Source organism: Piliocolobus tephrosceles, chromosome 2 (genome assembly GCF_002776525.5).
Source record: "Piliocolobus tephrosceles isolate RC106 chromosome 2, ASM277652v3, whole genome shotgun sequence".
NCBI classification, from domain to species: domain Eukaryota; kingdom Metazoa; phylum Chordata; class Mammalia; order Primates; family Cercopithecidae; genus Piliocolobus; species Piliocolobus tephrosceles.
Genome location: NC_045435.1, coordinates 17,052,703 through 17,124,791, shown reverse-complemented (window position 1 = coordinate 17,124,791; position 72,089 = coordinate 17,052,703).

Genomic DNA, 72,089 nt, shown 5'->3' with positions numbered 1-72,089 from the left:
CAATGTATCTTTTCTTATTTTCATGCTATAACCAAGTACTATGATTTATCATCTGGCTTCCTTAGCTCCTGTGATATTTTGGGACACAGATAGTTGTTCAGATTGATGTTTCTGTGAGGGAATAGTTGATGGGGAGTTCTATTCCACCATGTTGTCTTCAACAACAGCAACAACAAAAAATCTAGAAGATTTTTCTTTATTTCAGGAAATGGAAGTTGTATATCAAAAAAACTTTGATGTCAAATTCTTAAGAAATTCTTGAGATTTTTTTGTAAAGTTGATACTCTAATTTGATGATGTATACATTTAAAGTGGGGCTACAGTAAATTAATGTAATCTATCATAAAAATGAAATATAAAATTTTCAAAATATTTAAGGAAGTGAGATTATTTAGGATCTGTTCATGAAAATTTCAGTTGAAATTTGGAGACAAAGTTTAACTACTAGTTTTAAGGATTAAGTAAGAAAGGCAAATAATTTGTTATAAGAGTTAAGTAACTTTATCCTTAAGAGTTTTTTTTACCTTTTGACTTGTCTTCAGCAAAATCTGACTTCCTTTAGATGGGAGTGTTTTTACCAGAATTCAAACTCTCTTTGTCTTGGTGACTGCTGCTATTCTGAGAAATGAGAATGGCACTAGTAAGACCCAAAGGTCATGAGCAAACCTTAAATGAACTTAAGAATTATGATCCAAATTGGGTTTGCTAAGTATTTAGAGAACTAATACATTATAACATTGATATTTGTCATCTTTCTATCATTAACCTTTATGCTCCAGCTAGATGACAATAAGAGAAGACATTAATGTCAGATTCACCAACATTCAGAGAGAGAGTCATATTCTTTATTGTGCTAGCTTCCTTTTTAAATAGAAAGTAAGGAGCAGTAAGAAACCTTGTTTCACAGCTCTTTTTCTTCCTTGAGCAAGAGCACATAACCAAGTGACTGTAAAAGAGTGGAAGCTGTGGGCAACCGGGAAAATCTCTCTTCTATTTCCACAGTTGCTTCTATGGACATATTTGGCAGAGTTTCTATGCTATTTTCTCTGCCCACGCAAAGGCTGGTAGTGGACATTAAAGAGCCCTACAAGTGTTACATGGTAACAATGATGACAATATCCGATATTCCAATTGCCGACAATGTAGCAATGCATTAATATTGAAGTGTTTGGTGATTGGAAAGAAATCCATTTGCACCTATTCTCACAGATACTAAGAATTTTAAATTCTCTTCAGAGTTCTTCTCTTCTGTAAAGAATTATACTAGCACATAAAGGAAATATTTACTGAAATATGTGATTTTGTCATTTACAAAGTGAGTTACATTAAAAATATATTGAAGTGAATAATTGTACTTATTCGTCACTGCATACAACTCTCAGGTAATCTATTTAGTTACGGTACCTCCTTTTATTTGATATTGTTTATTTATTTGATCACATTCCATTCACCATTTCTGCAAAAATCCAATGTTAATGTGAATTAAATTCCCTTTATATTACAGAGATTTGCCTTCAATGATCTTCAAAGATGTATGTTGAAACTAGCAATTGATGAGTTAGAAATAATCAGAAGAATATTATGAATTATATATTACAAACATATTATTATAGTAATAAATATACGGAAATATTAATATATATTATTTATTTATTAAATATATATGCATTTATCTATTTAAATAACATACTCTCCAATTTATATATGCTAAAAGAGTATCACTAATTTTATATATAATAAAATTTTATACAGTATATAAATATGTAAAATGTATTATATATTTCATATATATTATTTTATGATATATAAAATATAAAATATATAAAACTATGTAAAAGAAAATCACTCATTTTACCTATAAGAAAATTGTATATAATATATAATACATTCATATTTATATATTTTATATAACATACAAAACATATAAAATATATTTCATATAACCAGATCGTGGTGGCAGGCGCCTGTAGTCCCAGCTACCGAGGAGGCTGAGGCAGGAGAATGGCATGAACCCGGGAGGCTGAGCTTGCAGTGAGATGAGATTGTGCCAATGCACTCAAGACTGGGTGACAGAGCAAGACTCCATCTCAAAATAAATAAATAAATAAATAAATAAAGATAATATTGATATCTATTCATATCTTTATATGTAATTATCATATAATATTATATATAGCATATAATGTAATATATGACATACAATGTAATATTATACATAACATATATTGATATATTAATTATATTAATATTGTTCTAATGTATTAATATTAAACACTTTCATTAACATTATTAATTAATACTAATTCAATGTAGTATGTAATATCAATAACGTTGGTATGATATTAAGTATTGTATAAAATAATATTAAAATTATATGTAATATAATTCCATATTTCTGTATATATTAGTATATATACTAATATATACATATATGTGAATATATTATATATAAATGAGTGATATTCTTTTTGTGTATATAAATACTTTCCATTGTTTTGGGTATTACTATTGATGCGTTTTATCCCTTACTAAATCAATCTTGCATTGTGATATAGTCACATTTTTATCTAGCAAAAAAGACAATTATATTTCCTAATGCTTACCTTTTATAATAAAGGCTATGATTGTTGTTTCTTAAAATGAGTTTTTAAAATATGGAATGTGTAACCCAAATGAAATGCTTAAATTGGTCTTTTGTCAGGTGCTTAGTAGAAATTGATTGAGATGGTGGATTGACACAATAAATACTCTGTATTACCTCTCTTTGATATACCACTTTAGGTTTATCTGTTTGGGAATCATTTACAGAGTGATTGTCCATTTCATGTTGTAACAAGTCAATTTCCCCTTATAATAAATACTTATCTGCTGTTTAGCTATTGTTATTCACCATAAGGTTACTTAGCACCTGAAATAAGTCATGTGGCTTTTCCAGATTTAACTAAACTCTTTATTAATTTGCATGCAATTAAAGATTAGAATCACTTTTGCAGGAAAGTAATTTCATTCCACACTACCTGGGAAACTATAGAAGCTCTTTGATTTTGGAATCCAACAAAATTCTTTAAACAATTTGACTAAGAACTACAAACTAGCTAGGTATGTGACTAATCAGATTCTTATCTTTTATCTTCCAATATGACAAGAACTGAGCCAGCAGCTTCTTCTTTTGTTCTAATAAAGAAAATAAAAATAAAACTATTCATTACATTTTGTAAAGTTTCCCTTTTTTCCTGATTATTTATAAATTTGCTATTTATATTCACCAGAGTGTGTTAATGCAATTATAGGTAAATAGAAAGACACAGATGAGCTGCTGAATACTAATGCTTCACACACATATGGGTATTCAGGTAGGTAGGGTATGGAAACATAGATTATTCTGGCTTGAATAATCAAAGTAGTATTTCTACTTACTTATTTCTCCTAAGTATTCTCAAGTGTGTATATATACACACATACACACTCTCTCTTATATGTATACATATATACACACATATATATACACATTTATATATATGTGTGTGTGTATACCTACATACATATTCATTTTGAATGAATATGTATAGAGAAATAGGAATTTTTATGGGTGGTATAAAAATTGATGCTCTGTGTTAAAATGTTTTCTTATTTTTCTACACCCCCGTCATGTAGTCCTAAGGTTTTGGACTGTAGTCCTATGAAGTTATCAATATGATGGCAATTTCCTTTACCCATATTTTGTCCTACAATTATCTAATAATGTAAGATATGTTGCTTTGACACACAATTTTCCTGTTAAGATGAAATATTATGCTCAATTCAGTATGTTCTGAGGTAATAAACGGAGATTTTAACGTCTCCTACCATCCCTTTTTCTGAAACAGGGACTGCTAGGGAATCTGAAAATCTCCCTTTTCCCCTCAATATTAAAAGTAAGTCCCAGATGATGCATACATTACTGAAACATTTTTATATATCGTGTTAATTTTTATCCTTCCTATTTATTTCAGGCTGAAAATTTTCCCAGAAATATACTGACTTCCTTTTTGCAGTAGAGAAAAAGCTCCACTCTTTAAAGTCTTTAGTAAGTCTTGACTCTATAATAATCATTAAAGATATGTGGTGATGCTTAGTTAGTTCAAGTTGGTAAAGTTAGTTCAAGTTGGTAAGTTTCTTGTGTCTTTTCCATAAGTCTTCTAAGCTCCTCTCAAACTAAGATGCACAATGAGTCTATAACAGATTATTTTCCCTTCTATTTCTCACATAAACATGCAAACGGGCCTCTCCATATAGAGGGAGTATGTGCATACAAATCAGGTGATTCTAACATATAATACTTTCAGGTATGTAGGAAAGGCCTATATAGAAGGGTACTAAGGATGGACTATAGCCAATAGCCAGTAAGATATTGAGACCCTCAGTCCAAAATTCTACAAAAAATTAAGTGCTGCCCATAACCACATGAGCTTGAAAGCAGATCCTTTCCAAGTGGAGACTCAGTCGTACCAAAGCCTAGTGCAGAATCTTGACTGCGGCCTTGTAAGAACTTGTATGCAGAGGACCCAGTTATGCTACACTCTGGTACCTGCCTCACATAAATCGTGTCATCCTCAATTGATTTCTCTCAGAACTACTTGGCTTTCTGACCCTGCCTCCCCACTCTCACCCCTAGCATCATTACACCCATCAATTCCTGTAGCATAAAATATCTGGGGGAAATTGTTTCTTTTTTCAATTTTTACACAAACTATATGAAATAATAAATATATGTAATTAGTTCACTAAGTTTAATATTGTTATGTGGCAAAACACAATGAATACTTCCTGTCCTCCTATGGACGTTTTCCATCTTATAGTCTGTTCTCCATACAGTAGGTAAGTGATTTTTTTTTTTTACTAAGTTATTACCAAACAATCTTAATTGTTTATACTTGTCTATTTATTTATTAACAGAAAAATGTTTAACTCCTCTTTTTGGTACTAACTTGTACTTTAAGACTGAAGGTATAAATATAAGCAGCTATGTACTTGTCTGTACTTGTATTTCCATTTGCTTACTCCCATTCAGTTTTCAGTGCAATGAAATTTATTACTCTACTCAATTGTCTCTTGTCACACTTGAGCTTCTAAAATCTATTGAAATTAGCTTTTTCATTTAAGTCACCAATATTCTTCCTGTTTGTATTTTCACTTCAAACATCATCCTACCTGTTTTTAAGAATTAAAGTTTTTGCCTGTATCCTCCTTGAACTCATCTCTTTCTTTGATTACCACAGCATGTTATCTTCTTTCTTCTTTCATTCTCTGGCTTTTTGCTCTTAGTCTTTTATTGCAAGGACCCAGTTTCACTTCCAAATTAACTGATTTATCCATTAATGCAGGAATCCATGAATAAATTAATCCATTTATGAGGGCAGAACCCTCATGATCAAATCACATTTTAAAGACCATGCTGAGGATTCCATTACCAATGGATGTGAGGGTGCCTGGCTATGGCATCGTCACCTCATCGATCGTCATGACTGAATTGGCTAATGTGGCTGGTTAGGCATGTGTCCCTTTCCTCACTTACTGTTCCATGTTCATTCCTCCAGAAGCTGTGCGCTCAGTTAAAGAGGATGACCTTTCCTGATAGAGGATGACCTTCCTTGATAAAGGAGGACCTTCTTTGGTCAAGGGTGTATAAACAGCTTTGCTCCCCTGCTACAACCTCTGAACAAACCCTCAAGGTCCATAAGTTTCCAACACATGAAATCTGGGAATATTCAAACCACAGCATCCACCAACTATCCAACTTGTCCAAGTCAGATTCTTCTGTGTCATCTCCAATTATTTTCTCTCAAAACTACTTGGCTCTCTGACCTTGCCTCTCCACCATCACTCCCAGGATCATTACACCTGTCAATTCTTGTAAGAAACATCTGGGAAATTTGTTTCCTGCTTTCTATTCTTATTTCCATTGATGAGTTGTGGCATAAGACATTTCAGTGGATTTTCAAATATTTTCTCTGTCTGCAGTTTGCGTCCTTCCTCCTTGCTTCCTACTCATTTTCTACACTATTGTCAGATTGATGTTGCAAACATGTAAATCAGTCTAATCGTCTCTCCTTACTCATATGCAAATTATTATAGTGTTCAAATGTCTTAATGTGGCTACATAAGATGATTGATAAAGATAATTGCTCTTGGCTTTTCCTCTTGTTATGCTTCCATTTGTATGCCCTAAGTTACCCAGTGTTGTCTTCCTCGCCTCAGTGCTTTGCATATACTCTTTTTTCTTACTCACAGACATTCTACCTTGTCCCTTGACTCTTGACTCATTCTTACTGTCTTGGAGGAGGAGAAAAACAGTTTCCTTCCTTGTAGACTCCTGAGATATTTCCTTGTATCCCTTCTATCCTTGTTGAGTCAAATTTTCCCATTATGCTTTCAAAGTATATTGTTTACATATTAATTATAGCACTCAATGCACTTTATTTTAGATATTTGCTTAGTTTTTACCTCTTTTGACTGAGATAACTTTTTTTTTTTGACAGTGTCTTGATCTGTCGCCAAGACTGAAGTGCAGTGGCATGACCTTGGCTTGCTGCAACCTCCGCCTCCTGGGTTCAAGCGATTCTCCTTCCTCAACCTCCCCAGTAGCTGGGATTACAGGCACCACCATGCCCAGCTAATTTTTTTGTTGTTGTTGTTTAGTACAAATATGCCATGTTTTTCACCATGTATTTGTATACACCATGTTGGTCGTGCTGGTCTGAAACTCCTGACCTCAAGTGATCCGCCTGCCTAGGCTTCCCAAAATGCTAGGATTACATGCGTGAGCCGCCACACCAGGCCTAAATTCTTTATTAGTCATTGATAGCCTAGCCCAAAATAATTATTTTGGTAACTTGCTGGCTGCTTAGCAGGGATAAAATGATGTGAGAAACAGGGCAGAAGAGTTTGAATGAAGGAGGAAGAGTCTTGAATGTGGAAGGGTAGGCCAGAATGGTAGAACAGTACAGCGTTGAAGAGTACTGGTACAATAGACTGGATAAGGGAGAAAGGATGTGGAAGAATGGGCAGAGAATCACACAGAGAAGGATGGAGTCGTGATAATGAAACACTCAATGGGCTTTTTCTACTTCACAATCCCTCAGGTCGAACTGAGTGGTCACCTTCACTTGAGTGGTAAAAGTCACAGTCAGTATCAGTGATTTACTGTTCACTTACTTTTCTAATTTGTTGCCAATCACTGAGCTATGATGTATCAAAAGTAAACTGTAGATAAAGGCAAAGGCATTGCTTTTAAAACTGTATGACTTTAAGAATGGAAGGACTGATACATCAGTTGATGGATCTTTGGGCATAACACAGTTCTCAAACTACAGATGTTGATGTGAAGCGACAGATGGCGTGCTGAAACTCTCTGTTAGCTGTGCATCCTGGGTCACAGGAAGAGCAGAGGGGTCAAGGCTCAGCGGGTGATGAAGTACTGCACTGAAGTGCTCTTCTCTGCTTGCTGTTCATGAGCAGTGTATGTGTTATTGATTAATACAGTGTCTATATTAGGTATTTGTCATACACATTTTTATTTACCCATAGGATATCAGAGACAAAAAGAACTCTTAGAGATTTTTCTTCAGATACTTTGTTTTAAGATGCAGAAACTCAGAAAGTTACAGTTATTATCCAGTAGCAATGCCAAATGAAGACCAGGACAAGGAGAAGAACAGTTGGAACACAGTCCTCAATATCATGGTCACTATATTGTTTTCACTTTCATTTTAATTCATAGCACTTCACCACTTAGTTTTATGTCCCACCAACCATCGGACCATTCATCTCACATTGCTCATAGTAACTATTCTGATCCCTTGATTTTTTTTTTTTTGCAACACTTCTGAAAACAGGACCTTGATAATAAAAACTCTGCAAAGTTTTTCAGAAGAAATATTTTATTTAATATAAAAGAAAAATTCAAATATCCCCACTATCTAATAATCATGCAGTGGACTGCTTCACAGACTTAAGAGATCTCAATCACTAGAAGTGTTCAAAAGCTGGCCACCTTTCAGAGAATATCATAAGGAATTTTTCTATATTGGCTAGTAGTATATCTTGCATATTTGTCCCCATGCAAATCTCGTGTTGAAATGTAATCCCCACAATTATTGGTGAGGCTTCATGGGAGGTGTTTGGATCATTGGGCTAGATCCCTCATGGATGGCTTAGTGCTATCCCTGTGGTGATAAGTGAGTTCTTGCTCTGAGTTCACATAAGATCTGGTCATTTAAAAGTGTGTGGCGTCTTCCACCCCACCCCCACCACCTCCTACTGTCTCTCTCTGGCCATGTGATGTGCCTGTTACCTGTCCCCTGTCCCTGCTTGGCCTTCCTCCATAAGTAAAAGCTCCCTCAGAAGCTAAGTGGACACCAGGGCCCTGCTTCCTGTACAGCTTATCAAACTATGAGCCAGTTAAACCTCTTTTCTTCATAAATTACTGAGCCCCCAGTATTTCTTTATAGCAATGCCAGAATAGCCTAACACAGTAGGAAAATTTAACTTGATGTGTATTTTATTACTGTTTATTCTATGGAGACAAATTATTCTCATCCAGGTCTTAAAATGAGTTACCAGCTTAAGGCTAATAATTCAAACATGAAGGAGAAGGGGTAAGCAAGTGGTCCCTACTTAGGTGCTGCAAGGAATGACTATTTTTTTTAATATTCAGAGAATAACCCTAACCATAAGTTGCCCATCATGTTACATATCCATTATTTCAAAGATTGGGGCAAGTTACATGTTTAAATTGAGACTTTTGGTTGGATATAGAAAAAACTAACTTGAAATATCTTAAGCAGAAAGCATAAATCTATTATGAAACAGAGACACATCATGGCAGCCTCGGACAGAAAATCACCTGAGTCCTTCAATAGCAATGTAACTGAAAAGTTAAAAATTGCTGCTGTGTTCCATCTGTAGTTACCCTCATGTACCTGTTTCACTCTTCTCTACACACTGACTTTATGTGCTTCTTTAGTCCACATAAGAAGCAAATAGAAGCCACATACTACTCTGTTCCCAATGCTTTGTTTACCTGTTTTTATATATAATCCTTAAATCACTTTTCTGGGGAAAAACTCAGACTGCATCTCTTAGGTCGAGTCCAATGAACGAAGGTCATAAGGTCAGGTGCAACAGTATTTGAGGACTTAGAGCTATAACTGAAGTCAGGTGATGGGCTGAAAAGTGGTTTATTAGGATGTTGGTGGACACGACAAACAAGTACCAATTACACCCAAGCATAGTTCTTTACCCAAGCATGTGTGTCCACACCCTACTCCAGACATTAAACCCCAATCTCTGATGTAGAACCTCAGAATTGAGATTTTGAAGAAATAACTTTCCAAGTGATTATGATGAACCCCTTTACCCTTATTGAAAATCATTGATAAATATATTTATAAATTAGTAAAATAGGATAGAACTAGTTCTGCTTCTTATCTCAAGCACTTTAGATACCTCATGTGAAATGAGCCATGTCTGTCAGGTGCACACTGGTACAAAATCTTTGACTCTGGAACTACCATATATCTGTTATTTACTTTATGAATCTCATGAATCTCAGACTTGTGTTTATGTTCGGAAACTGATAAAGATAGAATGGATTGAGGAGTTACAATACTGTACTCGTATCCACAAAAGAGTATGTTATGAGTTAATAAAAGATAAAAATGGTCTTCTATTTACCACTGAGATGTAGAAGGTAAAATATCCTGTTCCCCAATATGGGTTTCCTTGACACTTTGCTTATCTTCTTTGCTATTCTAGTTTTATTATATTCCCTGATACAACTGGGCAGATGCTCCATGGTATGGAAACGGTCTGTCTGGTTTCAGGAGACATTTCTGAACAGCAATGAACAGTTTTACTTCATTTTATTCAAAATGTTCTTCTTTTTTCTTGAGTCTCACAGCTTTTGGTTGCAAAAGGTTTCAAGCCACTCAGAGACAACTAACCATATTCTATGTGCATGTCTTGATAGTCCCCGTTATACCTGCATTCTCTGAACATGATGTTATTTAATAAAACCAAAGCATTAAAACAATCTAAAACATATTAATTGCTCCTGTTCAATTATGACAGAGTATTTTGCCCTGTATGTAGAAAAAAATGTTTTTTGTCAGAAAGGACATTTTCATTCTTTATCCTAGAGGGAATTTAAAAGGTTTTCCACTTTAAAAAACATATTTTAACAATTATTTTTAAACACCCTGAGAATATTCTTTGAAAGTTAGAAAAGACATTAAGCTTTCAAGAGTTGGTATAGATCTATGCAAGGTCACTACTAATTTGCTCAGAGTGGCAAACATTTAAAACATCTATACATGAATATAAACCAAGACCTTTATATAATGTATTTAACAATAGGCCGGGCGCGGTGGCTCAAGCCTGTAATCCCAGCACTTTGGGAGGCCGAGACGGGCGGATCATGAGGTCAGGAGATCGAGACCATCCTGGCTAACACGGTGAAACCCCGTCTCTACTAAAAATACAAAAAACTAGCCGGGCGAGGTGGCGGGCGCCTGTAGTCCCAGCTACTCCGGAGGCTGAGGCAGGAGAATGGCGTAAAACCCGGGAGGCCGAGCTTGCAGTGAGCTGAGATCCGGCCACTGCACTCCAGCCCAGGAGACACAGCAAGACTCCCTCTCAAAAAAAAAAAAAAAAAAAAAAAAAAGGATGGGAATAGTTATTTCACAATCTATGCCAAAATATAACACAGGGATCAAGTCTTACTCATTTTGGTGTTTACAGTCTTAGCATGGTGCCTTGTACATAATGTTTCTTTTGCATTTGAATAGATTATTTAGCATGCCATTTCATTTTTTACATGGATAGGCATACAAATTTATCTCAGTGATTCAGAATTGACCTTGATGCCTTCTAATGCCGTGGTGCTGTTAGCAAAGGTAGGGATTCATGCTGTTATTTGCTTTATAAATGAGAAATTAAAACCCAGAAAGCAGTGCGGAAACATTTCTCAGGTTAATAATCATTATACCTTCTTTAAAGCTTAATTGCAGAAATAAAAAGGAGCATTTCTTATGAGTCAATGAAGTCACTATAATTTGGGGTTAAACGCCGTGGCTGCTACCTAAAATTCAGGATGGCAGTAATTTAGAGGGCATGTGCTGGGGGTAGGGAGGAGAACAGGGAAGGCAATGGCACCTGTGAGAAATGGCCAGGGCCTCCTTTGAATGTGTAACACTTTATCGGTTAAGCTTAGCTGCTCCGTAAAGAGCATTTATTTTATAACTGCTCTTCTTTTGTATGCCTAAAATATTTCACAATTTTAAAAATCATTTTGAATTGATCCTGTACTAAGTCAAATATAAGACTTTTGTGGTTTGGAGTTGAGGTCATTAAAAGAGACTGAAGCATTTTTAACAATGATAACTGAAGACAGGCTGAAAACCTTACGTGTATTTCTATTTCCCATAATTAACCATTCGAAAAAAATATATAACCTATTTAGCTATATTTTTAAGAAATTCCACAAGTAATTTTTAAGGGATTTCTAAATGCTTTTCTTTTAAATGACAGTTGTATGCATTCTAAATAAATTAAGATGGCAAAACATAATCCTCACTAATTTTTCTTGGTTTATATTAATTTCTTATTAAAACAGAATGAAAATGATAATAGCTGCCATTTATTAAAGTCCTATTATGAACCAGGCCCAATTCTTATTAATCTTTTCTCCTTACAATAACCCTGTTAGTTAGATGTTATTAACCTAGCTTTGCAGAAGAAAAACACTTACACAGAGAATGATTACTTTTTTTACAGATTTATACAGGTCATAGTTGGTGCAAGTACAGACTTAATGTTCAAATAAAAGTCCATCAGTTTACAAAGTTTGTTCTTGCCTCATAATAAACGTCCTTGACTCATAGCACAAGTCTCCCATCAGTAGCAGAAGACCAATACAGCCACGAATTAAATGATTCAAAGCTTTTCTCTCTAGGTCACCACTGGGCATTGGTGTCCATTGATTTTGCTCTATGGTAACATTTAAGCATGAGCATTTTGGAGTGGGAAACAAAAATAAATATACACTAATGAAGACTCTATTTAGATTTTCCAGAGGAGGTGAACCCATTACAAAAGAAAGGGCATCTTTATGTCCTCACTCAATTAGTAAGAATAGAAATTATTCTCTTACAGATAAAAGTGATGATTTGTTTCATGCTTGCTGAGAAGTTTCAAATAGTGCAAGCCTGACTTCCAATGATATATATGATTATTACTATTGCAGCTAACGTTTAAGTATTCACTATGTATTAGCCACTATGTCTATTGTTTACATAAATTATTTTATTTAATTTTGAGAATAATCCCTTACAGGACATGCTAGTATTACCTTCTAGTCATTGAATGAACAAACTGAGTCTTGAAGAAATCTTGGAAACTCCTCAAAGCCACAAACCTATTAAGTACAGTAAGGCATCTAACTAGGCAGTCTAACTCTAAATCCCTTTCTTTGAACCACTATGATATACTGCTGCCTATATGCAGCTATGTGTATAGATGCAAAGAGAAAGACTGCACAAAAAGATACAGATAGAGATAAGAATAACAACATTTATTCAAGCTGTTTGTACTTACCAATCCAGTTAAGGGCTATTTTACAGCATTAAAATGTTTATATTCTGACAATTGCGATTCTATATAAATCTGTAATAGTTTCAGTTTGCCAGGTAACCAAAGATTACAAGTACATGCTTTCCATGTTATTTTAGACAAGTGGATATTATTGGAAAGTGCCAAGTGCCAAGTCTTAAACTTACATGTAAACTACTTATCTTTTTTCTCTGCTTTCTCTCTTTCCTCTCTTTTTCTTTATCTCTTTTCTTTCTTTTTTTTTTTCCCCCTACTTTACCGCCTCAATCTTGTGGATAATCTTTTTGGGATGTGATATACTGCAAAAAGAGGATGAAGTTAAGTTTAAGGTTTGCATTTATTGGTTATTTGTAGTCAAATGAGAATGTAGCTATAATACAATGCCAGAAAGAGGCTGCAACCTTATGAGTTTAGCATTGATACGTTAAAAAGTGTAGGTACATTTTCATGATTATAATTAAAATATATATTAAAAATTAGTAAGGTTCAACTGCAATTAACTGTGGCTCAGAGCATCAGGCAGTGAAGGATTTCTCAATTCTTATTGTGTAAATGTTGAATAAATGTTGAATTCTCTGGAGAAATAACTTGAATATCCATTGATTTTACTAGTACAGTAATTAAATATATCCCCTAAGGAAATATACTTTAGCATGTTGGGAAGCTGCCTATTGTCTGTTCATCTTGGGCCAGGTAAGCTGTTTTTAGCCTGTCAGCCTAGGGTTGCTAACTCTCTCTACAATTATTATCTGCACAGGAGGATCTGTGTCTTCCCTTCATTTGAAGTCCATCTATGTTTTTCCTAAACACCTCTTCTTCTACTTGAATATTTTAAAATATTTATAAAAAGTTGGGGGAAACATAAAACATAAAGTTTATTTAGGATTTATGTTAGGATTTAGCAAAGGGCTCTCTACTGATAGCAGTGACAATAATTTTATAACCCACTTAAAATTTCCTAGTAGTATTAATTTCGTTCCCAAAACAAGAGTGTATATTTAGATTACACTTCCTTCTCTTTCCACTGTCATTTCCCATCTCTGAAAATTTTCTAACACATGTTTTTTTTTTGTCTTTTGAGATGGAGTTTTGCTCTTGTTGCCCAGGCTGGAGTGCAATGGCGCAATCTTGGCTTGCTGCAACCTCCGCCTGTTGGGTTCAAGCAATTCTCCTGCCTCAGCCTCCCAAGTAGCTGGGATCACAGACATGCACCACGCCTAGCTAATTTTGTATTTTTAGTAGAGATGGGGTTTCTCCATGTTGATCAGGCTGGCCTTGAACTCCTGACCTCAGGTGATCCGCCTGCCTCGCCTCCCAAAGTACTGGGACTACAGGCTTGAGCCACTGCACCCAGCCTTCAATTACATTCTATAATAAATGTTACTGTGAAGGAAGGCTATAGTGGGAAAATTATATGTTCCAGGCTCCATTGATTTTTATAATCTATTGTCTAATACCCATGAGATTTTTTCATATTTCTGGAGCATGAATCTCCTCTTTGGCAGCTAGCTGCATTTACCTTAACATTTGTGATTTCTTGGGTTCTAGTTGAAGTTGTGATTTTTATTGTTTAAACTGCTTGTGAAATCAACATTAGGAAGCCTTCACAAAAGTGATTATTGAATGCTTCTGGAAGACCTTGGTCAGCCCAGCTCTTTTCCTCTGTCAATTGTAGTACTTAGGATACCTATAGAATGTGCTAAGACCACAGCCTCCTGAGATATGGAGGAACTGTCCAAGACAGTTCAGGCTTTGTTCTTGTCTTTTCTAGAAAATGAAGTCCTTCAATATTTTAGGTAAGCAAGAGGCCTCCCAGGTGTAAAAGCCCAGATTGAACTGTGTTCGGGGTCCCTCAGCTGTGGTGTGAAGAAAACACACAAAAAGTATGTATTCACCGCAGAGAGCTTTTCTGAGGGAATGGGCTTAGGAAATGGGCTCAACATGGATACTAGGATTCACCAGACTCACACTCTGGTAGCTGTCTTTGTGCACACCCTCCTGCCAGATCTAGAAAGTGAAACAGAAACTGGAAAGATATTGAGAATTTTTCATGGGAGTGGATTCTGCTGACAGTCACCGACAACAGGTTCCTGCCTCCATGAATTTTACAAACTAGATAGAGATAGGGACCAGGGAACTGGAAGTTACAATAGAGTGAAATAAGTATAATAATGAGAGAGATATATAAGGAATCACATAGAAGGGATGCCTCTCTTTATTTGGAGTAGAAAGAATAGTCTTTTCAAGGAATGGCACTGAAAGAATTATAAACTTTTAGCAAATACACTAAAATATATTCACATATTCAAAACAAAACAAAAAATAAACCATAACCAGTATATCAAAATTTATATTACAAAGTTCAAAATGAAACAGAGACTTACATATAATTTGAAAAACTGTAAATATTCTAAATTGAAACAAAAGATAAATATTTATGATGGAAAAAGTGTTATTTCATTTTTCTTTCTTATTATTTGATACCAAATATGATCCATACAATAAAAAATTAATTTCATTAAAATTGGTTATTTTTTCTTGAGAAAGATACTTTTAAGAGAATAAAAGGACAAGACAAATACTGGGAGAAAATACTTGCAAATCACATTTCTGACGAAGTTTATGTTTCCAGGATTGACAAATAATTCTGAAAACTCAGCAATACAAAAAAAAAAAAAAACCAAAAACCAAAAAACATAAAATCCATTGAAAAATGGGCAAAAGATTTAAATATTAAATAGGAACTTCACCAAAGAAAGTATATGGATAGCAAATAAACAGGATAAGAAGCTTGCCAGAATTAATCATTAGAGAATGCAAATCAAATCACACTGAAGTATGACTTTTCACATAATCAATGGTTAAAATGAAAACATATTGACACTACCAAGTTCTGGAGAGGATGTGGAGCATCTATTGCTGTCATACCTCACTGATGCAAATGCTAAATATATGGCCATTATGAATAACAGGCTCTTTCTTAGGAAGTTAAATAGATACCATAGTATCCTGCAGTGCCGCTTCTAGCTATTTATTTAAGAAAAATGACGATGTATATTAACATAAACACCTGTGCATTAATAGTTATAACCAATGTATTCATAATCACCCAAACTGTAAGCAACCCAGATGTCATCAGTAGTGAGTGGATAAACTGTGGTACACTCACCAAATAATACCACTCTGCAATAAAATGGAAAATGCTATTAATTCATGTAACAACATAGATGAATCTTAAGTGCATTTTGGAAGCTTTGACCAGAACCAGAGGATTATATATTGTATGATTCTATTTATATGATATTCTGGAAAATATAAAATTCTAAAGAAGAAAGATAGGCCAGTGTTTTGTAAACACTGGGGATGGTTGGGGATAAATTGGCTGAAAAGGAGTAATTCAGACAATTTTGGGAGTGATGAAGATATTTTTATTCACAGCAATGTTGACAGATACACAGCTCTAATTTATCAAAATCAATAGAACTTTGCACCACAAAGCGTATGTCTTACTGTATGTAAATAAAAATGAAAACAAGATGTGAGTATATCCTAAATTGAATACAAACTTTAACACATGAGCCTAATTGTGTTACCTGAATAACAGTGAAAGAAATAGGAAAGAAAATTACTAGCCTATCTTTAGAAAATTGTAATTTGACTGGATATTACAAGGCTAAGACAAGAACTGTACATAAACATCACACTCTACTTAGTAAACTTTTTACTCACAGGGTATTGGTTACAATTTTGAAACTACTTTATATGGAGAGTAGGTTTCAACACATATATTTTGCATATCTATCTAATGAGAGAGTCTGGAAGCAATATTATTGTAACAAAGAGCATGCTTAGCACTCAGATCTTAGTTTCCAAAAATCTTCAATGAAATAAACATGATCAGATTGGAGAAATTATTGATTCTGGGGCAGAAGAAGTACACATAAGCCTACAACATTTTATGAGTTCAGAAAGAAAAAGAGAATTAAAAATAGGAGGGGTTATGTAGAAAAGACAAAGGAACCAATTTGTAAGTTGCCAATGGCCAAAGCTCAATCAATAACTGCCCAAGAATTTGAACCACACATAATAAAACAATACTGATTATCACCCATAGGATAAAATAAATATCTATGAATTCATGGTAATGTAAAAAATAAAGAATAGTGTTGCACCAGTGTTAATTTCATAGTTTTAGTGATTGTGTAATGATTATGCAAGTGGTTAGTATTATGGCAAGCTGAGTGAACTACATGAAGGAAATCTGTACTACTTTGACAACTATCCTGTAAGTCTGAAATTATGTCAATATAAATAAATAAGCAAAAGCCCACAGGCAAGAGAGTACAAGGTGCATGAACAACCTGTGAAGTTGTACACAGTTGGATTTTGAAGTGTGAATTAGAAAGTGGGAAAAGAGGAATCTGGACAGTAAGGCAGAGACTAGAATATACAAAAATATACTATTCGTTCAGAAACGAAAATGTCATCAAGTGTGTTTACAAAAAAAATAGCATGATCTGGTGTGCATTTTGGAAAGCATACACTTATGGACACTTAGGAAATGATTTAGAGAGAGACAAGCACAAAAATACAGAACCAACTAGGAAGAAGGTAACGTGGGAGAAAAATAGGATAGCGTGAGGACGTGGAGAACAGAATAGATTTTAGGACAATTTAGGAGGTACAATAAAAAGGGTTAGGTTACTTATTAAGAGAGAGGAAAGAGGAGGGCATGGAATCTGAGATTGTACCCATCATTTCCACTTTAGAAGCATGAGGCATTTTGACATGAGCTGAAAATAATTCTTTAATGATGAACTCTATAAAAATTGCCAGGTAATCTAAACCACCTATCCCCTCTCTATCTCAAAAAGAGATATTTATTCCCTATTGGATATCCCTCTTTCTCAGTGCTAAGCACTATTTCTAAGGTAAGAATCTGAGGTATGATTAACAGTGGCATGAGAGATTAGAGTAGGTGCCATTTGCAAGAAAAAAATTACACTTAAGGAAGAATCCAGTTTATTGTTTCGTAATCTTGACCCTGTAGCTGAACTAAGCTCCAATTTTGCTTTCTCCACCTGCTTCATTTTTAACCACTTCCATTAGTTTCTCTTCCCCATATTTATTTCCTTTCTCATGTCTATAAAATGGGAATAATCAATATACTTAGCAACTAAGTTATTGGAGAATTAAATATGTATAATGGGTTTAAATCAGTGCTTGCTACATAGTAAATTTGTAGTAAATGTGATTCATTAATTTCTTAGTAAGTTGTTTCATTGTTAGCTTTGGTCTGCATACCACTTTTCGTTTTTCGAGAAGAGACCAATAGCCTGCTAAATATTTGTTTATTTGCTGGTACTTTACATATGTCTTGAATGAGGTTCACTGAGGAAAAATATAAGGGGCAATATTTGAGTACCGATGTGATTATTTCATCTTAATTGCAGAATGCACAGCAAATGATGAAGTAGATTAATAACAGTTAGGTTAGGGATATCACAGCTATGCATGGTACATTTTTCTAACAGACTTTTTAAATGACATATATAATAATACATCCTAGTGAAAATCCAAATAACATAGAAAGCAGAAATGAAAGTATCTAAAAATCTAGTTATGGTTTTAAGGATGGAATGCAGGATGAATACTATTTGTTACACACATTATTTAAGAATAAAAACAAAGACATTAAAAAAATCCCCTGTATCAACATATATCAGATATATCAGAGGTTGTTTCCTTGAGTGAAGGAAGGTTACAGATGTAGAGGAAGATTTAGGAAAAAATATTATTTGAGTTTTGAATATTCATTTTGGGATGCCTGGCTAATAACGAAGTGCACGCATGTGGGCAGGAGTCAGGTAAGTAAGTCTAAAGTGCAAGATAATCAGTTGGGTCAGAGGTATAGATTTATAATGTATGATATATAGAATAAACACCATAGAGAACACTGAGTTGAAGGCAAAGCCAAAATGAATAGTATTACTCCACAGGAGTGTGTACAATAAATGAGGAAAGGGCCTACAATAAAAACCTGGATGCACGGCTAATAGAACTTGAAAATAATGATACGAAACCAGTGCAGTATCAGGGTGATATTATAAAAATATTCCAATTTTTTAGTAAGTTTCGATTATTTCATCATTATTCAAACAGGAATAATAAGCTCAGGAAATTCAATGATAATTTATATTATTTATTGATAATATTTTTGTTTCAAAGATTGGAAAACCATGTATGTGGTTATTCAACATTAATTTAAATTAAATAGCTCCAAATTTTATTAACCTAGGAAATACTTGTATTTTCCCAATACAGATTATTTTATTACATCATTTTGCATTAACGATATTATCAGCACACTTTTTATGAGTGCCTAATGAATATATATGTATTATGTAAATATTATTTACTATATAGATAAATAAATATATATTGTTTTACTCATACCAAAAAAACCCCTCTTTTCTCAGGGTTTTTTAAATCAAGTTTAATTTCTGTAGCTCAATAATAATACTTCGACGAAATGATGTTTGGTAGGGTTCTGCTTTCGGGAAGTTTTCATTATTTGATTCATATTTTAGATTTATAGAGCAAACATTTCCTCGTATCTCTTGCTTGTCCAGGCTTCATCTTCTTGCTTGGCATTATCAGGACAGACTGAGGCTGAAAAGATTTCTTATTAAAAGCAACCAATCAGGAGAGTGAGATTCAAGGAGACTGGAGATCTGAAAACTAAATGTTTGGGATAAGGCTATTACTACGTGATCTCTACAGGATAAATCTGAATTGTGTCCTGTGACATTCAGCAACAGGTAAGACATTTCTGATTATTTCTGATACCAGACGTTATAAGATTTCCTACTGCCTAGGGTTAAAGGAACACTTTTTCAGGAGTAACAATACTTTTTTTCCAGTATATATAAGATTCTAAACTATACTAAAGCTCTGGAAAGGAAGCTCTAGACAAATATATATAGTTTTCAACAAAAACGGCATTTTCTAGAACATTTTTAAAAACATTACTGTATTGTACTAACAATATTACCCAAGGTATCTATCTGTCTTTGAAATTGTTGAACAAAAATATTTGAAAATACTGGTGGAAATGAGGATAAGATTCATTGCTCAATCATTTATAGCCTATTCTCTGAGCAGAACTGCTTGTTGAAATTCTAGTCAAAGAATAGACAATGGCCAAATGTAATTATGTCACAAGATATAACAGCATATTTTAGAAGCTATGGTGACTACCACCCATAATTTTCATGGTGTTCTATGTGTTTTATTGGTTAGAGGGTTTTTTTTAATATTCTTTATGTATTTGCATCCTATAAATAAAAAGTGTCAGAACTGTATTATTAAATCTCCACAGGGCCATGTGAGATCAAGCTTTAGGCAGTCCTGATGTTATCAAGTTTGCTGGCAACATGAACTGCCACAGATTGTGTCTTCTGGGCCAAGTTCTATAAGAGTTTCACACTGATATTTCTAAAAGGCAAATCTGATCTTATCACTTCCTATTTAAAATCTGTCCATTTTCCCTCTAGCCTTCAGAATAAAGTCTAAACTCTTAACACTACCCCTACCTACAAGATATTTCACAATGTGGCTCCTGCTTACCCCTTCTTTCATCCTCTCTGCCTTCCAATTTCATCCTCCAAGACATGCTTAAATACTTTTAGGTCACTGAGCATACCATGTTATCCACTTTTTGAAGTTTGGGCTTTTGCATTTGATGTTGCCTTCGCCTGTATTATTCCACCTCTACCCTTGCCTAGAGATGTTCTATTTCTATGTTACTGCACTTGTCACCCCATATTAAAAGTCTCTCTTTATAAGTCTGCACCCCAGCTGAGAATACCAGGAACAGCATCTTTTCTTCCCAATTGTGTTGCCAGCATGTCTAGCACAGTACCAAACATCTAGAAAGTTCTCGACAAAAACGTATTACATTTTTAGTCAATATGTAAATAAATTAATGAAGTTATTGCCCCATTTCCATAGTCCTGAACCCTCTCAGTATTCCCAGAATGCCAAATTGATTGTATTATTATCTGTACAACCCCATGCTTGTGCCAGCTGCATCTTAAATCAGGCCCAGTATTTATTTGATTCCTAGGATAAGTCATCACACCTGGATCACATCATACAGTAGAGGTGGACCAAAAATTCTTCCCCAATTCATCACGGAAAGTCAGCTTTCTTTATGTCACTATAAAAAGCTCTATACCTTGAAAGCTTATGCTGAGACCAGCTCCACTTTTGACCCTCTAGTAATCTGAGTACATATTATAGTAAATAATCTACTCATTGCTCATCAGTTAAGTTGCTTGTTTCAATAAGGGGAAAACATTATTTTCCTTCCTTAGAAAGTTATTGGTTTAAATGAGTTCTGTGGGAAGCAAACTCTGAGATGGAGAAATTCATGGAAGAAATTTATTGGGGAGTTCTCTAGATAGACAACACCTGGAGGAGAGAAAGAGTAGCAACATTGGGCAGAGGAGGAGGTTTATACATGATGTGGTTTCAGCGGACATCTCAGCTGGTCTCTACAGGGAGCTCTGGAGCTGAGATGATCCTTCATAATGATCCAGGTTGAGGTTAAGGGTCTGGATGTTTATTCCCTCACCAACCAGTCATGATTTTGGGCTTTCCCTGGGTAGAATGGCAACTTTGGTAAATGCAGTACTCTTCTGCTAAGGATAATTCCTAGAATAGACATTATCAGTGAAAGATCAGCAGCTAACACTCCCAAGAATAATCCTGGAGAATTTTTTCCAGATGGGGGAAACATACTACATGGAGTAAATATATCTGAGACGCACATGAGGTGGACTCTCTTAGGTACCAATTTTTAATGTGAATTTTTCTCTCATACTTTCGGGCACAGCTTCCTTGCATTATTAACTCATTCCTTTATTTATGTGAATATTACTAAATGAGGCAAAGTGGGGCTTTTAGCTTTAAACCAAGGAAAACAAGTTGCCTATGACCATTTCATTTTTGAATTGGTGAACTTTTGTGGAGAAATCATTTAGTTGACTTTTCTGGAACTGTGGGCTTACGTGGAAATTTAATCAAGAGAGTTTATTAGGAGTATGCTTTTACAAAATCAAAAATTTGTTTGGAACTAAATACTAGAGTCTTGTTTTTGTACCAAAGACACAATTTCAGTGTAGAAAGTGAATTCTCCACCATAATGGAATATATTTTTAAATACAATGTGGAGGAAGAAAAGTTTGTGAAACAGCCAAGGAGAATTATACAACAGGTTTAAATTAATTATTAAATAAAAATTTCTATGAAGATTTTCTCTGTATTGAACAATGCAAAACCTTCTTTCTTTTACTATAAAACTTCCAATAATTATATGCATATCTTGGTAGTGCATGCAATAGCAAAAATATATATATTTGGTTTCAAATAAGTATTTTATATTATTTTTTCTCACAAAACAAAAAGTTCTACTGACTTCAGTCAGTTACTCGAAGTCCCAGATTAGCCCCGTGCTCTCTTCCCCATTTTGAGGATGTTTTATGATCATGCTTGATTACAGTGATGCTGCTGCTCCTGGTGTCTCTAGATTTAATGCAAGAAGCGCTTGATCGGGGCAGAGAACAGAGGGGAGTGAGTGCAACAGACACTTTCCCTACTACTTTCCTCCCTTTTAAACGTATCGTGCTTTTGCCTATGCCTCATTGGCCAGAACTAAGATTACCAGACCATTCCTGATTAAAAAAGAGGCTGGGCAAACAGGCAACAAATTCTCAGAAAAGGATTTGAACACACGTAGTTTATTTCTGAGCAGACTTCTGGAAATGGTGGTAGGGGACTGAAAAGGAGACAAAGAAGGGGAAGATATCAGTGAAGGGGAATTATCAAACAATTTATCACTGTGGGCAACTAAAACTCAATCCCACTAGAGATCTATGGGAGACAGAGGAGAACATCTATCAAAGTTTTCCTAACAAAATGGCAAAGAAACTGGAGTCTTTATTCACCACTGATTAACAACTGAATCTGGGGGAACCTTCAGCTTGGCCTGCACTGTGGAAACTGACATGCTGCCAGGGGTAGGGAAAATCCCACAGACAGACGTTTCTGGCAGTTACAGTGAGCAACCTGTATAGGTAGCGTTGTATGGGATTGCTCCCCAATCAAAACTGTATCTTTCCTAAGCTTAGAAAGAAGGGAGTGAAGGAGGGTATTGACTAGGAAACTGACAAATTCAGCCACAGTATGAAAATACTATTAATGAATTTTGTGTGCAATCAATTGAGGGATAATGAAAGATTCTCAGTCTGTCTTCAGAATGTACACGGGTGAAACCACAGGCTGTGGGAGGGCTCCTACTACATTTGAGTTACATGAACTCCGGATGTATTGGTTTGAAAACTATTAAAACTTTGCCTCCATTTTAATATGCAGATTATTTGGTACCATTTTTTGGAGGCATTCAGTCATGTCATAAGCATTTATCTATTTGAAATGGTGTAGCTGTAACAATTATACCCAGAGAAAAAGTGTTGTATTAAATAACATATTAAGAATGCTTATAGTTCAATGATTGCTTGACCAACCAAATTTCTTTTCAAGTACTGGCTATAATTTAGCAAATGTATTTTCAGAAATGATGCTAAATGATCATCAAGAAAAAGCCAACAAGTAACCATTTTATACAAACTCTAAACTTCCAGTCATTTGTTTGTTTTCAGTATTCCTTTTCTTACCACACTAGGAAAGTCTTTTGTTATGCCACCCCTAATTACAGACATACACAACTTGTTTGGATAAATTTGTCTCTCTTAAATATTTGAAAGTAAATTAGTAGGTTCAAAGAACTTAACATGTGATGCTAAATTTGTCTTTGTAAATGAAACTAGTTCACTGAAATGGGAATAATTTTGTGGAGTTCATATATATATATATATACACACACATATATATATACACACATACATACATACACACACACATATATAATATATATATTTTTTGAGATGAAGTCCCACTATGTTGCCCAGGCTGGAGTGCAGTGGCACAATCTCGGCTCGCTGCAATCTCCACCTCCTGGGTTCAAGTGATTCTCTTGCCTCAGTCTCCGGGGTAGCTGGGATTACAGGCATGTGCCACCATGTCCAGCTAATTTTTTTGTATTTTTTAGTAGAGAAAGGGTTTCACCATGTTGGTCAGGTCGACCTCGAACTCCTGACCTCAGGTGATCCACCCACCTTGGCCTCCCAAAGTACTGGGATTACAGGTGTCAGCCACCAAGCCCGGCCTGATGTGTATATGTTTTACTGTGCTTCCGTACACTTTACTGAGACAATTAACTGATGTCTTTAATGAGTTGTGGTAAATAAATTGCATATATATATGTAATTTTCACTTTGCTAGTGAATTATAGATCGCACATATTGTTTCCTATAGTATATATATTTTTAGAAGAGCTAAAAAACAAGAAGTTATAGCAAATATTCTGATTTTTGCTGCAGTCTAGGAATATCAAAAAATGTATTTCTAACTTTATTAAAAATACACACTTCAGCATTGAGCAAAGGGAAAATGCAAAGATAAGTCCATTGAATCTGTAATTGTAAGTATTGGACTATTCCTTGTTGTAAATTTTATGCATTAAATACTTTCAAAGCAACAATTACTTCAGAGAGAGTTAAATAGACAAGAAAGACTATATTCAAGGACATTTCAATAGAATAGAGAGTACAGACTCAGTCTAAGCTCAACTTCTTTGAATCAAGGGCAGGAGAGTTTTAAGATCCTGGCTGTGGGTAGCGGGGATTGGAGGTCATCTGTGGATGCTAATTGGCCTTGGCAAAAGGAAAAGTAACCTTTTTCCTATATTCTTGACAAGAGGTAGTTTTACAACTGGGAGCAAAGCACCCAACAAACTTAGGCTCCTACCTTCTCACAGAGAGTGATGGGGGCACTATCTTTTTATGACTACATTTTAAAGAGATGGCTCGCAGGTCTTTGAGAAAGACAAATCTGGGTTGTGAAACTGGCCAGAAGCTCTTAACAAGATTTACATCTCTAAGAGGCAGAGAAAGACTTTGCAATCACAAGTTTTCCAAATGCTCTAAAGAAAGGGAGGTCTGGGGCTTAGAGGCAGGAAAAAGGCTGTCTTAAGTTTAGTCCAAGTGAGGGACATTTTAAGGCATCTTGGTCAGTCTTTAATAGGATGTGAGAGCATTGATATTCTCTTTTTAGAATTATTCATCTGGTGTACTTAAAAAATGGATAAGAAATGAAAATTTATTCTCAAAATATTAGATCATCCGTAAGTCAGTTAAAGTGATATCTACCTAACTTATGAAATTCAGATTTTTTTAAAAAAAAGAGAACAAATATATAAATTCAAAAGATTCTACATCTCAAAAGCTTTTTATATTCCTAATAGAAGCATCAGTATCGACATTGGGGATAAACAGAAATCATCTGGCCACATAAAAGATGAGCCACCCAGGTGTAAATGAAATGTGTAGGATGGAATAAGAAGAAAAGGTGAAACTGATTAGGTTTGTCTGTTGCTAGCCATCTCCTTGCTCTAGGGGCTTGCTTCTCCCTCAGCCTTTGAGATCCCACTCTCTTGGTTTTCATCTAAGTAATCTGGCTACGCCTTCTCTGACCTCTTCTTCTTTTCCTCTACCTTTAAACAATGTATTCTGTCCTTAATACACTTCTAATATAATTCTAAATGCAATTTCCTGGAGCTCAAATCTACTTTTATAATTTTAATGATCTCCTATATACTAGTGACTACAATGTTTACATAAATAGCACCAAACGTTTTTGACTTTCTGGTCTCACATTTCATCTACTGGCCAGACCTCTCCACAAGTGTATCTGGAATCACCAAACTGGGTTCTTACCCACTGACCAGAAAAGCCAAACCTTGAAAACAGCAAGAGTTGTAGCAGAGAAAGAGTTTAATAGTTGTAGGGTCAGCCAAGCAACAGTATGGGAGATGTCTCTCAGATCCACCTCCCCAAGAATTCAGAGGCTAAAGGTTTTCAAGGACAGTTTGGTGGGCAAGAGGCTAGGAAATGGGGAATGCTGATTGGTTGGGTTGGGGATGAAATTACAGGAAGTTTAATCTGTCTTCTTTAGCTGAGTTCCTTGGTGGTGGTCATGGGAGCAGTGGAGTCAGTTTCTTGGTATGGGTGACTAGCCCAGGTGGCACCAGCTATTCCATCATAATGCAAGGTCTGAAAAACACCTCAAGCACCAGTCTTAGGTTTTATGATAGTGATGTTATCTTTAGGAGCAATTGGCTAGGTTATGAATCTTGTGACCTCCAATGATGTGACTCTTGAACCATAATTCTAGTTTCGTGGCTAATTTATTAGTTTTGCAAAGACAGTTTTGGTACATGAGCAAGGAGGGGGTTAGCTTTGGGATGAAACACTGATTATCTTTGTTTGGAAGTTAACTATAAGCTAAATGCCTCCCATAGTTGGTTTGTCCTATGCCCAGGAATGAGCAAAGACAGTTTGTGAGGCTGAAAGCAAGATGGAGTTCGCTAGGTCAGACTTCTCTCACTGTCATCATTTTTGCAAAGGTGTTTCCTGTCAACAAAGTGACCCAGTGTCAACATGCACAAATATAGCCTCAATGTCTATTTTTCAAGTTTTCACTTTTTTAAATGTTCTTTAGTTTTTATCCATATAAAGAGTTATGTTTGCCAGAAGCTTTGAAGTCATTTTAATATCTCTTAATCTTAAATTGATTAGTACATTACAAAAAACTTTCCTCTTTATAAACACCATATTGCTCATGTATTATTTCTACTGAGGGCTATTACACTAGACCCCTTGTAAGTTCTCGACTCCTCTTTCTACCAATGTCTTCTGTACTATAGGCAAAGTTATCATTTAAACCAATTAATCCTTTCACTTTCTTGCATAAAACCTTTCATGACTTCATGTTGTCTATAGGAATTCAGATTATTTAGAACATTTTGAAAAGTCTTTTATAATCTATCCACAAGGTTTTGCACTTATAGTGGCCAGATATAGTGGCTCACACCTATAATCTCAGCAATTTAGGGGGCCGAAGCAGGAGGACTATTTGAGCCCAGGAATTCAAGACCAGCCTGGGTAAAAAAGCAAGATTCCATCTCTCCAAAGAATGTTTAAAAACTAGCTAGGCATGATGGTTCATGCCTATGGTCCAAGCTTCTCAGGAGACTGAAGTGGGAGGATCAGTTGAGCCCAGGAGTTTGAGGCTACAGTGAGCCATGGTTGTGCCAGTGCATTCCAGCCTGGGTAACACAATGAGACTTGATCAAAAAAAAAAAAAAAAAAAAAAAATTGTACTTATATCTTCCTCTACTCCACATACTCCATTTAATAAATGCTTAAGTTTAGTCACACAAAAGATTCGTCTATGACTCTACTACCAAACACACTAAAAAACACTCACCTTCTATGGAAGTCTTAAGTCATGCCTTAAATGTCTTAAATGTCTTCTGTTCCATAAGATCTTCCTTTATTCATCATGCAGAAAGGGCTGTACTGTTACTTCTGTGGTCCTTGCTTGACAATGACATTTATCACATTTAATGTAATGAGTTGTTGTTCTGTGACTGACTTTTGTTTGTGGACAGACCATATCATACTTATTTTGCACCTATCTCTCTAATTTCCTTAAAGCCTCAAAGTGTGTACCACAGTATTGTTACTGGACAGGGACCCTGATCTAGATCCCAAAAGAGGGTTCTTGAATCTCACACAAGAAATAATTTGAAACAAATCCATAAAGTGAAAGCAAGTTTATTAAGAAAGTAAAAGATTAAAGAATGGTTACTCCATAGGCAGAGCAGTAGCATAGACTGGTCAAATAAGGATACTTATAGTTACTTCTTGATTATATGCTAAACAAGGGGTGGGTTATTCATGAGTTTTCCAGGAAAGGGGTGGGCAATTTCTGTAACTGAGGATTCCCCCCCTTTTTAGACCATATAGGGTATCTTCCTGATGTTGCCATGCCATTTATAAACTGTCATGGCACTGGTGGGAGTGTCTTTTAGCATGCTAATGTATTATAATTAGCGTGTTATGAGCAGCGAGGACCACCAAATTTCACTTTCATCGTCGTCTTGGATTCGGTGGGTTTTGGCCAGCTTCTTTACTGCAAACAGCTTTGTCAACAAGGTCTTTTTTACTTGCATCTTGTACCGACCTCCTATCTCATCCTGTGACTTATAATGCCTAACCGCCTGGGACTTCAGCCCCGTAGGCTTCACCCTTATTTTACCTAGTCCCTATTCAAGATGGAGTCATTCTTGTTCAAACACCTCTGACAGTACTACCCAAAGTTTGGTAATGATTTGTTAATTGACAATGACAGTACAGTCCTTGCTCTCAAGGAGCTTTAAATCTAGCAGCATAGTCAGTCCATTTCTTATTAAGAAAAGTATATATACACACACATACACACAGACATATATATACATATATACCTATATATACATATACGTATATATATACACATATATGCGTGTGCATATATACACGTGTATATATATACATATGTGTGTGTGTATGTATATATATAAAATGAGATCCCAACATTTTTCTTTCAAGATATACCTTACTTATACTTCAATTATATTATCTGTCTGACTCTAATTTTGTTTTTTGGTGGTGGTGTGCCTTCAAAGAAGACGTTTTTGCATTTGACTCCTCCTATATAAAATAAAGCATTTCACAATCTTGCTTTGTTCAAATTTTACTTCTGTAAACTCTCAAAGACAGTTTTAATATTTGGAACTATCAATTTTTATTTTTGGTATAAGCTTTATTTATGGTCCATTTCACTATTCTGCCCAAGTCATTTTCTCTAGTTTCCTTATATATGATTCACTGAAAGGTAAGTTTATATTTAAATTAGGTACTAAATGCTTGAAACAGACAAAGTTTCAAAGAATTTTCCTAAATAAAATTGATTAAAATCTTGTATTTATCACTCTCTTTTAGAATAATTTGTTTTACAATTTTCTGTTATTGCAAAATTTAGAAAAAGTTGAAGCAATTGTTTACATTTATTATAAAACACTTAACTGAAAGCCTAACATATTCAAATTCACTTTTAAAGCCAGGATTTTTGTTTTCACAAATGACCCTCTACCAAATCACAAGGATTACTTTTACTTTTAACTCCATTTGTTTATTCTCTTTGGCATATTCAGCAGTTAGTGTTCTTTGGCTTCAGGCAGCTTTCTTATGCATAGTGAGAATGGATTACTTTATTGAAAAGCTAACTATTTGCTCAGAAAATCAACTAGAAGGCTGAAAAACTATGACAAAAACAAAGAAAAACTAAAAAAAAAAAAAAAAGAACAATCACCAGCTGTCTGGGCATCATTAACTACTGGAGCTTTGCATCAAAACAACTGCTGAAATGAATGAACTCTAACTTTTTTTATGCCTTTGGATCACTTCACTAATGTGTTTTGATCTAGGAAAGTTAGCAAGATTGACTTCTCAGGGTTCATGGGTCCACTCTTTGGTTAAGAAAGAGCAAGAAGTGTTCATTTACTATCTTTAGAGACTCTTTTTATGGAGGAGGTGAGGATGGCAAAAATCCTAATAGCAACTGTGGCAGCAATTGCTCTTGGCCCCCTGGAGGTTCGCTAAAACTTATTGACATGAGGTAGATGGATTAATCGGAGGAAAGGCATGCAAATTTATTTAACATGTATACACAGGAGCCTTCAGAATGAATACTCAACTTCTTAATAAGCTACAGAAACTTACATACTATCCCAAGGTTACAAAAAGAATGGGAGCTTGGATCCTTGTAAAACAGGTTGTGAGAAAACGAAAAGAGGAATTCTCCTGAGGAGGAATAAATGATTACTACCAGTGAATGAATGGATCCAGGCACAGAGATGAACTTGGAAATAATTCTGTTTGCAATTTAAATGATCCTTGGAAACAATCTTTACCTGGAAAAGGGTCTGTTCAAATTTGATTACATTTTTTATCTTACAGGGAGGGGAAGAAAATTATTGTTTTCCTTGGTGGGTCTGCATCTTAGGCAGTTGATTCTTTGGGAAGAAGTTGCATGGGGGTGGGGAGGAAGGTCGGAGAGACCTTTTGGCCTCTTCAATCCAGCATGCCAAAACATCATATTTTAAGCTATTGGTTTCTGAGCCTCAACACTACTTAGAAGTTACCTTTAGAGAAAATTGTTTAATATATTTTTTTCTAATTTACTAAAACATAGATTCCCAAATATATTGTTTTATCCCAGTGAGTCAAGATATAACACTGTCAGTCCTCTGAGCCCAAACTAAGCTATCATATCCCCTTTGACCTGAATGTATACATCCATACGGCCTGAAGAATCACAAAAAAAGTGAAAATGCCCTCTTCCTACCTTGATGGATGACATTACCTTGTGAAATTCCGTCTCCTGGCTCATCCTGGCTCAAAAGCTCCCCTACTGAGCACCTTGTGACCCCCGCCCCTGCCCGGCAAAGAACAACCCCCTTTGACTAATTTTCCTTTATCTACCCAAACCCTATAAAATGGTTCCACTCCTATCTCCCTTCACTGACTCTCTTTTTGGACTCGACCCGCCTGCACCCAGGTGAAATAAACAGCCTTGTTGCTCACACAAAGCCTCTTTGGTGGTCTCTTTACACGGACACAAGTGAAAAACACAAATTGCAAAATTATATTACATTTGCATTACTTGATATGGCATTTTTTGCATATTTTGAGATGATAGGTAGATATGCTTTTAAAAAATATTCTTTGTATGAACCTGACATACAGTGCATGAAATGATGAAATTGAAGCATGTTATCCATTGTCATGGCATCAACCACAATTTATAACCCAGTGGCTTCTAAATTTGCATCTCCAGCCCAGCTTTCTTTTCTAGGGTTCACATGTGTCTATCCGAATTCTTTTATCTTCACTTTAACATTGCATAGGATCACAATCTCAACATGTTGAAGCTGAACTCAGCAGTGTTTGCTCTACTCCACATTTCTTTCCAAAACCTGCTCTTCTCCAAAATTCTTGCTGATTTAATGATTTATCTCTGAATCAGGATAGGGTTGAATCTGCTGTAGTAAAAGATAATTCTTGACATTTCAGTGCATAACCACAATTAGTTTGGTTTATCACTCTTCTTACCATGCAGTGAGGAGCAGGCACGTCTCTTGGGAAGTTCTGTCGCATGGAGCCAGCGAACCAGGCTGCTACCGATCTTGTAGCTGAACCGTTTAGAATAGATGTATTCCAATATTGCCCTGAGAGAGAGGGAATGGCTTGTGGATTCTGTGAAATGTTTTTAGAAGAGTTAGACCTGAAAGTGGCTTTATCACCTCCACCCATGACTGGCTAGAAGCTAGTGACACGGTATACAACCTAAACATAAGGAAGGCTGGGAAATGTATTCATGTGCCCCACAAAAAGAATGTGGTGAGTTGAACTCAAAGTGTTCGTACCTTTATAATTTCATCATTTATCTATCTGCTCAAACCAAAAATGTGGGAGATAATTAACTTTTTTCTTCTTCATACCCTATTTCTAATCATTTAGTTCTCCTTATTTAACTAATTTCTCTTGAACATACTCAAATATTTTTCGCCGTCACTGTCTTTACTCTGACTCAAGCCTTTATTATTTTTCTCCAAGTTTATTGCTATGTAAGCTGAAAATAAAATTCTATCCCCCCAAACTGACTCTTGGCCAAGAGGATCCTAGAGTAACACCTTAAAACTGAGTTTCCACCATGGTAAGATAGGAGGTTGTACACGCCTCGTTATTCTCCTTCCCTCACTGACCACAATTAGGAAGTGCTAAATCAGGTGTGTCTAATCTTTTGGCTTCCCTGGGCCACACTGCAATAAAAAGAGTTGTCTTGGGCCACACATAAAATAGGCTAACAGCAATGATTGCTAAAGAACTTAAAAAAAAATGCAAAAAGAACTCATAATGTTTTAAGAAAATTTACAAATTTGTGTTGGGCCACAGTCAAAGCCTTCCTGGGCTGCATGTAGCTTGTAGGCTGCAGGCTGGATAAGCTAGGGCTGAAACCAGTCCTTTCAGAAGACTCCAAGGGACCACCCACAAAGCAGTTGTTCTGGACAGTCCAGGAGAATGCTCAGTAAGGGTTTTTGTGTCCTTTGCTTCACCTTTTGACTTCAGAGGGCCAAACACTACACCATTTGTTTATGCTAACACAGTCATTTTTTTGTACCCAGGGCCCATAAAGAGGCAAGAAGCTCAATTGCCCGTGTACATGTTTCTGTTTTCATAAATATTAATGACTTCTAAAGCCTACTGAATGTGTATATTTGGCCACCATGGTCAGTGTAAGTTCCTGTTCCCTTTACTGCTCCCTCAAAGTGTCTGCTTCTGGCTTCTGGCCTGAGGTTATGCTTCCCAGCTTGTCATAATGGTCACCCTGCAGGCTGCAGCTATCTATGAGAAATAAAGCTCTTCTTTCCAAATTTAGGAACCTCATCATTTTTAAGTCGACAGCTATAGCTCAAGTTATTTCCTTCTGATACCGAAAAATCCTTTCAGATTAAAAATGCAACTAAAGAAACACATATTCTTTAATATTACTCAATGGCATCCAATATTCCTCAGGCTACCTTCTAAGCATGCTGTATAGGTCTTTCATGATAGCAACTCTGCTGAAATCCTTCCTCTCTCCCCTAATCCTCATTCTAGATCTGGATTCTGCAGACTGATCAGGTCTTCTTTCCTCCTAAATCTTCAAATATGCTTGTTCTTTTGCATGGATTTCCCTTTAATGACTCTCTAACTCCTACTGATATTTTATAAATCAGCATCATTTCTTTCGCTATGCCCTTCCTAATTTGAGTACTACATTTGTTCCCACAAAACCACTTTTCTTTTTTCATAACACTCTTACCTTTTTTCAAAATTTGGTTAAATTTATGACACATGTTGGATATAAAATGCTCCAGGAATAAATGCTCGGTGCCACGTGCCGCAAAGTAAAACCAGCATTCAGGCAAAAGTTTAATTCTCTCAGCAAGGCAATTTACTGCTGCAGAAAGGTGCCACTCGCGTCAGTCAAGATTGCAAGAGCATGTAGGACAAAGGAGACCATGGTGGTTTTATCCTTAATGCAGTCTCTACCTCTGTGTCACTCCTCCATGGGCTGGGGTCGGACCACACAATCTGAGCTGACCCGATTGGCTACTTGAACATGTTTTTCTAAATACAGAAGGGGAGCCGGGCGCGGTGGCTCACGCCTGTAATCCCAGCACTTTGGGAGGCCGAGGCGGGCGGATCACAAGGTCAGGAGATCGAGACCACAGTGAAACCCCGTCTCTACTAAAAATACAAAAAATTAGCCGGGCGCAGTGGCGGGCGCCTGTAGTCCCAGCTACTCAGGAGGCTGAGGCAGGAGAATGGCGGGAACCCGGGAGGCGGAGCTTGCAGTGAGCTGAGATCCGGCCACTGCACTCCAGCCTGGGCCACAGAGCGAGACTCCGTCTCAAAAAAAAAAAAAAAAAAAAAAAAAAATACAGAAGGGGAGGGGAAGGTGAGGTACAGAGGTGGAGTGTGTGAGACTTGCAGCTTCACAATGGGTACAGGTAACCAAGGGAACAGATGTGTTATTGATTAGAGCTGAAGGGAAGGGGTTAGGCTGTTTACAGTAACTACGGGCAAGGAAGAACAAGAAAGTTTTGTTTGAGAACAAAGGATAAGGAAGTTAACGGGCTAAATCCTTTGAAGAGAAACTCAGAAAGATTGTATCTCACAATACACAAGTGCAATTTGGTTACATGCATAGACTGCTTAGTGGTGAAGTCAGAGTCCGAGACAGTCTTGCTTTGTCCCCCAGGCTGGAGTGCCGTGGCGCCATCTCGGCTTACTGCAACCTCCACCTCCGGGGTTCAAGCAATTCTCCTGCCTCAGCCTCCCGAGTAGCTAGGATTAGAGGTTCATGCCACCATGTCCAGGTAATTTTTGTATTATTTTAGTAGAGATGGGGTTTTACCATGTTGGTCAGTCTGGTCTCAAACTCCTGACCTCATGATCTGAGCACCTCGGCCTCCCAAAGTGCTGGGATTACAGACATGAGCCATCGTGCCTGGCCTACACAAGGTTTTATAACCAGCATTAACTTCCCCCAATATGTATTGGGAGATACCAACCACTAACCATTTATATTAAATACCTTCGGATTTCTCCCCACTAGGAAATTGTCTCAATATGGTGATTAATTTACAACGCAGATTTGCCCTCAGTGTTACCAATTCAGCTACTAGATGAGGCAATAACTCAAGATACATCATCAGAGCAAGTCATGTAGACCCGCACCTCCTGGCCCGCCCCGCTGCATGCCTTTTATACTAAACCTGCCTTTTTAAGCCCTTGCTTTCCTCCAGGGGAGCTGAAGCTGTTTCTTTAGATGAGAATCTGGCCACTTCCCCACTACTACCTCTGGAATAAAGTTACTTTATTTTAACTGCATCTGGTCTTTGTTATTTTGGCTTTGCAAATGGAGAGCAGTCAAATCAGCATGGTGTTACATCCCCGGTAGCTGGGACTACCGGCGTGCACCACTGTGCCTGGCTACTTTTTACAATTTTGTTGTGGAGATGGGATCTTGCTTTGCTGTCCAGACTGGTCTCAAACTCCTGGTTGTCCAGACTGGTCTCAAGAAATCCTCCCACCTCGATCTCCTAAAGTGTTGGGATTATAGGTGTGAGCCACCATGCCTGTTCTTCAACATTTTAAACACTGCAGTGAGGATGGGTGGAAGTCGTCGAGCAGTTTTGTTATCACTCTCAATAAGAATGCCTCTTGCCCAGCCGGGCATGGTGGCTCATGTCTGTAATCCCAGAACTTTGGGAGGCAGAGGCGTGTGGATCATGAGGTCAGGAGTTCAAGACCAGACTGGCCAAGAAAGTGAAATCCCATCTCTACTAAAAGTAATAAAATTAGCCGGGTGCAAAGGCAGGCACCTGTAATCCCAGCTACTCTGGAGACTGAGGCAGGAGAGTTGCTTGAACCCGGGAGGCGGAGGTTCTCAATCTCAAAAATATTTTCCCAAAAGATGTGTGGAAATGATGTTAAAAGAAAGGAGAAAACAATGCTAGAAAAAACAAGCAATAGATGTCTTCATGTCCTGATCTTTTATCCAGGTTTCTATAATCAAGTTTTACCTTGGTTGATTTGGCTTCTTAGAATCCTTTTATGTATTAGAAGAAAAGAGGAAAGAATAGCAGAAGGTTGGTTTATAAAGTTTTCTGAATCTTGGTAGTCCTCCCATATCTAACCACATTGCTTCATGCACAGTTGATAAACTGCACATGCCTTTTTATTGATTTTTCCCATTATTTTAGTATTCTATAATACATAATTTAAAGTATTTAGAATAATTATGTAAATAAATATTAGGGATATTTAATTCACTACATTCTTGAAGAATATTTTAAATAACTGTGTATCTAAAACGATTTTATAAATTAAGTCATATTCTTTATTTGACAATAGAGGATATTAAAACCCAAATGGGATATATAACATAAGCTATAATATTCTGCAAGTAAAGGATAGACCCACAGGACTGCAAAGCTATGCAAGTCCAACCTGAACAATCTAAGACTCCTGGGGCAATATATAGAACTCTGGCTAGAATCCAGTACTCCAGGCCCCAGTTTAGCTTCCACTGAGCATGTTCTTCTTGCTGGAAGCTCTCAAACTTTTAAGGTTAAACTCCGATTTTTTGGGAAATAAAAAAATCTCCCTATCTATGATTTCCCATCCTACCTGGAGAAATAATAATGTGTAAACTAGTCTAGCTTCTGTATGAACTTACTTTCTGGAGTTTGTGTTAAAAACAAAATAAAACAATAGTTTTCATTACATACATATATTTTTTTCCTTTTTTTTTTTTTTTGCGACGGAGTCACCCTCTGTCACCCAGGCTGGAGTGCAGTGGCAGGATCTCGACTCACTGCAAGCTCCGCCTCCCGGGTTCCCGCCATTCTCCTGCCTCAGCCGCCTGAGAAGCTGGGACTACAGGAACCCGCCACCATGCCCAGCTAATTTTTTGTGTTTTTAGTAGAGATGGGGTTTCACCATGTTAGCCAGGATGGTCTCAATCTCCTGACTCCATGATCCGCCCGCCTCAGCCGCCCAAAGTGCTGGGATTACAGGCATGACCCTCCGCGCCCGGCACTATATATGTTTTTAAATATAAAAATAAATTATCATATTAAATAGGCTTCTTTAAACTTTATTTACTCTTCCAAGGACACTGAAATATTTTTTTTCCATCTTGGTTATAGCCTTCAAAATCTTTGCAATATATAATGATACTGCTTAGTTAGAACCTTTTGATGCTTTAAAATCTAGGTTGTCATTTGAAGTATGTGCCAGGTTTGTAGGTAGCATTTTATTTCATATTTCATGAAATATAAAGTTAATGTCTTTAAATATCAAACGATAGTAGCCCCAATGTTATTTTGCAAAATAAGTTGCTTAAAGTGTTTACCTTTTATGTGGTCAACAAAGATTTCTGAAGGTGATCCAAGTTATGTGTCTAATGCAGAACTGATCTTGTTATAGGTATAAGATTATCTTACTTTAAAACTCAAATCCTGTCATTAAATCTCTGACAGAGCTTTCGTTTCAAATGTGGCCTTTAAATGCATAACACACAGAAGGACAATTAAAGATACTCATAGTCTGTTATCATTGCCATTGGTTCTGCTAATGAGTTCTGTGACTTGTTTCGGAATAAAAATGCTACTCCTGAGAAAGCTTATCAACCTAAGTAAGTGAGTCTTTATCATTTTGCCCTTAAATAGCTAGTGTTCTGTGCCTTTGAGTTTGGGGAGCAGTGCTAAAAGAAACTCTTTATAAAAGAGCTATTAGTCTTGTGCAGTCTAGGATTTGACAGCTCATAAGGTGACACAGACCATTACATTACCAACATAATTTCCAATTCCTTAGGCATCTCCAGCACTTCTGGAGAAATACCTTAGCTGTTTTTCAAACTGTCTTTCCTTTTCTTTATTTTTCTTCTTTTTTTTTAAATGTTACTCGATTTTCATACTAGATTTTTCAATGAAAACATATGCTCTTTGGTTGGAAGTTTTCTTTCTAAATTTCGATTTTATACCTTATGTGATAATAATTTGCTAATATTTTTGGTAGAAAAAACAATACAAATAGCAAAAATAAATTAATTGGCTTTTGCAAAGAAATACATCTATTTATTGAAAGAAAGTTCAAGAATTAGAACCTTATATTAGCATTAAGTTATTATTTGTAATTTTGAAAAACTTAAGCGATAGTCCTTTGAGTTTCTAGAGAAGAATGAACTAGACATTTGTGTAGGAAGATCCTAATATGGACATTTCTCAAAAGGACAAATAGCATAGGTGTAGTTTTTATAATAAAATGCCAGTGTTTAACAATATATTTAGTACATACTTATTTTTAATAAATTTGTTGTCTAAGTTTCATCTATAGACAGTCTCGTAAGTTCAAACTTTAAAAACAGCAGTGATATATTTCCTATTTTAGATGTGAACTTTTTTTGGAGAAATCAGTGTATCAGAAAAGCTATCTTCTTGGGTAAAGAAAATGATATTAAACCAAGTGTCTGCTGTATTATCTCAGTGTATGTTTATTTTATTGATCTTAACTTTTCCACTGAAATTTTTTGTAAACTTTAAAGATAAACTGGATATTTGTTATTTATTGTCTTGAGGTCTTTCCTATAGAGCAATGCTGCATTTCTAAGGCACTGAAAACTGACATTTTCTGTTATGTGTTATATATCTTGTGGATGTAAGGGTATAATAGGTAAGGTGAAAATTAACTCAAGCCAAACTGTGTCATCGAATAGTTCTTTTTTCTATTTTCACTCACTCTTCTCCTTCTGCCTTATGCCAAATATTCCATTTCAGTTATTTACAAAGGTTGAGAATACACTTATGAGAACCACCTGAGAAAATAGAGGAGAAGCAAAATTACTCTTTACAAATCTGGGCATTGGCAAGCTTCTATGTTGCTGTGCTGCACTCTATATATCATGTGTGTTGGGATGGTAATTGTTCACAAAATCTGCTCTAGACTAAATTTTCTTGTTAACATTCCAAATTATGTGAAGGCAGTTAAAATACTATTGTTTCAAGCTAAAGGAATTTAACCCTTATAGAGATACTCAGGAATCTGACCAAAATGTTCTCATGATCCAAAGAGAGTCTCTTGAATAGTACACTTTTATACATTCAATTGGTGCAAAGTATTTGTCTGTGAATTATTTCCTTCGGGATTGTCAGATTTATTATCCTGCCTTAAAAGGCTCTTATTTGAGTTTTATGTCTTGGATTCTTATTTCATGGCTCAGGGATTGGTGACATCTTTGTCTCCAAGCACTTGCTGAAGCAATAAGAAAGGTCTAAGACAAACATGAAAGAGAAGAAAAAATAGGTAAAAATCTCTTTGGACACACAAAGTTCCCGTTATTGTATTCAGTTTTAGAAAATTATATTTTTTCTTCAAAAATTATGAAGATAAATTAATATATTTTATTATAATATATAACCAGTACTTGTAATTATTTTATGATCAATGAAATCAGTATTTCCTTAATACAAAACATATTTTTACGTGGAATCTACATGCTAAAAGAAAATGTCAACCTTAAGACTAGCAAAAACAAATAATTTTAGGTCATCTAGGAATCCTGATCTGGAAAGCATGTTTAATAGTACATGATCATTTTAATGTTATAACTTTTTGTATAATTATATTCAAACGTGAAGAACAATTAGAAGGAGATTAACTCTGAGATTTGATAATTTGACACATGATCCATATTACCTCCTTAGAAAACTTTAATTCTTTGATTACGGATATGGTTTGGCTGTGTCCCCACCCGAATCTCATCTTGAATTGTAGCTCCTATAATTCCCACGTGTTGTGGGAAGAACCCCATGGGAGATAATTGAATCATGGGGGCAGTTTCCCTTATACTGTTCTCACGGTAGTGAATAAGTCTCATGAGATCTGATGGTTTTATAAGAGGTTTTCCCTTTCACTTTGTTCTCATTTTTTTGCCTGCCACCGTGGTTAGACATGCCTTTTGCCTTCCACCATGATTGTGAAGCCACCCCAGCCACGTGGAACTGTGAGTCCATTAAACCTCTTTTTCTTTACAAATTACCCAGTCTCAGTTATGGCTTTTTAAGCAGTGTGAGAATAGATTAATACATTTACTTCAGTCATTTTAGTTAAAAAACTATTATCTGGCATCTAGATTTCTTCCATTGTGTTTGGGAATCGAATTCATCAAAGATATTTCAAAAATTTGCTCATATGCTAAAACTTTAGTTTTTGAAAGGTGATTCAGAATGCTTCAGAATAATTGTCCTATTGACACTTGATCTATCTTTGTTGCATCTATATTTTAAAAATTGTTTTAGGGAAAAAATTAAAGTGATTTTTTTTTCTAATTGATAAATTTTCTTACAAAAGGTCAGAAGTTCTTATAAGAATTCTTTTTAATTTAACTAAAACTCTTTGTGGTCCATCTGGTCAGTGTATCATATCCTCATGATCATCTTTATTGTACGATTATTGAATTTCTTTTATGAAAAACCAACATGTATTCTATTTGTCTTAATGCAAATTTCATTCTATAGTAAAATCGTTAATGTATTCTTGACAATATGTGCTTTGAAAATAAGAACCAAGCAAATGAGAAAAAAAAAGACTATTGCTATAGAAAATAAGTCAGCCATCACGACTTGTGTTTTGGCAATGACTCAAAGGCAGGCAGAGGAACTGTAGACCTTTATAGTGGAAAAAAGGGAGGGCATCTTATATGCCCTGATTGGATGCTTTTGGCATGGGGAATTTATGAGGGTTAACTAGAAAAAAGGTATTCCATGTGATTGATTAGTGGTGCATATTTGTCTTTCTCTGGTTGATTATCTGTTGAAATTGGGGACAAAAATTCGGAAAAGCAGTCCGTTATTAATCAAGTCCTAGCCATCCTGGGTTGACTCAGATAAACTATTGTTTGGTTTCCTGAATGGTCATTAGAGACAGCAATCTGAGAACGTAGCTTCCAAGGTTGTCTGTTGTAGATATGGTGGTTAGTATCCTGGAAAGTTGGTGCAGATTGTGGGTTAAAGTCCTATTTTTATATACGTGTATTTATTCTCTCAGTGTTAGTAAGAATTCCATTAGAGAAAAAGTTTGAATTAAAGGTCCTACATTAAGATCCTGTTATCTTTTATGAATGAAGAGAACATTAATCTAAAGCTCTCATTTTCTTTTAGATCAATGATAAATATAAAGCAAAAGAATAATTCATTTTATTAAAAACATTATTTAAAAATTTATTTTAATAAAAAATAATTTCATCAAAATCTCAATTTCAACTATTAAACACCTATCAATAAGTTTTTTCTCTTTTTTCCATACCACTTATCTTAAAAGTAAGAGAAATCAGTTATTAAAGCTGTAATAATTATAAGAAATCTTAAATTGTTTTTAAGCATATGTACCAAAAATCCACCTAAGTGGATGAAAGTACTTATGTTTTCCAAGAGGCTTTGTTTAGTATGTACCGCATGAAGGACGTTGTGTATGCAGCAGTGAAGAAAGCAGAAAACATATCTGCTCTCAGAAGAACTAAATTCTAATGATGAAGAGAGACATTAAGTAAAGTCTGTAAGAAACTATGTTTATGCAACAACTAATCGATTTATCTAAAAGTTAAGGATAAGAAAAATTATTTCTAAGTTTAAAGATAAAACTTTTAAGTTTTATTTTATTCCTTCTTTCTGAGTTTAAAATAAAAACTTAATTATTCCATCAGTTTGACCTTTATTGACAAGACTTTATGGTTCATTTTGAATGTTTATGTGGCTGTATTAATAAAGATATTTTCAAGTGTTATACAATTCCATTCCAAATTACAGGTGTTTTAAATAGTAAGAACCTTTATTTTGTCACATAAGAAGTCCAGAAATTTCAATTCTATGTTATTGTATTCAACGGATCAACAACATCATCCACAATCCAGGTGTTTCTATCTTTCTTTTGTGTCTTTCATAACGACTGTGGCAAATACAGGAGATAGCTCACTCCATTTTCAAACACAACGTACTGCCTTCCTCTACCACAGAGGCTGGAAAGAAAACAATTCACTTTCCCAGACTCTTTTCCTTTAAAGAGTGCTCCTGTGGAAAAATGTTTTGTTTCTCCATGAAGTCATTTTGACTTCCTCTTCCCTTCTTCTTCCTCTTTGGACTGTTTAGACCGTAGACATGTTGGCTGAGGCCATGATGTACAGCCATTCTGTACTAACAGGCAGAATTAGAGAAGCTTTCTTTTTGATATCCTTAGAGCTGCTATACAGAAGTCAGAAAACACCAACTTTCACACTTTTTGTTGAGTGAGAAAAATAAAAATTTAAATCTGTTAAAACTTTGTTTCTGTTATTTACAATGACATGAAACAAAGACATGGTTTCTTTGTTTTACAGTGTATCTCTATGTTGAAAAAAATGGCTGGAGCAGTTTCAGAATCACATACAGACATAACATTATTTAAGAGAGAATATGGCATAAGCTTCTGTGCATCTCTCTTGTAGTGAAAAAACTGTCCCACAAAGTTAACCACCGGAGTTTCTCTAAGGCTTCATTGATCAAGACTAGGTCACATGACAATTTATATAATATCTACTGACAAAATAAACAAGACCAATATGTTTGGATTGAACCAATCACAATTTTTTACTGGGGTTTGAAATAGCATCACCATTTTTGAGTTCATGACCTTGCAAGAGATGAACAAAATAGCAACACTGCTTCCACTAGGAGGAAAGAAGAGAATATATATGGATAGGCAAACAGCAGCATTCTCCACAGTGATTTAGGATGTAAAATTTCTGACAATGGGGTCATGTAATTTTGATGAGACCTAACATAGAGCTAAGGCCATAGGTATTAACATAATGAGAACATTAACATAAGGAGAACATCCTATTTAAAATTCAAAGTTCTCATTCTTAAAAGATGGACACATATTGTTAAAAAACAAAAAAGACAAAGAAACTGTAATTGGATTGTTTTAAGTATGACAAGATTCTTTGTTAATTTAACATTATTAAATGAATACAAGAGTTTGTTTCCCCGTTATCAAGTCTCTCTTATATTGAATTAGAGACAGAAAGAGAAGAAGGGAGGAGGTCAGGAAGACAACCTCTCCTACTCCATTTCTACCATAATAATATTATTGCATCTCTTACATTTTGGTCTTCCTGTTATGGTTTCCTTTGCACAATAAAATAATGCTAGAAACCAAATAGATAATCTGCTAAATTACAGTGCCTCCAAGCTCCCTTCCAAAATGAAAGAATGTCAATTAATCCATAAAAAGATTCTGAATTCTCAGGATTACATTTGTGATTTTTCCGTTTTTGTATTCATATACAAAGCTTCATAACCTTCTGAGCAAATTCATAAAATTTGCATGATTCTGAAGAACTATCTCAGTATGTGCAAGTTCCTGAATAAGGAGTTAGAAATCAGGTACGAATCTTATCTGAATACATATATTAATAAAAATCTTGTTAGCTTGCATTACAGAGGCATAATCTTTGACTAATGATCATGTTGAGCTATCATTATTATTTTATACTCTTTTATATTATATTACAATTTTATTTTAACGGATAGTCTTCAACCTATCTCTATGTAAAACAGTTTTTTAGACTTTACTCCAAAAACATGTAACTAGTTTTTTCTTAAAACATTGACACTCAATGATACTGGTTACAGTATAATTTATCTCATTGATCTTCTTGTGAAGTTTTAATCCCAATTAGTCAGTTTACTCAGTTCTGCTCTTCAGAGTTATGCAAAAAATTACAATAGATGCTCAGGACATTAATCAATTTGACATTTGTCCTGGACAAATACAGTCAGAGAAAAAATGGTAAAACTTTCCAGGTTTTGATGTATTATTAATAATAAAAATATTTATAATGACTGACATTTCTCTGGACTTCTATGCTTTGGAAAATATATATATTTATTTTTTTCATAATAGGCACAATCTGTTTAATGGGGAAGTGAAAACCTACATAATGGAACAAACGTAGTAACAAAAATTGTTAAGTCTTTTAATCTAAAAATTCACATTATGTTTATTACAAATTTCTCTATTATGAAAGTAATTATTATAGATAATACAGACAAGTAGTTAGATGGTAAATGCATCATCTAAAGTCCATCACTACCATAGCTTTTGAAGATTTTCATCTAGCTTCTCGCTTTGTTTTCCTATACTGTACACTATTTTCATTTTTTAGCCATTACCATTGGGTATATCTGTGCAAGCATGTTTTTAGTAGTTAATAAAGTTGTTCATTAAATATTATATTTCTGTTTCCTTAATGGGACTGTGGGCACATGGTAAATTTGCAATATCCTACATGTTTTGAAGTGGTGTGACCCGTGACTTGGCAATGATATGTCAGGTACAGGATGTGTGTTACTTTCCGGTGCATGTTTGTTTGTTTGTTTTTTTATTTGTGTTTTTTCTTTTTTTTTTTCTTTTTTGAGACAGAGTCTTGCTCTGTATCTCAGACTGGACTACAGTAGCCTGATGAGCTCACTGCAGCGTCAACATCCTGAGCCCAAGCAGTTCTCCCACCTCAGCCTCCCGCGTAGCTGAGACAACAGGCGTGCACCATCATATCCAGCTGTATATAGTTTTTAACTTTTTGTAGAGACGAGGTCTCCCTATATTCCCCAGACAAGTCTGGTTTCAGTTTTAAAAGCCATTGTGTGATCATCATGTCTCCTTCCCAGTGGTACAGATCTGGAGGAAGAATGCATCTTAATTAAGTCTCTTAGCCGGAGTCTGATGAAAAAGCTAAAAGCCCCCTTGATGACCTGCAATTACATCTATAGTATAAATAAAAATTTGATATTTGTTGTGTTAAGAAAATGTAAGATTTGGGGTTTAGTGTGTTAAGGGACAATAGAGAGCCCATCGTAAAGGACATATACATTACCTACTATTTTTTCTCTTTGTATCAGAACCCATGAAATTGTCCTGTTATTTAAATTCTTTTTTAAATAAAAGAATCCTGACTCTAGCATAATTCACTTCACTTGCTTCTTTACTATTATGAATGACCATGTGATCAACATCATTGTGAAGAAAGCTGTCTGTATGTTTGTGTGTGTTGTTTAAGTACTTTTTAATCTTGTTATAAATTAACTGTTGTTTTCTCTTAAGAATGTTCTAAGCTATATCATCCTATGGTTCTATGGCTTTTGTGCATATTTACTTAAATAAATTAATATTAAACTTTAAATTTACATTATTATCTAATACATTTTTGTAACAACTATTCTTCAATGCAATTTCTTTACAAATGGTTTCCTTTTCTAAGTTTTAGAAGTATGCTTAAAAACAAGATTTGCTTTTGTACATATCATCACTGACTAGCTCAGGATAAATTACATTTTAACCCTATGTGGTTAAGGAAATAACTATGATATATGATATTGAAAACTCAATGGAGATCAATACTAAAAAATGAATGCTTCTTTAAGAAAATCTGGATACATGAAGAAAAACTTTTAAAAATAAAATAGATATTAAATGCAAGGCAGAATAAGTAAGGTGTTATTAATCTTAGTGTAATCAGTATTAAATTAATACATTAGAAATATCAAAAATAAATTAGCAGGTGCAGTGTTGCGTGCCTGTAGTCTCAGCTACTTAGGAGGCAGAGGCGGAAGGATCCCTTGAGGCCCATCTGTGCAACAGAGTGATTCTCCATGTCTTAAAGACACAAAATAAATGAAGTCCCCTATTAGTAGAACCCTTGAAACTTACGCTAAATAGCTGAAGTATGCAGTGACCTTGATCAATTATCTAATACTTCAGCTTATAAATTAACAATTCTAAAAACATAAATAGCAAGTTACAATAACGCTTACTTTTTAAATTTATGAAATTGAATTAATAATAGTGCCTATCTCCAAACATAGTCTCGAGGGTTACGTACGGTGGTGTAAGTTAAAGACTTAGCACAGTTCTCATGTCAGTAAAACTTCGATCTTTTTGAAAAACTATTTCCTTTGTTATTGTTTATTTTAGCTATTACATCTAATGGAATTTATTTTCTTTTCTTTACGGCTATTTTACATGGAGGTTCTGTCAGTATTCTTTAAAAGTAATGTGTTTTCACTAGTATATTCATTGGTTGTCATTCTCAAAGCAGAACGAGTCTTTACAAATGCGTATGCACGTTCCTTTGATTTTACTTGCATTTCCACATCTTTCAGTCTAGGTGTGTCTTGTGCTTGGTTTTGAGTACTAGAGTGTGGCAAAAGTGAATGGATTATAAGTCAAAGCCCAAAGACGGCTTATAGCTTACCCTCTTAGAAAGTGGTACATGATTAGGGAAGCTTTCGCTAGCTGCTTTAAACAAATGATCACACAAAACAGAAAAACCATCCCAGCAGAAGCACCTTAGACCAACTATCCTGCCAGTCAAAATCCAGATGATTACAGAAAAATCAGACACCTGAATTGCTGGCATACAGAATTCGGAGCCAATTAAAACTTTATTTTAAATCTTGGAGTGGCTTGTTAAACAATAATAGGTAAATAGAAAATGTCATTAAAGATATTCAGTTTCTTTCATAGTTTCCCTGGGCTGAGCCGTCCATTCAATAATTATTTTTTGTAAACCACAAACAAAAGAATTATAGTTATTGAATACTAACTATATATTAGACACTGACGATACAAGGTCAAAGCCACAAGATTCGAATTTTAATCAATGATTCTGGGTAATTTTCTAACTTGCCTCCCTATTTTCTGCTATTTCGTATCTTTCCCATTAATGCCTTTGCAATGGGTAAATTTCCCTAAATGGCATTTCCAAACATCATTTGTGTACCTGTGTGTGTGTGTGTTGGTGTGCGTGTGTGGACACAAACATGTATGCACGCACCAAGGATTCCAAGAAAAAATTATTCCCTCCCAGCACTTCCCACAATCACAATCATGCAAATAAAACTACCAAATGATTGCAATTTAAAATAATGAGAGACATAATAGAGGCATGCAGGGATTAATACGAGGGCAATGTAGTAAATTTCCAGAAGCAGTCAACCAAAATTTCATAGACTGACAATTAAGCAAGGTCTAGGAGAATCCTTTGTCAGATAGAGAAAAGTAAGCAGGCCACTGTGGACAATGAAAAACTCATGTTCAAAGAAATGAAAAGTGAATGTACATAACATGTTTAAGGATAATGAGTATTCTACTTGAGAAGCATTAAAAAAAATAAGGATAATGAGTAGAGTTCAGAGAATGGATTCTCAAAAGTTGTATTTGAAAGGTAGACTGGGTCAGACCAGATAGAAAGTCTTCTCTGAAGACCAATATGAGTGTATTATTTTACATACAAGAAAACAGACTTAAATAGCGTGAAAGTTGGGTGTCATACTTACCTAGCTAATAAGTGATAACAAAATAGCACTTTGAATATAAAGTTCTACACATGAATTTATTGTACAGTATCATAAATTTTATTGTACTTTATAGTAATGTAGACCTTTAAGACTCAATTTTTAGGGGTCTTTTTCTTTTAGGCAAGGATGACTCACTGCATTTGGTTTTTTTTTTTTTTCCAGTTTTTATTATTAAAAAATATTTTATAGAGATGGGGTCTCATTATATTGCTCAAGTTGGTCTCAAACTCTTATATTCGAGCAATCCTCCTGCCTCAGCCTCCCAAAGTGCTGGGATTACAAGCGTGAGCCACTGTGCCCAGCCAACACTCTGCATTTGAACTGACTTTGGCTAAAAAAACTAATATGGCCAAACAATCCAAGGATATATCTGACTTCTGCTGAAAACATGAGCTCAACCCGGTATCAACAGACTCTTTCCTTCTCTCCTGTCACTTGTCTCTTCTCTCCCCTCTTAGCAACCTGCTTCTTCTATGTTGATTCCATTTTTAAACAAACTTTCACATCACTGTTGAAAGGTGGTTTTCTCAGATCTTCAGGTTATGTTTATCTAGGTTCAAATCACGAAAAGAGTCCAAGAATAACCAAGAGAACTCCTGAGAAGCAATTCAATTCCACTGGAGAAATACAATGACTGAACTGCTGGACTGGAGCTGAAGCTGACACTTACAACTTGTCCTGGGAGTGGGGTAAACGTGGGTTTGCCTTTCACATGTAGAGGAGTTATAGGAGAAGTAGAAAGAAATGCAGCAATGTCTATTGTCTGTTAGCAGGATCATCTATTGAAAACCACATGTTTTGAAGAGAAAATTAAGATATTAGATGTGTGAGTTGTAATAAATCTCTACTATGGCAGAGAGAGACAGTGTCCTGATTCCTAGCCCAAGCAAATGTCCATATGAATAGTCTTTCTGTCCATAAAAAATTGAGTCTTGTTGAGCACTACGTACTAGGCAGTACCTTAAATATTTTCTCCTACATAAATGTATATAATTTTTTACAGTTTTTCATTCTAACTATATAAAAATACCATTTAATAAAAAGTTTTCTCCAAAAATTATTAATATTTAATGGAAAGTTATTTAATAAAGCTGTGGCAAATGGAAAGGACATGATCTAGCAGTCCTCTGAGGTGATAATGGTAAGCATATGAGAGTTGCCTCTATTCAAATTTTTGTATTATACTCATTAATAAATACTAGTATGATTTTTAAAAATCAGGTGAGAATAACAAGATATCCAATAACTCTTTGTTATAGTTATCATTTCCTTCACTCACCTCAAAAATGTGTGTGTGTGTGTGGGTTTGAGTACCTCCTCTTGTATCTGAAAAGGTCCCTAAAATGTCTCTCTTTTTTTAGTGGCAGAATACCAATTTCACACTAAATGCATGAGAGCCCTCATTCTATGGGAGCACATATCTATTAATCTTTCTTTTTTCCCCCGTCTTTCATTTTAAACAGTAGGTTTATTCTACATTAGATTTTCTTTCTAAAGCTTTACAAATTTATTCTTTAATTATATGTAAGTGTTGATTATGCTTACAATTATACTTGATATTATATTTCTCTATCTGGCTTAGAAAGACTGCTAATGAAGCAACTTTGTAGTAAAACAAAAAAAGGACAAATGGAAAGCAAAATTGTTTTCTGAACTCATTTGCAAGTAATGGTGCTGAGAATGCATATTTTTGTATCTCCTTCTAGTGATTTTTTAAGGCCCTCAATAATCATCATATATGTTTTATATTTAAGATGGTAGCCTGGGAAGACTGGAGTGATGATATACTACAATAACGGTCTCATTGTTACTTTACCTTTTCTGCCCTTTCTTTCTATTTTATACTGGAGAGCTCCATCAGCATTTTTGCAATTCTGTTCAGCTGAGAACTGAATTGTAGAGTGACTGTGTAACAGGACAGTTGGCACTTTAGTCCTAATGAATAAAGTGGAATGTGACCCTGTCTTTTTTATCCCTTAAGAGTCAGTGTGCAATATCCACACAGTAGTAGTCAGTCATTTTCCCTAAGAGGAAAGGTGAACATAAATTTGTTCTGAGGTCCTAGTTATTGAAATAGAAAAATCTAATTTGTGAGGTGGAATGCAGAGCAAAATTATTCAGGCTAGACTGAGGGAAAATGAAGAGAGAAAGTGATCTCTTTATTCCAAATTTGGAGCTTCTAAACTCTCTTTAGTCTACAGATATTGAGGTGTTTTTTTGTTTGTTTGTTTGTTTTTGAAACGGAGCCTGTTGCCCAGGCTGGAGTGAGTGGCACGATCTCGGCTCACTGCAAGCTCCGCCTCCCGGGTTCACGTCGTTCTTCTGCCTCAGCCTCCGGAGTAGCTGGGACTACAGGCGCCGCCACCAAGCCTGGTTAATATTTTTTGTATTTTAGTAGAGACGGAGTTTCACAGTGTTAGCCAGGATGGTCTGGATCTCCCGACCTCGTGATCCGCCCATCTCGGCCTCCCAAAGTGAAGAATTCTTAAATATATTCACTTTGCCATGATTTTTATTTATTTATTCATTTAATTTTTTTTATTTATTTGTTTTTGAGATGGAGTCTCGCTGTGTCGTCCAGGCTGGAGGGCAGTGGCGCGATCTGGGCTCACTGCAAGCTCCGCCTCCCAGTTCCCGCCATTCTCCTGCCTCAGCCTCCCGAGAAGCTGGGACCACAGGTGCCACCACCACGCCCGTCTATTTGTTTTTAATACCTTGATTCATTTCTTTGCCCCCTTCTGGATTAGGGAGTTAAACCACATGACGCACTCAGAAAGAAAAATGACTCTAGGAAGACAACCAGGCAACCATTGGAACCAAAAATGTCTGCTACCTGTGTCCCTCTCCCAACTGAAAACATCTGTCGTTTCAATCTTATTATCTGAGGTTCTGAGACACAGAGGTAGGCCCACTATAGGCAGCAGAACAAATGTTTCCTACAGCCCATTTTTGTGAATAAAGTTTTATTGGAACCCATCTACTATCTGCACCCATTGGTTTATGTACCGGCAATTGGCTGCTTTCATGCTACATTGGCTGAGATGAACAGCTGTGACAGAGACTATTAAGACATACAAAGCTGAAACAGTGGCTATTCAGTCTTTAACTGAAGAAGTTTTTCAAACTCTGTTAGTTCATTGATTATTACATTTGAATGTAATTCACATAAATTCCATTATATACACAAATTTGTTTTAAAGAACAAAATATATAAGGTACTTTATAAAGTCAAAAAATCCTTTGAATTGTAAATGCAGAAATCCTGGAGAGAGGTATTTCATCTGTAGAATTTATTGAAGAAGACAGAATAATATAAACATTCTGTAAACTGTGCAAAACAAGAAACACATCATTTTATGGTTAGGGCTCTTCCATTAGCAGCAGTTTTATAAGCGTGCTTCATTAGGTGATGGTTGCATGTGTTACAACACAAATAAATGTAATTATTCCAAATTCAGCAGTAACCTGATTACACTAGGATCCAACACAAAGTTGTTTAAGTTAGAACTCAGCAACTAAATTCAGAAATAGCTGTCATTTCACTTAAAAACCATATAATTAATGCAAATTTGATCAATCATCTATAATTTATAAATTAAACTCATGCATTAACATTGTACTCATAGTAAAACATCTATGAGTGGAGGAAAATCATAAAATGACAGAATCCTTGAACGAGGTCTTACAACAGCTAAAACAATAAACAACCAAAACAAAAACAAAACAAACAGGCAACTTTGGAAGAACACAAGTTCTCTAGCACTGTAGGATTTACCCTTACTGCTTGCAAACCCTAGACTGTACACTGGAACTCTCTCAACTACTGCATTATTCTTATCATATGGTTGTAACATAGTATTTTAGCTGAAGGCCTGGACCATAAACTGAAAGGAACATGTGAACCTATCCTCCCCTCAATACTATGAAAATCACAAGACAAATAGTTTTTTATTTTCTTCTTGAAGAATCCATTTTGACCAACCATGTGACACTGTGTCAACTCCTTAACCTCCCTGTTTCAGTTTCTTCATCAATGAAGAAAAGTAGTGCTAATTCAGGAAATTGGTATAAGCATCAACTGAGGTGTAAGCATCAACCGAGAGTACACTGGCAAAGTGTTTATATAGTCTTCACTGCTGTTCCACAAAGATAATTGAAAGTGCGATTAAATTTGATGTGGTTAAATAAATATACACATTAAGATGCTAAATTTTCTTTTTGGCTATTTCATCTACATATTTACTACCTGTATTAATTTGCATTGATAGGCTAACAAATTACACACATGTAGTGACTTAACACCAATTTAGTAGCTCCCAGTTCTGCAGTACAGAAGTCCTAACATCACGGTGTTGACAGGGTTTCTTCTTCCTCTTCAGTCTGGAGGCTCTTTGAGAAAAATTCATTTATTTGCTGTTTCATAAAAAAAGGCCTTACATACAAAGTGGCCTCTTAATGCAGAAAGAGCCAAGAAATCAAAAGCGGTGGAAGAATCCAGTTTGTCATTATAGGGTGATTTTATTGGGAAATTTACTGGACAGAAGCATGGTCTTGGGCTACTACAAGACAGCTCTCCACTCCTTTACCCCTCAGACCCAGGGATGGTGCACTGTAGGGAAAGGGTATACATGCTTCAGGGGGAGTAAGTGAAAATTTGATCTAAGGGCAGGATTTATGGTAAGCATGTGCTCTCATATAAGGAACAAAATAGAAACTGAAAATCTCAGAGATATTCTTAGAATCGAGGTTAATCAGAAGTATTATGGGAGATTAGCCTCCAGGATGGACTTACTTTAGCCTCCACACGTGTCTCTTTCTGCTTCAAGAGCCTATCTTCATGTCTTGGCTTGTAGCCCCTTCCTCCACCTTCAAAGCCCATGATTCCAAACTGTGCTGCTGTTGTCACATCTTCTCTCTGACTTTGCTCCTCTTGCTTCCCTCATACACGAACTCTTGTGATCATATTTGACCCACACAGATAATCCAGAATAATCCCTATATCTCAAGATCCCAAGTTAATCAAATTTGCAGAATTTCTTTTACCACATGACATTCACAAATCGTTGAGATTAGCATAAGGACATGTTGGGGTGGGGGGATTATTTTCTCAACCACACCTTTCTGATTTTGAGACATAATAATGGTTATTTCTCATCCCCCAGCTCCTTCTTCCTGTCTCTCTCTACCAGTCCCTGGGGTCCAGTTATAGACAGCGGTTTCTCTTACCTCAACCTCAGTAGGTCAATAGATTAATGTATCACCTTTTCTCACATTTTGATTCTCTTGCACTCCACAGTGGGTGGATTGACCACTTTTATTAAGTTTTTTTGGTTGTTATTGTTCTGGTTCTCATTTTCATTGTTTTTTCCCTCTCTCCCATCTCTCATCTCTACCTCCAGTTAACCAGTGAACCCTGCCAAATCTAGCCTCTTTCATACTGCTTAGTGTTTTCTATGCCCTCTCTACTCTTTTTGGCATCTGGAATCACCTTAGGTCCAGTATTTGTTATTAAGTAACTGTAACAGCCCCAAATAGGGTCAATTATTTTGATTTTTTTTTTAAAAAAACAGGGTCTCCAACCTGTCCCCACTTCCCCCACCCCTCACCACCCACCCCTGCCCACCACAGGCTGAAGTCATCCTCACAACTCAGCTGGGACCACATGTGATCTAATTTTTGTATTTTAGTAGGGATGGAATTTCGCCATGTTGGCCAGGCTGGTCGCCAACTCCTAGCCTCAAGTCATCTGGCAGCCTCAGACTCCCAAAGTGCTGAGATTACAGGCAGAAGCCACCATGCTCGGCTTATTTTTTTATTTTTTATTTTTTGAGATGGAGTCTTGCTCTGTTGCCCAAGCTGGAGTTCAATGTTGTGATCTCGGCTCACTGCAACCTCTGCCACTTGGGTTCAAGCAATTCTCATGCCTCAGCCTCTGGAGTAGCTGGGATTACAGGTGTGTGCCACCACATCTGGCTAATGTTTGCATTTTTAGTAGAGATGGGGTTTCTCCATGTTGGTCAGGCTGGTCTCAAACTCCTGACCTCGTGATCCGCCCACCTTGGCTACTCAAAGTGCTGAGATTACGGGATTGAGCCACTGTGCCCAGCCCTGATTTTTTTTTTTTTTATTTTCTCTTTCTGCATTCTAGTCTTCACAGCATAGTTATAGTGATTATTCAAAAACATAAATATGATCCTACCACTCTAATTCTTATAATCTTTCAATAGTTCTCTCTGGTCTCAGTAAACTGTTTGAGTTCTTTGGCTTGGTGCACAAGGTCTTCTGAGTCAGTCCTGAGCCAATTCTTGAGGATAATGCTCTTGTCACTCTCCCTCACCCACAAACCACACATTCACTCTTCTCTCACACTGAAGTTCATGTAGTTCTTCCAGTGTGCCATACCCTCTTCTTGCCAGGCTTTTGTACAGGATGCTCACTTTATCTGAACTATCTTTCCTCTCCCACCCTTTCATCTGGCTGGCTGGGACTCAACTTAGTTTTTCCTTGGAAAAGTCATTCCAGACTTTTCTTTGTTTTGCTGGTTGACTCTATTTTGTACTCCACTAGATCCCAGTACATAAATATATCTTAACGTTATCTATGCTTAAGAGACTTTTCTTTGCAAGTAATAGAAAGCCTAACACAAACTAACTTTAACAATGAAGCAATGTGCTATTTCACACAGCCACAAAGTATGCCATTATCAAGGTTCTGGTTTCCTCTCTGCAAAAGAATGTGTTTTTTGCACACCTTATTGTGTTGGCTTTATTTTCTGTATGCCAAATAAGCCAAGCTAACTGCAAGAAATAATTGGAGCAAAATGTCCCCTTATTCAATTCTAAAGGGTGAAAGAGAAAGCCTTTCCACAATTATTTTTATTGAACCCACTAGACCAATGACAGTTGCCAGAAGGAAGCTATAATCTCACAACTAGATTCATTCCTAAATCAGGAAGGGATAGGGTTACTTAACTGAACTTAGGCCAGGTTCTCAATAGTAACGATATTGACATTTTGAACTAGATAATTCCTTGTTCTGTGAATTGTAGGCTACTTAGCAACATCCTTGTCCTCATCTCACTAGATGGCATTCCCCCAAGTTGTAGCAACGAACAATGTCTTCAGACATTGCCAAATATGTCCTGGAGGGCAAAATTAGTCCCATTTTTAGACTTACTGGCTTAGAATAATGAAGTCATATTTCCAGAGCCATGGCATCATGAAGAAGTTGTGGATAATTAAAGAGAATTGAGGGTCTATTTAGAAGCGAAAGGAAAGAATGGATGTCAGTTAAGCAATCTACAGTATCCATTAACTGTATTATATTTACTTTGTCTTTGTCCTCTACAAGGAAGGACATTTCTGGAAGCTTTGTTTTGTTTCTTGCTTTTCTTATCCCTAGTAACTGGCATATACTGTGTTCTTAATACATTTTTATTAAATTGATACATGAATTATGCATTGGAGAAGGGAATTCATTCATGCTTTTTCACCTCTATCCAACAAGCATTTAACATCGATTCTATGAGAATCCGTGCTTTGGTGGGAAAAATGCTTTCTGATTTGTAGCTAAAGAAAAAGAAAACACATTTTTTCCATCTGCTGTGAAGATGGTAGAGCAATGAAGTAGAAGTGAGGGGTGAAGAAGAGTTAAGGTTATGATTGTTAAACATGGAAAACTTGTTGTCTAAGTGAAGAGAGGGAGTACAATTAACATGATGGAGACATAAACAAGAGAAAGCACCTGATCAGTCAAACTACTTGCTTTTTCTCTGAATAGAAAGCAAAAGTTGAAATTGTGCTTTGTAACACAATATGGCACTACTGAATTTTTCCTCTGAACAAGCCATTCTTGAATCGTGTGCTCTAAGTCAAAGCTTGCCTGTATTTGGCACATTGGAATACATTTCTAATTTATTCATTTAAACCTTGGACTTCATGTAAACATAACCAATAAACTATGAATCAACTTTTCACTGGAGATTCACATGGATTTTCTCTTCACCCGCTTGGTTTCTCTAGTAATGAGGTAATTAGTTTCTCAAGCTCTCAGGTTGCTGAATTTAATTAAAAGGTTAGTACATGACAAAGCAAACTGTAATTTTATAATTATTTACTCTTATGCTACAAATATTAGCTCTGCAGGAGTGTTCAGAAAAATTTAAATGCATTGTATTTTGAAAGAATTTCATGTATATTAATGAGACGTTAAGACTAAATTATATTTTAATTTCTTCTAATATTTGACTTTCACAAAATTCCATGAAATGGTGTAATTCCATTATTATTGACCAAGTTCCCCTCTTGAAACCTGAAGACAGGTTGACCTTCCCTCTAACTCTCTCTCTGGATCATTATTTAGGTGCCAAGCAATTTGTCACAGCCTGAGTTTCCGCTTTCATTTAATAACTGAAACCTAAATGTTACCATCAAAAAACAGTGGTCTGTTGCGCAGTGATCCATACGAGAACAGTGAACTTATGTCTCCGTAAATTTGTTAGTCATCTATGAGGGAAAGCAATGCTGACCTCGTAATGTCAAATCCCATTTAGAGCTGGTGAATAGGTTGGACAAGGTACTTGATGTCTTTTGAGCTGTATTAAGAAATACACTTCAGTGTAGGAGCATGAAAGCCTTGGTGAATTAATTTGGAGATTGTGGTCTATCCAAATAATTTATAGTAGAATCCCATCTTCCAGAAGAAAAGAATGTAGTTAATAAAGGTTCTGACTCAAGTAAACAGTTTCAGGCAACACATACTTTTCAGTAAGTACTTGAAGTACCAACATTGACCTTCCACCTTCACAGACTCCTACCCGTGTCTTTTTTCTCCAATTTTATTAGTAAGAAACTGTTTATTGCTTTTGCCACAAGCAGAAATTTCAAGCTCATTGGAAGGGCATAACCTTGTTTCTAAGATTATTTTACATGTCTGGATTGATGAATTGGATTACATAGGTACTTTCTGGCTACTTCCAGCCTGTTTTTTTTTTTTTTTTTTTTTTTCTTAAGTTACAATTATCAAATCAAAAACAAATTATTTAGAGAAAATTATTTTTTAGGGATTTTGACATTTCAATGCCAAAGAAAGAATAAAATAAGATTTAGCTTGAACTTCTTAATCAATTGCCAGTTTTTGTTCTTGGCCTTTATGTCAGTACATGCCCACCCCTTCTCCCAGAGGAGAGAGGATAGTTCCCCAAATTGGAACCACCATGTCTTCCAAAGCAGAAGTTTCAAGAGAGCAACATTACCTGATGGTGACCACATTGAACATATCTATGCAATAGCTAATTTAAAGAAAGAAGCAATAGCATGTATAAATATTGGTTGATTGGGCTTCTGTATTGACAATCTAAATTCAAAATTTCTGCTTCCAATGCCTCTCATAATTTAAGGCTCTCATATTTCTCCTTTGGATAATGGCAGTAACTTGCCTTCTATTTCTTCTTTCTGCAAGCTTCATTTAAATTTTCTGTAATTAACATTGTGATTCTGTAATTAACGTGACTTCTATTACCTCTTGCTAGAAAGCTTCCTGAGATTTGACAATAGCTTCAATAGCTTTAGTTAACGTTCAAACTGTTTATGATGACAAAACAGGACCCTTTCTGATATGAATTCTGGTCCCTCTTCGCCTCTCATCATCTGTCATCAGTGGGCAAATTGAAGTGTTTTTCTTCCTCCTAATTTGCCTTGCTCATCCATGCCCCTGTGCCTTTGTTCCCATTGTTCTGTTGGTGTAAATGAGATTGTCTTAACTATTGTGTTCTAATAATCAGATCAAGTGGCCTTCCAAATCCCTATGTGGGCCTCTTAGAGATGCAAAACATTTACTGGGTACACACATTTCTTGTGAGGTATTGTGAGGATTGATTTTGCGCTCCTTCTAGCCCATCAGTCAACGAGCTACTCGGGGGTCTGGTCATGAGTGGTGAATGCTGGGTAAGTGTTTGTTAAGTAAAGGAAACAACAAACCGTGAGATAATGGTTGTGCGCTCTCCTCAGCTGCTTTTCTTTGTCATGATGTTTCCCTAATCAATGAGAAGCCACACAATTGCGTTTAGGAAATTTGAGTTCTTATAGCAGAAATGCTGATTTCTCTGTTTATTTTTAGCTTCAATATAGACTCTTAAAAATAATGACCTAACATAACTATTACAGAAAATATTTACAATATAATTCCTTTACTGAATATAATAGAGGTTAGGATATTTTGATCTCCACACTTTTGTGTATTGTAATGTGTATCATCTATTACTTTTTATTGCCACAATATCTTACTGTGTATTGTCTAAGGAGAAATGAGTTCTAAAATACTTTGTTCACATTCAGTTTTGTAGTATCTTTTTTCTCCATTCTTTAAGCTTGTAAGAATGGTGTGCATTTCAGTTTAATTGGTGCCATTAATGCTTTTTTGTGGCGGGGGGGGGGAAGGCATACATTTTTCCCTCTGACATATCGTTTTCTAGAGCTCCCAAGATTCTAGGGAGTCCAGCCAATGTCACACTGCTTCTTATAGCAGAAGCTGTGTTTGCTAAATCAATAAATATTAAGCAAATAAATAAGAAACGTTTTAAGGAAAGCCTGACAGAGTTTCCACTGAAACAGACTGGAAAGACATTAGACGAGGAGATAAACTGCATCATTCCTAGACCCTGAAATTGAGAGACAGGACTAGCTGGATTTCCTAGGCTGACTAGGAATTCCTGAGCCTAGATGGGGAAGGTGACTGCACCCACCTTTAAACACGGGGCTTGTAACTCAGCTCACATCTGACCAATCAGATAGTAAAGAGGGCTCACTAAAAATACAAATTAGGCCAAAATCAGGAGGTAAAGAAATAGTCAAATCATATATTGCCTGAGAGCACAAGAGGAGGGACGATGATTGGGAGATAAACCTCAGGCATTCGAGCCGGGAGTGGGCAACCCCCTTTGGGTCCTCTCCTGTTGTAGGGGAGCTCTGATTTCACTCTATTAAATCTTACAAGGACACACTCTTCTGGTCCGTGTTTGTTAGGGCTCCAGCTGAGCTTTCGCTACTGTCCACCCCTGCTGAACGCCACCATCGCAGACCGCCACTGACTTCCACCCCTCGGAATCTGGCAGGGTGTCCGCTGTGCTCCTGATCCAGCCAGGCACCCATTGCTGCTCCCAATCGGCTAAACGCTCGCCATTGTTCCTGCACGGCTAAGTGCCCGGGTTAGTCCTAACCGAGCTGAACACTAGTTGCTGGGCTCCACGGTTCTCTTCCGTGACCCGCTGCTTCTAATAGAGCTATAACACTCACCACATGGCCCAAGATTCCATTCCTTGGAATCCATGGGGCCAAGAACCCCAGGATTGCCGCCTGAGAACAAAAGGCTTGCCGCCATCTTGGGAGCTGCCGCCACCAACTTGGGAGCTTTAAGAACAAAGACTCGCTGGTAACAAAATGATAGCATGTAAGTAACCAGCATTAGCCTTGGAAGGTACACAGAGAAGGCTGATGGGGTGCGCACATTTTTAATTTTATTATTTTTATTTTTTTTTAGAGTCTGGTTCTGTCACCCCAGGCTGGAGTGCAGTAGCATGATCTCAGCTCACTGCAATCCCTGCCTTCTGGGCTCAAGTGATTCTCCAGCCTCAGCCTCCTGAGTAGCTGGGATTACAGGTCCATGCCACCATGCCCGGCTAATTCTTTCTATTTTTAGTAAAGATGGAGTTTCACTGTGTTGGCCACGTTGGTGTGGAATTACTGGCCTCAAGTGATCCACCAGCCTTGGCCTCCCAGAGTGTTGGGATTACTGCACCCAGCCCCAGGTGTGAACTTTGAGGAACTTGGAGCTGGTACGGGAAAGTGACTGGCTTTGAAAAGTCCGGTTGTAGTGGTCAGAGGAAAGGGCGGTAGCACTGGAGAGACAAAGGCAACCTTAAGAGATTAGTAAATGTGGGAGTGAAGTACTGATACAATCTACAACATAGAGGAAACCTGAAAACTTGTGCTCGGTGAAAGAAGCCAGTCATGAAAGACCATAAAAAATTAACAATGTCCATAATCCTGTTTTTATAGGATAATGAACATATAGGATTCATGTCCACAATAGGCAAATCTACAGAGAGAGAAAGTAGATTCGTATTTGCCTAGAAGTGTGGAGGAGGAGAACCCAGAGAAAATGGGGAGTGACGGATAACAGGTACAAAGCTGCTTTTTTGGACACAAAATTAGACCGTGCTGATAATTGTATAACTCTGAATATACTAAAAACCTACATTATAATTTTAGTGAGTAAATTTTATTCTAAAAAATTTATATTTCAATACATCCATTTAAAAAAGAGATTAGCAAATGTTACATGATTGCTCTTGTCGTTGGTCCCATTTTTGTCCTTTCTGAGTCTTTCTCAGCTACCCGGTTTCACCTCCTCGAAAAGGAGGCGGGGTTAATACTGGCAGGAACTCTCTGAGCGTCTTTCCCTGGAAATGACTAAAAATACTAAAATGTACTGGTTTTACAATAAAATGCAACAATAGGAAAGCGTAAACACATTCCTCAACATGTGAGATTGGTGACATCTGACTTCTCCCCTTTTATGCTTTATTATCTAGGGAGAGATCTCAGAAGAGTTTAAGGGCGGTGTTTTGTCCTACTGTTACTTGGTTTCCCATGATTGTAAGGTTCAGACATTATAACTTCAGTTATTACAGAAGGATTTTATGTTTGCAATTTAAGCACAAAGATCATTGGAAAGTGTGGGCACGCTTACTTTCATTGCTTCGATAAATAGGCTCAGTAACTGTGATAACAAAGTGAACATTGGAGCACAGGCATTTATGTCCTGTTTATCTCAAGCACAGAGCCAATCTGGAACTCTAATTCCTTTAGAAGATGATAAATGTTTTCTGCCAGTCTTTCCAACTGAACAAACTCTGTTTGATTGGTATTAATCACTTCTGGCAGGCGATGTTCAAGCCTGCTAGCTGCAATCTAGGTGAAAACCTTGTCATCAGTATCACATAATGAAGTGAAAGAGTATGGGACAAAGAGAAGAAATATTTCCATTTACTTAGTCATCAGAGTAACTGTCAAGTTAAATAAGATATGAACTATTTGTTTTCAAATGAACAGTATAAAATGCCAATCTTTAATAAAATTAAATTTTCCTTCATTTTTTATTTAAAAATCAGAAATTAACCCAAATAATTATCTATGAATTGTTTATAGTAGAAAGAAATCCTTCATTCTCTTAAAATCCTGTGGCTTCAGAAAATTTTTCTGAAGTCATATTTTGCCATAAGCAAGCCCATCTATATAAGGAACATGTGAACAAAAAGGCCCTACTCAGAGCTAGGGTAATCAGGAAAATAGAGTCTGAGGATTGAGGAAAATGTAAAAGTCAAAAAAGTGTATCCTAGCTCAAAAACGTCTCCATAATTTGACTTTTTTTTGCTCCCACTTTGCAATGTCATATTCCCTGAAAAGTCATCAGTTTAAAATTTCCCATTGAATTTTCTCTAGACATAGTGGATAGAACTCTCTCCCATTCACTTCTTAAAGTGATTAAATCAGATTGCTATCCTCCTAATACCTAGATAACAATAGTTAAATTGGGAGAATTAGTTTGTCTCCTGGAGCAAAACTCAGACAGAAATTGTGTCCTCTTACTTTAAAAATCAACTTAATTTTTCCTCACTTTGTGAGAAAATTTATATACATTATCCTTTAAGTTAATGATCACTTAAATTGTGTGTTAAAAGTGACTTAAATACACACATTTCCACTGGTATTTTGAGAGAGGTGAACAGATCCTAAAAAGAAAGTGGTTTATTAAAGTCAAATGGACACCTCCACAATTTCAATGATTAGTTAATTGTATTAATTATTGAGTTGCACCTTGACACTGTCACTCACATTTGCAGGTTAACCAAATTCAATCCTTTGGAAGTCATTTTTTTCAAAGTGAATGAGGAATCTAAAGTGAGCCATCTACAGAGAAGGAACACACACTGTATTTTGAGCATAGGATAGTGGATTCCGCAGTTCAATTCACCTACTTTGAAGATAACACCAAGGTTACCCTTATAGCACTAACTAATGTTTAAATAAGTATCTGAAATTTTTAATGTTAAATGAGAAACAAACAAACAAACAAAAAATCTAAGACACTAGATTTCACTTGCATTTGTTCTTTTCAGTATTCTACTTCTGTTTATGTCTAACCTACCACATTTCAACATGTCTAGATCAGTGTTGTATTTTTAATATTTTTATTCTTGCTTCTTTTAAACCGGACTTAAAAATGGTACTATTGCTTTCCAACAGCTGATGTGATTATCCAAGGTTACAATATATTTTATTAGCATTTGATTATTTAATAATTTAAGTTAAATTTAATATAAATGGTATGCTTGTTTTCTGTATTAGTAGCCCTAGAAATATATTTGAAGCAAGAGCTTTGCAAGATGTTTTCTTAAAGATGTCAACTCTCAGCCATGTGACTTTCCTCTTATCATCATTTTGTAGTGGGCGACATTTTTCCCTTCTGTCTCTAACTCCCAGATAGTCACCAACAGCATCACTCATGACATCTTATTCCCAGCCCTGAAGTGCTGTTGACCCGTTTTTGTCCTGTAAAACTGATAAAGGTAATTCTCAAGCCTTCAAATATCTCAAGATTCTCAGGTCATACACTGGCATTGTTCTATGCTGTAAAATAATTTACCTGGTAGAGTGGTACTTTTGAATTCATTTATTTGTAATCGAAGGGTTGGATCTAGATTGATTTACACAAGTATTTCCAAGGAGTATGGGAAAGTTTTGACAGATATCAGAGGCATTGCTTCTGAAAGACCCTTAAAATGGCTATGAGGACAGTTAGGGGTGTGGAATAATTGGCACATTATTGCCACAATTAATGGTGGAATCCAGTCATAAGCAAGAGGGCTGGGGTTGTGGGGAAAAGGGATACCACATTCGCACATCCAAAAAATATTCAAGTGGGGAGTGTAGCAACAAGACTTCAAAGACACAGTCCAGTGCCATTCCTGAACACTTGAACTGAGTTCCATGAAAAAGCAATAATTACTTTTTAATCATACAACTTATGAGGTTGAAAAAGATGGTCTTAAAAAATGTGTAAATGTAAAGCGGTTCTATTGTCTTGTTAATCTGTTTTATTTTGGAATTAATAGAGATCTATAATTTTTAAAAGGCATCATGAAATAATAAGCATGAGATGTATTACTTTGATAACTAGATTGTTGTGTGTTATTACGTTAAATGTTTTATTGTCTTCTTCAACATTCGACATTCCTGGGTGCAGTGAACACTATCTAATCCGGCCAGTATTTAAATTCAATTTATATACATGATACTCCGTTCTTGTATAATAATTTATATCTATGTTTAGTGGTTTATAATTTTTACTTTTGCATTTTCCTTACAAGGTCATGGGAAGAAAATTATGTCTGTAGTTGCCTTAAAAAAAAAAAAAAAAAAAAAAGCAAAAAAGCAAAGTTGGTAAACCTATTCTTCTCTATTTTTTGAAAAATATACAACATTCAAAAGTGGTAATGCTAATTAAAACAAAGTCATTTGCAGCTGCAAGTCATGAACCAGTGATACTTCTCCAATTTCTCATTTGGTTGCATCATTTTAAAAAAATGTCCTTCAGGGGCTGGGCACTGTGACTCATCCTTGTAATCCCAGAATTTTGGGAGACCGAGGCAGGCAGATCACCCGAGGTCAGGAGTTTGAGAACAGCCTGGCCAATACGGTGAAACCCAGTCTCTGCTAAAAATGTAAAAAATTAGCAGGGCATGGTAGCAGGTGCCTGTAATCCCAGCTACTCACAGGCTGAGGCAGAAGAACCACTTGAACCCCGAAGGCAGAGGTTGCAATGTGCCGAGATCTCACCACTACACTCCAGCCTGGGCGACAGAGCAAAACTATGTCTCAAATAAATAAATATAAAAAATGTCCTCTGGGTATTACATTTTCCAGAGATTTCCTCCTTAACATCTGTTTTATAATGACTACCTTTGTATCTCCTTTCCTACTACCAAAGTTTAATTTTATCATAACATCTGTCAAGTTTCGGGCTCTTGTAGAATAGAGATCTTGTTTTATTTTTCTCTGAATCATTTGTGCCTTGCATGATTCCTGTTGTATGAGGAATCTTGCATAAATATGTGTTTATTGAAGAATTACTTGGCCTCTGTCCTCAGTACATTGAACATTGGAAATGAAAATGCACGTACTTGGCGCACACAAACAAACACTTACCTCATGCATGCTTCCATAACTCAGGCAAAGAAAACACCACTGAGGAATCTTCATCTTGATTTAAGCTACCGCTAGCCTGCCAACCTAAGTCAATAGCACATATTATGCTACCTGGTCACATAGTCTAAACTAAGAGCTTTCAAATGCCTGTTGTCTTCTATTTTATAATTTTTAAACTTTTTGTTTCTCATTTTTAAAATTTTTACTTATGTACTTATTTTATTTCATTATTTAAAGTTTTTTGGGGTACAAAGTAGGTGTGTATGTTTATGGGGTACATGAGATGTCTTGATACAGGTTTGCAATGTGAAATAAGCACATCAGGGAAGATGGGGTAACCATCCCCTCAAGCATTTATCCTTTGAGTTACAAAGAATCCAATTACATTCTTAAACAAATGCCAAACAGGCATGTGAAAAAGTGCTCAATATCATGGATCATCAGAGAAATGAAAATCAAAACTATGAGATATCATCTCATCCCAGTTAAAACGGCTTATATCCAAAAGACGTGGCAATAACAAATGCTGTTGAGGATGTGAGAAAAGGGAACACTTGCACACTGTTGTGGGAATATAAATTAGTACAACCACTATGGAGGAGATTCCTCAAAAAACTAAACTGTTTTTCTTTTTTTTTTTTTTCAGCCTGGGTTTCATTCTATCACCCAGGTTAGAGTGTAGTATTCTGATCATAGCTCACTGCAACATTGTACTCCTGGGCTCAAGCTAACTGCCTGTCTCAGCCTCCCAAGTTGCTAGGATTACAGGTGTGCATCATTATGCCTAGCAAATGTTTTAATTTTTTGTACAGACGGAGTCTTGCTCTGTTGCCCAGACAGGTCTTGAACTCCTGACCTCAAGCATTACTCCTGCCTCAGCCTTTGAAAGTGCTGAGATTACAGACCTGAGACATCACAACTGGCCTACTTCTTAAGGCCAAAATCTAATGTATATTTTTTTTTCCACAGAAAGTGCTTTTTATATGCCCAATGAATATTTATGGTTAATTAATTAATTTTAAAATATGTTAATTCAAGTCACTTATATAATAGCGTACTGTTTAAATTTTTATTTGCTAAATAGTTCACAAAGTGTAAAATACAGCTGAAATTTTAACTAACACTTCAAAATATAAAACCTTGAAGTCATCTTTGATCTTTTATTCTCCATCTCCTTCCCCCCACCTTCTCCTTTGCTACATCTTACCAACCACTTCCAATCAATATAGCAATTTGAATTCTGAAACGTCTCTTGACAGTATAATTTATCATTCATTTCTGGAATATCTACCATTTTAACACATTGTTTATATTTGGGGGGAAATTTCCCTCCTTTGTTTCCTGCCTCTATCAGATAGAAATAAAAATATCCAGCTTTTCTCATCTTCTTTGTATTCAGGACCTAGTCTATAACAATTAAATAAATAGTCTTGAGGGTCTGATTAAAAAAATAAGCAAACTGACTTAGGAGACCCCATACAGAATTTGTTGTATTGTTTATGAGTGATGGCAGAGGTGCTTGGTAATAATTGGAAGGCCAAGATCCTAATAACAACAACAAACCAACAAAACAAAACAAAATAAAAATAAGGTCAAGATCCTGGCAAACAGGTAGTGGCGGCATTACCCTTGAATCTAGCAATAATGCTTGCTGTATACCACCTACCACTTGGTGGATATCGTGGGAGAGGTGTGTTTTGTCATCGAGTAGCCTAGCTTTAAAATGCAATTTAAAACTTTGTTTCCCCTCAACTCAGAATACAGCCTTGAAATGTACTTTAAAACTCTGTTTCTCTTGCTTTCCTACCAGACACTCCCTTGTGCCATGCATGCTTATCTGATCATGCGCATGCGCATGCTTAGAAATTCCAAGGGCTAATTTTGAAACAAACCAGGCATGGAGGCTCAGGTGTGGAATCCTCTCGCTTAAGGGGAGTCACAAACAATTAAGTGACCACCACTATGCTGAGGTCAAGATGGTGCCAACCAGACCTCCAGATGTGTAACTACTCAAGTTAGCCATTGGAAGAAGACACACAGGCTCTGCAGCCTGAAACACTCCTGTGTGTTTCTCACACCAAGTTTCCCTTTTAAACCCCTTCGCTCAGCCCAAAAATTTGAAATGGTTTTTTAGAAGCGTGAGCCCGGCCATTCCTCAAGTGCCAGCCTTTGATTAATAAGCTGCCTGCCTTCCACCACACGTCGTTTCTTATGTATTCAGTTTCTCAGATGGCAAGCAGCTGGACTTGTGTTTGGCTACATTTTCTTCTCAAGTTAATTTGGTAGGCAGGTTTGTACACTGTTACCAGAACCCCAGCTGAGAACCTGTGAATACTTATCTAGCTTTCTTTGTAGTTCTTTGAACTACTTAATATTCTTTTAATAAACTCATGTTCTGCTTAATCAGCCAGTCAGCTTTTGTACTTGCAATATTGAACACACACTAAGAGTTCCTAAATACAATCATTTTTCCCCTCTCTGCTAATGATCAGGTCCTTATTACTCTTAATTATCTTCTGACTGATCTTCTCTCAATGATCTTCCTCTTCTGCAATAAATCATATCAGCAAATTTTTGAAATATGGAACTTAATGCTAATATTTTTTGATTTAACATATCTGTTACAATTACAGTATGATATGGCTGACCTATTTTAATCACTTCACTAAAACTATCTTTTTTTTTCTTGTATTTGTTGTAAAAATCAACTTGAAACAAATATTGTTGGTCTTTTGGTTGTAAAAACATACAGGCAATAAAAGGTTAATGTTAAAAAACAATAATTGAGACTTTTTTAAATAATGTGTCTCTCTTCAAAATGAAAGTAGATAGTTAGGGAGAAACTTGGGGAATTTGGTCTGGCATGATCAAGGGCTCAGCCCTCCATCTTTTGGATTTAAAACCTGACCTTGTCTTTGTCTCACAATTTATTAGAATGATGAATGCGAAAATAGAAAAGATGGCAAGAGACTAATCTTAAAAAGCAAAATGCGAATTTCTTAGTTTAAATGATAAATATAAGTGCCAAGGGAAGAAAAAATAGCTGTGGTTTGCAGGCCAGCATATCTACTCCATTTAGGTAACCTTCATGCAAAGCCAATTGACAGAATGTTGCTGGCAGAGCTGGAAATCAGAGGTAGACCACCCATCGTAATAATGTAAAGGTTTCCTGGTCCCAGACTCTGATGTTCACATCTCCGCTGACAGACAGATTGCCACAAGACTGAACACTTGACTTCGTCTGAAAGCTTACTGTCTTCCCAGATAGTGCTTGGAGGCCTACTTTTCACCTGGGAATGGCGTTTCTTTGTGTTCGTTTTTATCCTATCTCCTTTAGGTGATGTTGGCTATCTCAGTTAGGATCCATGATCTGTTGATTTTAGAGTTTAAGCCTCAGAGGACATGTTATATACTCTTCAATTTTAGTTTGTTTCTGTATTCGCTAAAGGGGATTTGCAGACTTATGTTTAGTGTTATAATAGCTGCTTTTGTAATGCTGTGTACCTCAATGTAAATATGTTTTTATTGTTAATCATTGTATTCACATCATTGTATAGTTTATTAGAAGTTAGTAATTAGGCCGGGTGCAGTGGGTCATGCCTGTAATCCCAGCACTTTGGGAGGCCGAGGCGGGTGGATCACCAGCGGTCAGGAGTTCGTGATCAGCCTGGTCAACATGGTGAAACCCCGTCTCTACTAAAAATACAAAACATTAGCCAGACTTGGTGGCACATGCCTGTAATCCCAGCTACTCAGGAGGCTGAGGCAGGAGAATCACTTGAATCCAGGATGCGGAGGTCACTCCAGCCTGGGCAACAAGAGCTAAACTCTGTCTCAAAAAAAAAAAAAAAAAAAAAAAAAAAAAAAAGTTAGTAATTAAAGTTAGAAGATAATCATACTGAAATGGGAAAAGTTCCCTTGTCCCCGTCCCAGGGTGTGTGACAGGGGGAATGACTTGCTTCTTCAGTGCCGCGCTGCTCAGACCTCTAGGGGAGCATACAAACATGCAGGCTGTGGCGCTCCCACCCCAGGGCATTGTCTCGTGTGGATGTTTGCAGCTCCTGAAGCCCCAGTGGACGTGGGCTACAATGTGCTCTTTTAATTTTGCCATCTATAGGTGGCTTGTGTTAACCAGTTCAACTAGACCCTCCACCTTGTCACAAGGCCAGAGGACGTTTTGTATCCCAGGTTCTTGCCTTGGTGTACTGGAAGAATCAGATCACACCTGGGCTTGGAGAATGAGTGCAAGGTTTTGTTGAGGGGAGACAGCACTCAGCAGATGGGAGAAGCCAGAAGGGACAGGGAGATGGAGTGGGAAGCTTTTCCCCTGGAGTAAGCCACTTAGCGACCTGGGCTCTCCTGACAGCCCCAGCCAAATTCTGTGTCGTTCTGCTTCTGCTGATTGGTGGCCTGCAGGCGTGCTGGTGCCTGTCGGTACCTTCCTGTTGACACTCAGCCACTCCTGTGTTCCTCAACTGATATGCTACTCTCGACGTCCAGTCACCTGTGCGTCTACCTGCTAGGGTCTAAGGGTTATTACAGGCACAGGATCGGGGCATGGCAGGTCAGGGTGGTCTTGGAAAACAACAACGTTTGGGCAGGAAAAGAAAAATGCCTGTCCTCGCCTAGGTCCGTGGACGTGGAGCCCTCGCCAGGGACCACACCATCCTCTACCCAGCACCTCCATTCCCCGCTTCAGTTTCATTTAATGGGACCACACTCTTCCCTTCCCAGCACTTCCCTTGCATATCAATACATGACATATCTATTTATGAAAAAAAAAAAAAAAAAAAAAAAACAAGCAGGTTTTGGACTCTCGTATGTTTTGTCCTTTTAGTTTCTAGTGCTAACTAAATAATTCCGAAATGTCTTCCTTTAGGAGAGGTGGAAATTGATTTGTATGATGTTTCTTCCTTTCCTACATCACCAGATACAAGAGAAATTTGATGAACATTGTCATATATTACCAAATTAAATTATCATAAACTTTCTTAGAGGTAAACATAATCCTTGTTTAAAGATGCAGTAGCTGAGATTAGGTAGTTGGTCCAAGGACAAACTACTTGTATATACCTGTCACTTTTGATCCTTTCAGTATCCTTTGATTTGTAATTTGAAGCTCTATCATTAATAACGCCACAATTTTAAGCTCCGTATCCTATTTCACAGACCCAAGTGTATCATCCCTTTGTTTATTTGTTTGTTTCTGCCAGGAAGATTTTCCTTCATCATTAATTTTTGACTCTGTTACATCTACCTTCTAGGTGTTTAGTCCTTCTGTAATATTTACAATACCAGCCCAGTATTTTACTAACCCATGCAATCTATTTCTTTTCCCTATCAATCATTTTTTATTCTTAAATTGTTTTAAAAGACACTATTTCTTCCATGTCTGTTTCAGAGACTGTTACCTATATAGTGAAAATGCTAGGTTTCTGCTCACTCGCTTTCTTATTTAATATTTGTTTGTTTCCGATTACTATTTTTTTTTTTTTTTGAGACGGAGTCTCGCTCTGTCACCCGGGCTGGAGTGAGTGGCACCATCTCGGCTCACTGCAAGCTCCGCCTCCCGGGTTTACGCCATTCTCCTGCCTCAGCCTCCGGAGCAGCTGGGACTACAGGCGCCGCCACCTCGCCCGGCTAGTTTTTTGTATTTTTTTAGTAGAGACGGGGTTTCACAGTGTTAGCCAGGATGGTCTCGATCTCCTGACCTCGTGATCCGCCCGTCTCGGCCTCCCAAAGTGCTGGGATTACAGGCTTGAGCCACCGCGCCCGGCCCCGATTACTATTTTTAAACACTTATACTCATATAGAAAATTTGGAAGCTAGTATTGTTTGTTTCTGATTACTATTTTTAAAAACTAATACCCATATAGAAAATTTGGAAGCTACAGGAAACTTCACTAAAGGAGAAAAAGTGGCCATAATTCCACTGTACAAAGATAAAAACAAATGAAAGAAACCACATAACACCTTTTCACCCAGATGCAGCATTTCTCAGTTCTTTGTATTAAAAAAAAAGTTAATTTAATTTTTTCCTCCAGAGATTAAAGACTTCTTCTAAAAGATCAGTTTATGAACAGTCGTCATATTCTCCTATGCACCAAAACTTTCCTTCTCTAACATCACTTAAAAACACACATGAAAATGGACACTTCTAGGTTCTGTTCCACCAGGTTGGCCATACCTTGACAGCGACATTGTCTAGGCACATTAATTGACACTTACAATCCAGTGGCATAAAATAAAATATTTTTGCTTGTGTTTTTCCAAGTCTATGTCTGTGTTTGAATAGTAGCCTTACCATAGGGTGCTATAAGGAATAATCTTTGAATTAAGATATAATAACATTACTTATTTTCTCTTTACACTTATTTATTCATTTTACTGGTTAATTTCAAGAACAGCCTACCTCTACTATTAAAGAACGCTTCCTGGAAGTCATTCAATCTAAATTTTACTAGATTTGGCTTTGGAGAGGACTTTATGTAATGATCTGAAAACAAAGACTGGACTTGAAGACTTTAAGTCCTTGAAGTCTTAAGAATCCTAACTTCTATATAATTTCATGTATTTACTAAATGAATACTTATTGAGCAACTGTTTTGTGCTTGGCACTACTGTGATAGTGGGTAATAAGGTCAAACAGACTTTTTTGTTTGTTTGTTTTGTTTTGTTTTGCTTTTTTAGAACTTGGTTATATCTGGGTAATCTGGATTTGGAAGCAAATGGAAAGAGTATTTTAGGTAAACCTTTCTCTTCCCCACTTCTTAGAAAGGAAAGTGTGACTTAAGTCTCTGTGATTCTCAAATTGTTCACATTTGGGATTCATTATATTAAAATGAATGAATTTATTTGCTAATAAAGCAGATGATAAAAGTAGCTAAAATGACGTTGTGAGCATACTATGGGCAGACATCCATATATCTTATATGAATAAGTCATTTAATTCTCAGAACAACCCTATTTTATAGATGATAAAAGTTAAGCATAGAGAAATGAAATAGCTTGCCAAAGATCACACAGCCAAACCAGTTGTGTATTAGTCCATTTTCATGGTGCTGATAAAATTATACCCAAGACTGGGTACTTTACAAAAGAAGGATGTTTAATTGGACTTACAATTCCACATGACTGGGGAAGCCTCATAATCATGGTGGAAGGCAAGGAGGAGCAAGTCACCTGGAAGGCAGCAAACAAAGAGCTTGTGCAGGGAAACTCCCTTTTATAATAACCATCAGATCTCGCACAACTTACTGTCATGAGAACAGCATGGGAAAGATCTACCCCCATGATTCAATTACCTCCTACCAGGTCCCCCCAATAACACGCATGTGTGAATTCAAAATGAGATTTGGGTGGGGACAGAGCCAAAGCCTATCACAGGGACATGCCCCAGTCCCTCTCAAATCTCATGTCCTCACATTTCAAAAGCAATCATGTCTTCCCAACAGTCCCCCAAAGTCTTAACTCATTTCAGCATTAACTCAAAAGTCCACAGGCCAAAATCTCACCTGAGACAAGGCAAGTCCCTTCTGCCTATGAGCCCGTAAAATCAAAAGCAAGTCAGTTGCTTCCTAGATACAATAAGGGTATAGGCAATGGATAAATACAGCCATTCCAAATGTGAGACCCTGGCCAAAACAAAGGGACTACCAGCCCCACGCATGTCCAAAATCCAGCAGGGCAGTCAAATCTGAAAGCTCCAAAATGGTCTCCTTTGACTTCATGTCTCACATTCAAATGACACTGATGCAAGATGTGGGTTCCAGTGGTATTGGGCAGCTCCACCCCATGGCTTTGCAGGATATAGCCCCCCTGCTGGCTGCTTTTATGGGCTGGCATTGAGTGTCTGTGGCTTTTCCAGGTGCACAGTGCAAGATGTTGCTAGATCTACCATTCTGGGATGTGGAGGATGATGGCCCTCTTCTTACAACTCCACTAGGTGGTGCCCCAGTAGGGACACTGTGTGGGGGTTCTCACCCACATTTTTCTTGTGCGCTGCCCTAGCAGAGGTTCTTCATGAGGGTCTCAACAAACCTTAACATGCCCTGCAACAAACTTTCGCCTGGGCATCCAGGCTTTTCCATGCAATTTGTGAAATCTAGGTGGAGGTTCCCAAACCCCAATTCTTTTTTTTATTATTATTATACTTTAAGTTCTAGGGTACATGTGGATAACGAACAGGTTTGTTACATATGTATACTTATGCCATGTTGGTGTGCTGCACCCATCAACTCGTCAGCACCCATCAACTCGTCATTTACATCAGGTATAGCTCCCAGTGCAATCCATCCCCCCTCCCCGCTCCCCGTGATAGGCCCCAGTGTGTGATGTTCCCCTTCCCGAGTCCAAGTGATCTCATTGTTCAGTTCCCACCTATGAGTGAGAACGTGTGGTGTTTGGTTTTCTGTTCTTGTGATAGTTTGCTGAGAATGATGGTTTCCAGCTTCATCCATGTCCCTACAAAGGACACAAACTCATCTTTTTTTATGGCTGCATAGTATTCCATGGTGTATATGTGCCACATTTTCTTAATCCAGTCTGTCACTGATGGACATTTGGGTTGATTCCAAGTCTTTGCTATTGTGAATAGTGCCCCAATAAACATACGTGTGCATGTGTCTTTATAGCAACATGATTTATAATCCTTTGGGTATATACCCAGTAATGGGATAGCTGGGTCATATGGTACTTCTAGTTCTAGATCCTTGAGGAATCGCCATACTGTTTTCCATAATGGTTGAACTAGTTTACAATCCCATCAACAGTGTTAAAGTGTTCCTGTTTCTCCACATCCTCTCCAGCACCTGTTGTTTCCTGACTTTTTAATGATTGCCATTCTAACTGGTGTGAGATGGTATCTCATTGTGGTTTTGATTTGCATTTCTCTGATGGCGAGTGATGATGAGCATTTTTTCATGTGTCTGTTGGCTGTATGAATGTCTTCTTTTGAGAAATGTCTGTTCATATCCTTTGCCCCCTTTTTGATGGGGTTGTTTGTTTTTTTCTTGTAAATTTGTTTGAGTTCTTTGTAGGTTGTGGATATTAGCCCTTTGTCTGACGAGTAGATTGCAAAAATTTTCTCCCATTCTGTAGGTTGTCTATTCACTCTGATGGTAGTTTCTTTTGCTGTGCAGAAGCTCTTTAGTTTAATTAGATCCCATTTGTCAATTTTGGCTTTTGTTGCTGTTGCTTTTGGTGTTTTAGACATGAAGTCCTTGCCCATGCCTATGTCCTGAATGGTATTACCTAGGTTTTCTTCTAGGGTTTTTATGGTATTAGGTCTAACATTTAAGTCTCTAATCCATCTTGAATTAATTTTCGTATAAGGAGTAAGGAAAGGATCCAGTTTCAGCTTTCTACTTATGGCTAGCCAATTTTCCCAGCACCATTTATTAAACGGGGAATCCTTTCCCCATTTCTTGTTTTTCTCAGGTTTATCAAAGATCAGATGACTGTAGATGTGTGGTATTATTTCTGAGGACTCTGTTCTATTCCATTGGTCTATATCTCTGTTTTGGTACCAGTACCATGCTGTTTTGGTTTCTGTAGCCTTGTAGTATAGTTTGAAGTCAGGTAGTGTGATGCCTCCAGCTTTGTTC